The sequence below is a fragment of the Muscardinus avellanarius genome, assembly GCF_963383645.1.
Source record: "Muscardinus avellanarius genome assembly, chromosome: 15".
In the NCBI taxonomy this organism is placed as follows: domain Eukaryota; kingdom Metazoa; phylum Chordata; class Mammalia; order Rodentia; family Gliridae; genus Muscardinus; species Muscardinus avellanarius.
This window is the reverse complement of record NC_137801.1, coordinates 25068307-25140395: the sequence shown is the minus strand read 5'-3', so window position 1 is coordinate 25140395 and position 72089 is coordinate 25068307. Positions and strand designations below refer to the sequence as shown.

At 46.7% G+C, this 72089-nt stretch overlaps 1 protein-coding gene across 1 annotated transcript; it reads left to right on the top strand.

Annotated features, from left to right (window-relative positions):
- Positions 1–19227: 19227 nt before the first annotated feature.
- Positions 19228–71167, top strand: CAPN13 (calpain 13; the record flags this gene model as incomplete). Its single annotated transcript, XM_080711224.1, has 20 exons — positions 19228–19443; positions 29656–29728; positions 30799–30914; positions 35552–35688; positions 42410–42584; positions 43404–43478; positions 47398–47483; positions 50982–51056; positions 52147–52292; positions 53568–53710; positions 56512–56523; positions 58066–58268; positions 59616–59652; positions 63040–63097; positions 63185–63243; positions 64832–64900; positions 67537–67612; positions 69377–69505; positions 70530–70585; positions 71141–71167. The coding sequence occupies exons 1-20, from the start codon at positions 19246–19248 to the stop codon at positions 71165–71167; spliced, it is 1950 nt and encodes a 649-aa protein (XP_080567350.1). The 5' UTR covers positions 19228–19245.
- Positions 71168–72089: the final 922 nt, after the last annotated feature.

Here is a 72089-nt window from a genome sequence, read left to right as displayed (position 1 = left end):
CAGTTTGAGGAACAGACGAGTTCTATGAGTCTCTGGTGATTTCACATTTTTTTTGTATCATTAAATCTGATAACCAAGGTGAACTGCATTATCGGGGATCTGGAACCCAGGAAGCATGGCCTTTACACGCCTCATTGGTTTCTCCCCGACCCATTAAGCAGAGCTGACACAGATTGCCCCGAGTCTTGCCTCATGCCCAGGGGTTAATGTGCTCTAGAAGATGCTATCTCCAGTTGAAAGAGCAGGTGACGTGACCTGCCTCGACTGACCACTCTTGATGGGAAGACTTGGCCATCATGCTTCCCAGATGAGAGTGAAGCACGACAGGGATTACTTTCTTGACTCTCTTCCCTGCACTTCCTCTCTGTTCTTAGACGGGCTTCGTAAAAACACCAATTTCCTAAAGAAGAATAAAGATGAAGAAACAGAAATATCTGGAAACAATGAAAACCAATATTAATACCAAGGCAACTGAGAAATCAGTAGCAAGGGATGTCCAAAAACAAAGTGGACCTAGTAGAGATTAGGGCCGGGATGGAGTATATAGGATCTCCCTTCCTCTCGCTCTCTTTCCTGCCAGGGCCCAACACTGGAGTCACTGTTTAATCAAGGTGGAGCAGCAGCACCTGGCATGCCCATATAAGGAAGCGCCCTAGGGGATAAAGTAAGCCCATGCCAGCTCTGCCAGTTGGCTCACAGTCTCTCCAGACACTTTCCTCTGCTGTCCCCTCTGCCACTATTCATCAGGCAAAATAGCTGCTGCTGAGCCTGGGGGATTGGCCGAGTCCTGCTTGGGCTTCCTGCAGAAGTATTGTGGTCTACTCTGCTCCACCAGGCGCACCTGTGTAGGACACAGGTAAGGTGTGAATGGTGGTCTTTCAGGACTCTGGACCAAGATGTTCCTCCAGACATTGCTGAGCGTGTGAATTTCCTGGAGAGCTGCTCCATGATTGAGATGCTGAGTCCCTCCTCCCAGGGGTATGATTCAGTAGCTCTGGAAACCAGGTGTTTCTGGTGTGAGTGGTCCAAGGGGATGCTTTAAGAAGAATGAGGGCAAAATAGATTTTCTTTTTTTCCTTCCTTCCTTCCTTCCTTCCTTCCTTCCTTCCTTCCTTCCTTCTGTGTTGAGTGTCTACTTTTAAATACATATATTCTTTTACTGGTGTATTGTAACCACACATCCTATTGAGGCTTAGTGTGGTAGACACATACATGTACATAGCAACGAGCTATGGCAGCTTCTCTCCAGATCCTGCTCTGCTCCCTACTCCTCCCCATTGATAATATTGAAATAACTATTGATAGCTTCACAAATATATATAAACTGTTTGATTTCTTCATCCAGCCTCCTCCCTACTCACCCCACCTTCCTCCTCCACAAACTCCCTTCCACACTTCTACTGGTCTCTCTCCTCACTTATTTGAAGTCTCTTTTGTTCCCGGGTTTCTTTCTAGATGCCACATAGGAAGGAAAACATATGACCCTTCACTTTCTGAGACTGGCTGATCTAACAGCAAAATATTCTCTAGCTCCATTCATTTTCCTGCAAATGACGTGATTTTGTTCTTGTTTATGGCTGAGTAAAATTCCAGTGTGTGTATGGCACCACCTCATGACCCATTCATCTCTAAGAGAAGTTTATTGAAATTTTTCCCAGTTCATGCAGAGAGAAGAGCTCTCACTTCCTGAGCCACCTGTGCTTTCTGAAACCTTGAGGGCTGACAAAATGAACGTCCTGATAGCAGAAATCATGCCTTCTCTGTTCATCCATAGCTTCTGACACACAGTAAGCATTTAATAAAAAATTGCTAAAAGGAATATTCTGCCCAGGCCCTTTGTTTTCCAATCATCCAGCATATACCAGTTAAATGAACAAAGTTGGAAAACCTGTACTAATCACAAGATACTGATCACCACCATTTCAGAGATTCAGATAGCTCCCATACCCCTACCACTGCGGCAGTCACAGACGTCTCTATGTGCCCAAGTCCTGGCATTACTGAGATGTGATGCTATTCTCAGGGACATAGTCCAGCTGTTTAACTTGAATCCGAGTGCACATGTTTCTCTCTGCAGTTTCAGTGTGATCACTGACTGTCCTGTTTGTCCTGGGTCACAAACTAAACTTTGTTCACTCCCCAGGCCTTAACTAGATCTTGGATTAGCTATCCTCTTGAATTGTCCCACCTTGTCCACAGCTTGACCTAGATGCTTTTCTGGGGGGATGAGGTACCTGATAACTATAGGAAGGCTCAGTGATTAGTACGTTGATTGATGAGAATATAATAATCTACCAGTTGTATAATAGGCAAGAGTTACATGCATCATGAGCTCATTATTCCCAATTTGTAGATGGAAAAGGTGACCTGCTGTTAAGCTCATGCCAGACACAAATGATGCACTAGAGTTCTGTTGTACCTTGTTCTGTCCCCTGGCTACTTGGTCATGTTCAGTGACCTCCTTAAAGAATAGCTTATATGTAAAGGTGCTACTAAGAAATGCAAATGAGTCAGATGCTGTGGTGCAAACCTATAAATCTCAGTACTTGGGAGGCTGAGACAGGAAGGTTGCAGGTATAAGGCAAGCCTGGAAAACTTAATGAAATTGTGTCTCAAAATAAAAAGTAAAAAGGGCTGGGGATGTAGCTCAGTGGTAGAGCACTCCTGAGTTCGATACCCAGTACAAAAAAGGAAGGAAGGAAGGAAAGAAGGAAGGAAGGAAAGAAGGAAGGTAAATGACCCACTTCTTAGTATAGAGGACATACTCTGTCAAGTATTGTACCTGATACTAAATCTGTTTTAGCTGTATTACTTTGGGCATATAACTTAAGCTTTCTGGATCTCAGTTTTCTCATCACTAAACTGTAGTAACCACAGTATCTTTCTCTTAAGATTGGAAGGATTAAATGAGGTTGTATGTGAAAAGTATTTAGCAGTATCTGGCACATAAGTGCTCACGAAATTTTTATTCATTACTATTGACATTTCTTTAGCCTGAGTTCTATGTGAAATAAATCCCAAGCAAAGTGCTAAGTGCTAAGGTACTTACTTACTAGGAGAGGCAGTTCCAGGGTTGTGAGAGGAAGAGAAATGAGAAATAAGCAGAGAATCATGGGAAGCAATACAACATCACCCACCTTGCTCTGTTCACAGCAAGACATCTGTGGGAAGGAGAAGGTACATATGTTTCCTCTAATATGCCCAAACTAGGAAACACAAAGGATATCAGTGGGACTCCAGATAATGGAGGGGAAATACCAGCAAAATTTGAATGGAAAGATAGGAGAGGAGGAAGGCCGATCTTGATTAATGAGGGTCTACATCTGAACATGTGTAAAATCATGAATAAGACATGGTTAACCTGGACAACCATTGGTGGGAGGGGGGAAGGGAAAACGGGGGTGGGGGGGAGAGAGCACCAAATATAGTTTAAATGTATACTATTTATGTTCAATAAAAATTATTAAAAGAAAAAAAAGACATCTGTGGGATTAGCTTTACAGAAACATTGTGCCTTAGAACAGTCCATCAGAGAGAGGGTGAAGAAGGAACTTACAACTGGCTTCCTTTCTCCTCTCTTTTCTTGTCCCAAGGATTTTGCTCTCCTGCAATGACTACTTGTGTCATCTGACCCCTCGGCAGCCTCTGGGAAACCCAGTTTCTAGTCCCTGAGGCTTGGTCCTTACCTGAGACCAGAAGTGGCCATCAGAGTCACTTTCTTGAATGGGGTAAAAAGGGGAACAAGAGTCCCAGAGATAGATAAGGCCCAAAAAACCTGAGGCTGCACTAAAGATACAGTCAAGAGAAATCAAATCCTCTTTATTAATATTTTCTGGACACTGTGCAAGGCTTTAGTGTCTCCTAGGGTCACCTCTAGGCTGTTCCATCCCATTTCTTCTCCATGTTTAGAAGAATTCAGATGGATGCATCCTAATGCTTTCAAAATGTTGCATGTCAGAACATGCCACCGATAGATAGAAAGGACATGCACAGGGTAAGAGGAATCAAGAGGAGAGTGCTGATTTTCTCCCACCCTTGAGACTACACCTCTCGAACAGTGTTTCCTAAAACTCAGCACAGAGAGTACGAATTCTGGGAACTCTTTGACATAAAGTTTCAGTGACCAATATTTGGACTAATGTTGCCTTCTACTCTTCCCTCCTTGGAGGGTCACGATTCAGATTTGAATATAATAATAAAGGCTCTGGAAAGCCCAAATTGGCACAACTGATGATTCTAGCCATTCTCATACTGAACACAAGTAAGAAACACTGCCTTGGCCCATGGAGACCCTGAGCTCAGTCTTTCTGTTGTCTTGATTCCTGAATTCTTGGGGCATTCTTCCCTAGTATGTATTAGTGTTGGCTTTGCATAAATATTTTTTTTGAATAAAAAATTCTGCAATATAATGAAAAGCCATGCAGTACATGGAAAGTTCACTGATCTATAAGGCTGTTTCTTCCAGTAAACAACCAGGAAATCTCAGCCAGGCCTTGTTTCCCCACCTTAATATTACAGACGACTGAATGTGGAATCCCTCAGAAACCTTCCAGCCTTCTATGATGCTAAGGTTGTCTTGTCCAGTTCCTGCATTGCTTCAGAGATAATCTCTTTGTTTTTGTTGAAATTTGTTAGTTTATTAGTTGAATCAAATAAATACAATTTTAAAAGATCTAATAAACAACTCTTAAAGATCCAACTTCTCAAAGAGACCATTGTAGGAGTGTAAAGTGAAAGTTTGCCACTCTCCCCTCTGGTGAAATTGTACATGCGAGGAATGATAAATATCCTACTAATTGAATATTGTCAATACATTTATCAGTCAATATTATTGTCAATACATTTATATTGATTGATTGCATAAATATAGCCTATTAGATGTATACTGAACATATAGTCAGCCCTCTGTATCTGTGGGTTCTGGGTCTACACATTTAACCAATCGCAAATCAAAACTTAGAAAAAAATTTTCATACTGAACATGAACAGACATTTTTCTTGTTATCATTTCCTAAACAATATAGTAGAATAACTATTTATATGACATTATAGTTATATTGTCATATGACTAGTTATATGACATTAATAGTCATATAACTATATGACATATTGTATTAGGTATTTATAAGTAATCTATAGATTATTTAAAATATACAGGAGGTTGTGCTTAGGTTTTGAGTACTATTTTATATGAGACTTGAGCATCCTCAGATTTTGGCACCCACAGGGGATCTTGAAGCCAGTCCCTCAGGGGTACTGAGAAGACTGTACTGTGTGCTGAGGCAGTGGCCTGGGTGATGGGCTGCCTCTAAGGACCTGGGCTGAGAGAGAGCCAGGGCCCTGGGGTTAACATCCTTCTTCCACCAAATAAGCTCCACGGGACCTTTAAAGCTCAGAGTGGCCAGGACCTTTGCTTTCCCCCAAACGAATGGTCCCCTGGGCAGCACTATTCCTGCCCTCTAATCATGCCGGGCCAGCCCTGCTGTGCCCATCTCACAGGCCTGAGGATCAGGCCTGACCAGGACCTCCCCCCATCTCCCCACCCAGAGAACCGAGCCTGACCTGGTCACACCTGCGGACCAGAGTCGCCAAGGGATGTTGTCTCCATCCCAGCTGACCGCAGCTACCTTCGGAGACATGCCAATGACCCATCTGGAGCCAGTGGGCTCCCGGGGCCTGAGGCAGGAGAGGCAATGAGGTCCCAAGCCACAGCAACGCGAGCCCAGGTCTCCTGGCCCAACACTGTCTTCTCCCCAGTCTAATCTTCCCCAAGTGACTGTCTGCGGCTGGACTGTCTGCAGCTGGACTACAGCACCACGCTCCACTGCAGGCTCCAGCTTCCTCTAAGGAACTGAAGTCAAGGACCTTCCAGGAGGTATCCCTAGGGAGGGGCGGGGAGGGAAAGCGGCTGGCACATTCCATCAACTCAGGGCTGCCCCAGCCCAGCACCACTGTCTCCCTCTGACCTGTGATTGAACCCTGTCTGCTCTCTCAGCCAGGTCACTTTCCACAAATGGACACAGGCTCTCCTCTGACTCCCTGCAGGCCTCACCTGTTCTGGAAAGCCATGTAGGCAGCAGGCGGGACCCTGACATCCTCAGAACCTCTTAGGCAGGGGCCCCCTGTCCAGTCCCGGGTGGGGGCTGTTCTTCCTCACGCTGTTCATTTTGCTTCCTCACAAGCTCCTGAGACCATTTCTGCTCTTGTCTCCAAGCTTCTTTCTCACCTGCGGCTCCTCATTCAAATGCTCTGAGGGGTGGGGGTGAAGGACCGTGGGATCCCCTCAGAGGATCTCAACCGTCTCTGCTCTGCTCTGCCACACATTCAGAGTTACCCCCACATCTACACACACATACACACACACACACACACACACACACACACACACACACGCGCACACACACACACACACACACACACTTTCTAAGTTCATTCTCTTCCATGCTACCCTTTGACATATTGGACACAGAAAGCTTTTGTTTTCAAAAGGCTTTTCCCCTCCCACTGGTCCACGCCTGGTCCCTGACCTCAAACGTGTTTTTCTCAGAAATATCTCAGATCCCCAGGACCCCGAGTTCCATCCCCAGCACACCCCAAAACAAACACAAACCAACTCACATGAAGCCCAGGACTGCAAATTCTGAGAAAACTCTTAGAACAAGGAAGTTGGCTGGTCCTTCCTGGGAACCACCATAGGACGTCCCTGAGCTTAGAAAAGAAAATGGCCCCTTAGCCAAAGTGCTGGGCTGATGGTATGAGGTGGTCTCTCTCCCCACCCCTGCCACCCTCACACCTGGGGGCTGTTGGAGGAGCCAGCACTGGACTCTGCCCCTCACCTCTGTGGACACCCCTGGCCTGAGATGACCACCTCTGGACCAGTCATGGGCTACAGTCCACCTGCTGGTTGGGCTGGCCTTTCCTCTCTTCCATGCTGTGGCCAGCAGCAGCACCAGGGTGGGAGTCTCTCAAGAGCTCTATCATCTGGGGGCATAGCAGTGTCTGTCTGTTTTCATATCTGAGGGATGAGGAGGCATGGGGATGGTAACATGAGTGACACCTAGATGCCCTCTCATGTTAGGGTGTGTCCTTCCTGACATCTTGGCCCCTATGCCTCTGTTCTCTTCCTCAAGGTTCCTAACCCTACTGATTGACTGTCCCCGCTCCCTTTTTCCTCTTGGGAAGCCCTAGTCCGAAACAGTGGCTTTCAAGATACAGGATTTAGGGGCTGACAAATGGCAGGCTCCTAGGTTCCCCAAGTTTGTTTAATAAGTGGGAAACATATTTCTTCTTCAGGGCTGAAACACATCTATGCCCAGAAATCCAGGGACATATCAAATATTACATGGTGTCCCTGAGATGCATGTAACTGTAGAATCCAGAAAGAATACTCTACCTTGTTCATAGATTACAGTTCACAATCTACCCAGAATATTCTAGACCTCTTTCTTAATTGAATGACACATATCATATACCAACCATCTCTGGGGAGGGCAGAAAAGGTCCTTTTCATGCAAATACGAGCTTCTTTTTTTTGTTTGTTGATACACAACAAATCTAAACTAAATGGAAAGGAATAAAACATTTGCTAGGTTCCTGTTTTATCATCTGCCCAACAATACCATTTAAGGTGCCAAAGAACCCATATCCTCAGCTCCAGAAGCACAGAATGTTACAGTTGAGAAGCCGTTAGGAGAGTATGTGCAACCTTCTAAGTGTTCCAAGTGGAGAAACTGAGGCTAGAGGAGGAGGGAGCAACGTACCCAAGGCTCACAATGAGCCTTGAGGCCTTAGTGGAGCTACACTGATGGAGCCGCGGGAGTTAGAGTCCTTTAGCTAAGCCTGATTCTGCGTTCCCAAACCACGCTGGCAGCCGATGGATGGTTCTATTCTGAGCACTCACTTCTCTGGCACCTGCTCCAGATCCGAGACGCTTCGTAACTTTCTAAATCTGAAGCCACAGGAGAGGTTTCTCTCATGCCTCCCACTTCCCCGGCCCTTTGTGGATTCAAGATTATCTTGGAGGATGAAAATACTTGCTTACCCTGAACACCTCTGAGCCCCAGTTAAACAAAAGTTAGCAGGGCCTGGTAGGAGTCAACTACAAGTGCTCCCTGGATTTCTACTGATCGATCCCAGGCCTCAGTTTCTCCTTCTGCCAAGTGAGCCTTTCTCTCAGACCTACCTTTCTGGGGGACACGACCCATACCTGTAGCTTTTAGGCCACAGAGACATGGAAATGGATCAATGGACGGTTCCTGTTTAGGGACAAGTCCCGTCATCAAAATCTGATGTCGGTGTTCATTTTCACACAGACACCTTCTTCCACAAGCTCTCCATGAGAGGTGAGAGTGGGCACCCAGTCTCCACTCAAGGCAGATTTGCATATGCACAAAATTATATTTCCACATCTCCCTGTTGCTTCTCTTTCTGCTCTCCCTCTCTCTCCTTTCCTTTTGTTCTCTCCTTTTCTCTCCCTCTCCCTCTCCCTCCCTCCCTCTCCCTCTCTCCTTCTCCCTCTCCCTCCCTCCCTCTCCCTCTCTCTCTCCTTCTCCCTCTCCCTCCCTCCCTCCTTTGCTCTCTCCTCTCTTTCTGCCTGGAGCTCCCTCTCCCTTCTTTGTCTGACTCTCCTCTCTCTCCCCCTCTCCTTCCTTCTCCCTCCCTGCTCCCCTCTGTCTCCCAAGCCCTGAGGTGTGCTGAGGTGTCTTATAGCTGAAAGTGATTGGTGCTGGGGTTTTTTTTTTTCCCCACCAGAGAGCAGTTAAGTGCCTTATTTTCTCCACTTGGGTGGCTAAATTATTCTCCGTGTGTTAAACAGTGTAATTAAACACATACACACGAGAGTGTGCAGGGCCCTTCCCCCACCCTTCCTTGTTCCTTGTCAGCAGAGAGGATCAACTCCAGCCTTCAAGCTCTGTTAGTTTTAATTTGAGTTGTGGAATTAGTAATGGGTTTTGCTGGAACACTGTTGTGGGAAATAGATCGCTCCTCGTGCAAGGTTTGGGCACCATTTCAAATGAGTATTTGTTAAGGGGAAAACCGTCCCTTGTCGTGTTCTGCTACATTACATCAGATTTATTTCCATTGTTCTGAAAAACACCAGCCAGGAGAGGGCTGTGTACCTCACTCCTGGGCAGGCAGCAACTGAACACTGCTTCCTATTTCTCTGTTGGTTGAAAACAAGATGCAAAGTCACCCTTAGTGGTTGGAGATGTTAAGCAAGCCCCGCAGGCAGGACCACAACCAGGACGAGGCCCGGACCTGTCACTCTGAGGCTTGGGGGAACTGATTTCCTGGGTCCCGCCATTGGCCGAAAGTGAGTGGTTTGGTGATAGGGCAATCGGAGGCTAAAGAAAAGCAATGGAGTGGGAAGAGCCGGGCTGGGCAAAGTTGAAAGGGAACTGCCCGATTCAAAGATGCTTCTGCACCACTGTTTTACTGCCATCTCCTTCCACTCGACTAGTCCATCCACGTGTGCTCACGTCCGTCCTTGCTCCCTGCTAATCCATGTCGTTAGCAGCCCTTTCCTCCAGTGCTATCCAATAAGGCAGCCGCTAGTCGCATCAAGATATTTACATATGAAATGGTGAAATAAAACGGAAGAAAATTAAAACACAGTCCCGTACTCGCACCAGCCGTATTTCAAGTGCTTGATAGCCACAAGCGACTAGAGACTACCGTAGTAGGTAGCATGGATATAGAATATTTCTCTCACCACAGAAAGCTCTGTGGCAAAGCTCTATAGCACACCTCCCCTTCCGCAAACGTGGGGACTAGTTCCACCCTCTGGACCACATAGATCATGAGGGTTTCCTTAGCCTTCAGGTCCTTTCCACAGGGGATGTGGCTGGCCTGGGGACATCCTGCATCACTGTGGGCAGGGTGGGCAGGGAGAAGAAAAGGCTCCCGGGACAAGAAAGGCTGTGGGATCCTGTTCCAGCGGTAGGTTCTGAGAGAACTTCAGTGCACAGAGGCCGAGGCCGGCCAGTGCCTGCAGTGCCCACCAGCCAGGAGGAAGGCCTGGAGCTCTGGGCTGAAGTTCAGGGTGGAGGCAGTGAGCCACACACAGTGAGTCTGTGGTCACAAGATTTACCAGCTGCCACACCAAGCACTTTACAATCTTCTCATTTACTACTCATTTCGCGCTAGGAGGTGGTTTTACTACCTCCACCTCCAGTTATATGTAAAGAAAGGAGGCTCAGAGTTATCAGTGCCCAAGGACATTCAGGCAATAAGCTGCAGCTGGATCCAACCCAAGTTTCTACCTGGTTCCACCTGCTTATAACCCCCACTCTCTGCTGCCTCTTTTGTTCGTTTTTCTTACGAAGACAAGGCAGAGCCTGGTTTTCCAAACTGGAGCCTAACATTAGGAGCCAGAGAAGGAGTGGGGAGCCCAGCTTTGGGTGCAGAGGTTGTTGAACCTCTACTGTCTCAGACTAGTCTGGAGGTGTTAGGCTAGAGGACCAGGGAGCAGGGCAGCAGGGCTGAGAAGGGTGCATCTGTGGATCTCCATTTGCCCTTCTCCCAATAAACTCTGGATCTCTACCTTTGCTTCCCAGAAATGGATGTCCAGGACCCTCATATTTGGGGGGGTCTAAATGGCCTTGGCTTATGCCAAATAGATAGTCACCACATAGTTCCAGTGAGTTTAACTATGTGCAAAATCTGCCTGCCAGTAGAATGCTTGTCTCCTTGGCCAGGGTCTTTAGACTACCCAAACATTCTACTTTGGATACAATTAAGATTTTTGTCCATGAACGTCTTGGAATATAGCTCCTAGAACTGAACACAGATGCCCATGGGAGTCAAAAGCAGCTTTTGACCTGGGACCAGAGCCATCCCAGATAGAGCAAGGTTGGACTGACCTTGAAAGTATTCAGACCTGAGGTAGAATGGAAGAAATAAAATTTGAGGTAAAAAAGAGAAGAATTGGGAAAGAAAGGCAAATAATAGTTTTAAAATCTGGAAAGGTTATCATCTTTACCTCCTATAGGGTGTGTCTTGGGCAGAAGCCTGGATGAACCCACACCCTTAATCACAATGGCCTCTTTCTGCACCTGAGATTTCTGAGATGCCTAATAAACAAAAGATCTTTTAGGAGAGGCCAGGTCAGATATCACCTAGACACTACCCATCTGATTCTAGGATGTAAAAGTCCAGACCACTAGTCCAGTCATGTATCCCTAGTCACCCCCGAGCTCTGGGACCCCTATAAAGGAAGGATCTCAAAGACCCCCATGGCCTCTCATGCTCTCCCTGAATGTGTATCTTTACTTTATTTGAACTAAACCTCCACTTTTATATCTGACTGCTGTGTTGAAATTATTTTTGCCAGAGAAGCCAAGAACTCACAGAAGTTATTGTGTTTACCCATGACATATATTCTTTGGTGCCAAATCTTTTGGAGTTTTGCTCATTTTAAATAGGGAGTGAAGCTGGGCGTGGTGGCACACGCTTGTAATCCCTGCGCTTGGGAGGCGGAGACAGGAGGATCACACTGGTTCGGAGCCAGCCTCGCTGGCTTAAGAGACCCTGTTTCCAAATAAAAAATATAAAATAGGTCTGGGAGTGTAGCCCGGAGATAGAAAGGTCTCCAGGAACCCCAGTACCACAAAATAAATAAATAAATAAATAAATAAATAAATAAATAAAATAGGAAGTGAAGTAAGTCATGCAAAATATTTTTTAAAATAAATTTAAGCCAGGCATAGTAGTACTGTAATCCTAGTACCTGGGAGACTGAGATGGGAGGATCACAAGTTCAAGGATAGCTGCAGCAGGGTCTCATCAACTTAATGGGACCCTGTTTCAAAAATTAAATAAAATAGGGCTGGGGGTGTAGCTTGGAAGAAAAATGCCCCTGGGTCAAATCCCCATTACTACACACACACACACACACACACACACACACACACACACACAAACACACACACACAGAAAAAAATTAGCCAAGACAAACCCTACTTACTACATACTTGCACAGTTAACTTTCAAAACACAATTGCAGTTACATTGGTTAAGTTTCATCTTCTTGGCTTTGGAGTCATACAGGGTTTTGATTCTGCCCTCTGCTGGGTTAATAGTTTTTCCTGGTTTAGTCAGCTTTTTGGTAGCTGTGACCAAAATAGCAGACAAGACCAACTTAGAGGAAGAAAGGTTTATTTAGGGCTCAAGATTTCAGAAGTTTCAGAAGTCAGCCCATGGTCGGTGTGCTTCAAGGTAGAACTGCGGCTGCCAGGCATGGAGGGTGGATGCCACTCTCATCTCATGGTGGCTGGAAGCAGAGAGTGAGAGGATGGACAGGGCCAGGGACACATGGTCCCTGAGGCGCCACCCCAGTGACCACCTCCTCTATCCAGGCCCCTCCCTGGAACCTGGCTGCCCTGGAGACATGGTTTTCACATGTGAGCTTTTGGGAAGCAATACAGATCCAAACCATAACACTCCTCTATTTCCATTTTTAAATGTGATGGAGGAAGCTGGGCATATAGTGCGCATGCTTGTAATCCCAGTACTTGGGAGGACGAGACTGGAGGATCATGGTTCACGGACAGCCTCAGCTACTTAGTGAGGCCCTCCACAACTTAGAACCTGTTTCAAGATAAAGAATTAAAAATAGGGCAGGGGGATGTAGCTCAGAGATAGAATGCCCCTGGATTCCATCCTCAGACCCGCAAAAAAATAAAAATTAAAAATAAATGTGATGGAGGAATTGAAAAGAATCTTTTTTATTTCAACACTTTCTTCTGGGACCAAGAGATAAATGGGATAAGATGAGGGCAGAGCTCTTTGACTGTTAGAGTGCAATGATTCCAGATAATCCAGGATCTATCATTCATCCATAATCTCTGGAGAAAGCCACAAATTCAATTTACTACACTGTGTTCTCCTCACTAGGTTACATCACTGTCTTACCATATGTCATGATGGAGAATGTACCCAGTCTGGTCTGGTTGCACTATCTAACATGTAGGAAATAAATGGAGCTTTTTATCAGATACATTTTAAAAATCAAGAATATATATATATATATATATATGAATATATGACATATATTCTTCTTCTAGCATTATTTACTACTCAAAATGTTTCTTTGGAAGTCCATCTCACAATTTTTCCTATGAATATAATTATAGAGCTATAAAATTTTAGAGCTATAAATATAATTATAGAGCCATAAAAATTTTTAAATCGGTATTTTGGAAAAAATGATTGTGATCATTACAAATAAGCTTTCTGTATTTTTAAAAAGAATCTTTTATGGCTTCTTATGTCAAATTCCCATAACAATTAACATTTGGCTTAACTTATAAAAACTAAACTTAGTAGCAAATATTTGCAAATACATTTATATTCATGTGAAGAGAAGAATATCTGTGTTCTTCAAGAGTCACTGTAAAAGATTCAGAAGGGCCACAAACTGGGAGATGTTTGCAATGTATATAGCCAACGAAAGATGAATATCCAGGGTAAGTAAAGAATTCCTGGAAATCAATAAGAAAAAGACAACCCAATAGACAAATGGGAGTACTATATGAATATTCATTTCTCCAGAGAGGGAATGTGAATTGAGAAGAAGCATGTTGAAAGATACTCAATCTAACCAGTAATCAGAGAAACAAATTAAGACCACAAGGAGGTGCCATTTACTCCCACTAGACGGGTACAAATAAGCAGCTTGTCAATACCAAGAGTTACTGAGGATATACAGCGGTGAGAATGCGCTCTCAGGACTGGTGAGATTATAAATCGGTGCCGCCTTGGAACATAACTTGGCATACTTGAGCTTGTGCATACACTAAACCTAGAAATTCTACTCCTAGGAATACAACTTGGAGACAGTCTTGCATATTTTCATCAGGTGGTATGTCCCAGAACATTTAGGCATGATTTTTCATTAGAACAAAGAGGCAAAGAATATCAAAAATCCATTGAGAGGACCTGTCTAAATGAATTGTAGAATGATAACATGTTATATAGCAATAAAAACGAGGAAAATATAACTACTTTTTAAACTTGTGGATTACAAAGAAAGCTGCTGAAGACTGTCTAAGCTATATACAGTACTTTACTTTTAAACAACTTTACATATAAAACAGCACGTGTTTAAAGGGTAAACTTTGATAAGTTTGGCAAGTATATGCATATGTGAAATCATCAGCATACTCAATAAATATTTGTATCACCTTCCAAAAGTTGTTTGTAACCCCTTTTAATATCCATCCCTTTAAGACCTCTCTATCCCACTTCTAAATAACCACTGAACTCCTGTCACAGGACATTAGTTTGCATTTCTAGCATTTTTTTTTTTTGTGGTACTGGGGTTCCTGGAAGCCCTTCTTCCTCCGGGCTACACTCCCAGACCTATTTTTTTATGTTTTTATTTGGAAACAGGGTCTCTTAAGACAGTGGGGCTGGCTCTAAACCAGCATGATCCTCCTGTCTCCGCCTCCCAAGTACGGGGATTACAAGCGTGTGCCACCACGCCCGGCTGCATTTCTAGCATTTTATATAAATGAAATCATACAGTAGGTACTTTATTTTTATTTATTCTTTTTTGTGTGTGTCTGGGGATGGAACTCGGGGCATTCGACCTCTGACCTATACCCCCTGCCCTATTTTTTATTCTTTTTATTTTTATTTATTTATATTTTTGGTGCTGGGGGTGGAACCCAGGGGCTTTTCTACCTCTGGGCTATACTCCTAAACCTATTTTATACTTTATTTGGAAACAGGGTCTTACTAAGTTGCTGAGAGCCTCACCACGTAGCTGAGACTGGCTTCAAACCTGTGTGATCCTCCTGTCTCAGCCTCCCAAGCAGTGGGATTACAAGCATGCATCACCATGCCCGGGATGAGTGGATTTCTTTTTTCATTCAGTAGAATGACTTTTGAGATTTATTCATGTTCTCATATTTCTTCAGGAAGTAACTAAGATGATTCTACCATTAAGGAGCCCTCATCATTTCTCCATTAACACAAATAATGTTTGTACACTAAGCTCTGTTAGGTGCTGCTCCGCCATTTTTCCTGGTGTTCATTGGAATCCTTCACCTAAGCCCTGAGGTCCTAATTAGTATCCCCTCATTCCCTGTGATCTGTATACTTCCTGGAACAGGCAGCCACGGCCAGGAGAGTGGTATCAGCCTGTGATTAATCACTGCTGTGCCTGAACCATGTTCACCCCAAATTCATATGAGGTTCTAGTCCCCAGAGTGACCATGTCTAGGGAGAGGGTCCTTGGGAAGTGGTTAAGGTTAAAGAGGTCACAATAGTCAGGCCAAATCTGCTAAGATTGTGGCCCTATGCAAGAGTAAGAAAGGGAGAGTTTCTCTTCTGTTTCCTCTTTCCTTCCTTCTTCCCTTCCTTCTTTCCTCTCCCTCTCTCTTCCTCTCTTCCTTTCTCTCTCTACCATAAATTCTGCTAGTGAAGCACCCAGTCTGTGGTATTTGTTATGCAGCCCAAGCTGACTGAGACAACCCCATCCAGCAGAGGACTCAGGGGAGGCCTGGACTCAGCTTGTTTCACAGATACTGAAGCGAGCACTAGGGGTCTCACAGCCCCCAGCCTTCCTTCCTGCCTGCCTCAGCCTGCTTCGGAAGTTTGACTCATTAATTCACAAGATTAGCTCACTGGAGGAAGGCTGTACCATCTCTCTTTGCCATTTTCCTGGCTCTTCCTGTACCATTTTTCCTGCTGGCCCCAAGAGAGCCCCTACGGCAAGACAGATTTTAACCTGAGTATCAGGCAAGGCCTTTTGTCACTCTTCCTTTTTTTTTTTTTTCTTTCTTAAATCAAGGCAGCAGAATCCTCTCTTGTGTAGACAAGGAGGGGAGTGAAGAGAGCCCTCTCCAACGTGGCAAGCAGGAAAATTGGTTGTTGTTGTTTTCTAGGGCACACAAAAGTCAAATATTAAGTTCAGCATATCCTACTTGAGAACGTGAGCAGACGGGCTAAGCCATGAGCAATTCAGGGAGAAAGGAAGAGACTCTGGTAGATAGGAAGTCTGTGTGTGTGTGTGTGTGTGTGTGTGTGTGTGTGTGTGTGTGTGTGTAGGAGGATGCTGAGCAAGCCTCTCTACCTGCTTGCCTTCTCTGTTCCTCATCAAGATTCTCCCTGCAGAGCAGTCTCTCTCCTCCAGCGGCCGCCCCTGCCTGCTACCTGCCCTCAGACCCCTTGCCTTCCAGCTGCAGCTGGGGCAGCACAGAAGAGAGGAGAATGGAGAATGTAGCGTGATCACCCACCTGCCCTCGCCCTGCAGGCCCCTGTGAACCCAGCCTGCCCTCAACTATGGGCAAGTCCTTTTCCTAGAGGGTGTCTACGTCCCTCCATGCTCAAAATGACAATGATCATTGTACTAACGACCATCTTGTATCGACTGCCTTCTATTTACCAGCCACTGTGCTAAGCATTCTACAAGCATGATTGCGTTCGAGTCTCATGACAACCCTATTATGTGTGCACTATTATAGCATCTCCATTTGACAAATGAGGAAAGCAAATCTTAGAATTCCTGAAGTCTGACCCACCCACTTCCCGTTAGTGGGCAGCGCATACCCCCTAAGATGGTCTGGGAACTGAGCCCCATGTGAAAAGCCTTTGTACCATCCCAATAGGGAAATGAAGCAAAATTCTTTAGACTTTCATGTTTACATAGGATTAGGGCTGCTTACCGGCAATCCTGTAATTGTGTTATTAAAGGTAACCTTGATTTGGTTTTCATAAACTAAAAATAGCTCATTGCTGGAGTTTATCACACTCTGTAATTCAATATCCGACGGAGAGACAGTGGGCTTGGCTGTGCTGGGTTGGCTTCCCCGTCGCTGAGCTTGCAGAGATGTATTAAACCCACAATTTTCCCAACTCTTCATTACCAGGTGTCATTCCCTTTCTCTTGAATTGACAAGAAATTTCTAGCACTGTTTTCTTGCTCCCAAATGATGGCTTGCTGTTATTTTAGCTTTACCACTATTTATTTAATTTGTTTGGGGCTCTCCGCATAACCCCATCATGAGCGGTGGTGAAGCATCGTGAATTTTCGATCTGTTCCTTTCCAAGAATTAGGTAGAAGAAATACATCTATCATATTTTGTAAGAACCAAGTGAAACTTCCCATATTTAACCACTTTTAACCTTAGGGTAAGCCACATGAATATGACTATATTCAACTGGTTTTGATCAGTAAAAACACTAATCTTGTAGTGTCAACTGTAAATTATTCATATCTTGTTTTGGAAGACAGTTATATGTACTATTTTCTCCAAATGTGCTTGTACAATGACACTTAGTCAATGACATTCTGCCTTTGAGTTTGTCGTATAAGCAATTTGCCACATACTGTTATAAGGTAACTTCATGATAATTACTAAGTTATTGTAAGTTTGCATGTGTTTTTCTAGCATTCAAGATTTTTCTTTTCTTTTTCTTTTTTTTTTTTCTTGGTGGTACTGGGGTCCCTAGAAACCCTTCTACCTCCAGGCTACACTCCCAGACCTATTTTATTTTTAAAACAGGGTCTCTTAAGCCAGCGCGGCTGGCTTCGAACCTGTACGATACTCCTGTCTCCACCTCCCAAGCGCGGGGATTACAAGCGTGCGCCACCATGCCCGGCTAGCATTCAAGATTTTAATTATAAGTTCATGTTCATTTCTTATAAGTTATTTATTTGTGTTTTTCTCTCTTTATCACTTGATTCCTTTTGCACTATAATGTAGCAATGGCAGGGGCTGGGGAGGGACACTTGGACCTAAAGGTCTTTTGTGTCATCTAAGCAGACCCTCCCTGGTCAAAGAAGCTTCAGAAGGACTACTTGAAGGCCTGAGGAGGTTTGCTTCTTTTAAGTCAAATCCCACAGTAAATAAAGTGGATTTGGGATTCAGATCCAGGCCAAATTCACGGGCAGAGAATCTGTTGCATATTTTGGTAAATGGCATCTGTTGCCTCCCATGGCTGCCCAAATATGGCATGGCTGTCTTCCTTGACATCTCTTTAGGGAAACTAGACATTAGCATTTATTGAAGGCCAACCATATGCTAGCCACTTTCCTTGATTTGTTAGGTCCAACCTCATTTAATATCAAAACAAGCCCTCTGAGATTGGTACAATTCATACAGATAGATGCTTGACTACTAGTTCAGTATTGTAGAGCCAGTAGGTAGGTAGTGAAAACAGAAAGCAAACCACAAACCCATGTGATCATTCCATCTACAGCTTTTTCTTTTCCCTGACCCCTTTATTTAATTCATCATTGAATTCTATTGGCTCAACCTCTAAAATGATGCTGGAATCTGCCTCCCTTCCATCTTCTCCAACGATGCTCCCCACTGGCTCTCCCATGGACAGACGCAGCAGCCTCCTCCCTGCCTCCAGTCTCTAGCCATTCCCCAACTTGCTCCCAGAAGCTCCAGCCTTTCTATGGGTCTGACCATGTCCCATCTCTTCAATGGCCCTGCAGTGCTTGCAAGGTATAAAAAATTTCAACTCATCCCTCCCACCTGCCTTTCTGGCCATATCTTTCAACACTTACTAAGCCTAGCCTCCATCCCATGATGAACTCCTCCAATTCTTCCTATTCCCTCCACACCTCATGATCTCACCAATCCAACGCCTAGGTTTTAACCCACTTGCATCTGCAGACAATTTTTAAAAAAATCTACCCACCAGTTTTCTACTTGGAAAAATCTTCTTCCTACGTTTTCCAATTCACACGTCACTTCCTGTGGGAGAATCATCCCGGACTGTCTGTGGTGGCTCATAGCCCTTTCTCTTTATGTCCATAGGACCATGTACACATTTTTAATTGAACAATTTCTGTGGAGTGATAGCTGGTTGTTGAAATGTCTAATCCATCTTTCCCACTTGATAATGAGCCCCTAGGGGATGAATATCATGTTGCATTTATCTTTGGATTGCTAGTATTTGGAAGAGTGCCTGGCACAAGGTCGGTGCTCAATAAATGTTCATTAAATGTTCAAATGCCCCAGCAGCCTCTCCTGCACAAAAGAACACACCGAGAGCCCATTTGACACAATGGATTGAATGCTGAAGTGGAAATGAGGATACTGAATTTTATCTCAGGTTCACCCACCCACCCACCAGCTGTGTCACCAAGCATAGCATGGATGTGAGGACATCAGAGTATCCTTTTGGGACTCGTATCTGATCGTGCAAGGACTCGACTGCTCACCCCTAAACGTATCCCTTTTTCTTCCCAGAAAGGAAAGCCTTGGAAGTCTTCTCAGGAGAGTCATGGCGCATAATCCAGAACCCCCGGCAGAGACCTCAATCATCAAGTTCAAGGGTCAAGACTTTGACTCCTTGCGGGATCATTGCCTAAGCAGGGGCCAGCTATTCAAGGATGAGACATTCCCTGCTGATGTGTCTTCCATAGGCCAGAAGCTCCTCCAGGGTAAAAGCCTCACTGTGCTGGAGTGGAAGCGGCCACAGGTGAGCCAGCACTCCAGCTCTGGGGCCCTCGGGCTGCCTGCCATGGTACCTCCCAGTGAACAGTGGAAGGGCCTGAGACTTGATTTTCACAGTGGGACAGGAAGACCCTATGCCAGGAGCATACCCAGATCCTTGGATTTAATCCAGTTCTAACACCCAGTACACCACTCAATTACCATGCCTTGGCTCTCTCACTGGGGAAATGGGAAGCCATAGGTATGAGGGCTATGGTAGTTGGTCTTTAGGGTCTCTCCCTCCTCCATAATTGAGCTCATCTCTCAGTCTGTCATCCTTTCTTATCTTCGGTTGTCAGTGTCTTTATATTCTTTTCTCCTTCCCTATTAGAATTTACTCAAAGGGAATATATCATGACATTTATTCTATAGGATGAATTTAAATAATTTCCCGGCCTCTCTTTTTTATATTCACGCTCTCAATCTTGTAAAGGCTTGATCACCTGTAAAAGAACCTCAGACATCCACTGTGAAATTAGGGAGCTGTTTCAGGGCAGCATTCAAACCACCCTGACTTGGCGACCTCAGCAAATGGCCACTAGCTCCACCTTGCAGAGCCCTGGTGGTTTTTCTAGAATTGTCTCAATTTTATAAGAGCATGAAACTCCACAGGGAATTTCTCAGCAGACTCAAATTTTTCACAATTCATGAGAACTGCTACCGATGCAAAGGAGTCGCAGCGAGGATTCTGATGCCCCAACCTCCTGTTCATGAGAACACAGGACAAGGAAGACTCATATAAAGTTTAGTAAGCAAATGATGTTACTACCAACAGTGGATACTGAACACTGATTGGACGTCAAGATCTCTACTGAACACTTTCAAGAAAGCTGGATCATATTATACAGAAAAGGTGTCTTCTGATGGTGTTTAGTAAAAGGCTGTGAGACCCCCTGATCCCCAGAAGTATCTGTCTGGTCTGTGGATAGTTAGTTCAGTATAATAGGAAAGACAACTCAAGACTTCCTGAGATCAGGAGGTGACACCTCTTGTTTACAATAGGACACATTTGTATCTCTGGGGAAGGAACGATGAGAGGAGATCAGGTGGGGGCCAGTGACTCTCTTCTCTGGTCTTCATCTCTTCAGAAGAACAAAGGTAGAGAACTCTTTGTAAAGATATTCTGGAGGATCACTTTTTTTCCCTTTGTTATTTCGAGTTGTTGCAATTCTTTTAGCAAGTGGTGGTTATTTTAACTTTTTCTTCACAAGGTGCTGAGCAATAGATGTGACACCATATTTAAAGTATTGGGGAACTTATAACATTTTTATTTTTAAAAGGTTGTGAATTTCTTATCTATTCTAGCAACATGTCAACTTGTGGTGTCTTTGGGGAACAAGGAGAAACTGAGGCAAAGAATTAAAATAATGTTACAGAATCACACCAGGAACCCAAAAGAGAGGCAAGGAGGGGTCATCTGTATATTTCCTTCACTACTCTCCTTATCCCCAAATCCATGAATTCTAGGAGGGGGTCATTTTTTATTCCAACATTTTTTTAAATATCGTATTTCTCTGTGCTTCTTTTTACAATTGGCTGTACTTACATTTGTTTAGTACTTTCCGGAACTCTTCACCTGCTTTTTGCTTCTTTGTAGCCTTTGTTTTTTAAATTTATATAACAGAAAACTAAAATTCAGACATGTGATATGACTTAGCCAAAATGACACCGTTATGGAGGGATGGACCCAGGATTTAAACTAAGGCTCCTGACCCCATAAGCTACACGTTTCCTCACATGGACTTGAGTGCCTAACAGGGTATTGTGATGATCTGGATCAATGAATGAGGAGAGAGCTGATGAATGAATGGTGATCTACAGTGCATGGTGTGTGTTTCAGGCTCAAGTGTGCAGTGGAGAAAGCGTGGGTTGACATCTTTCCAAGTAGAATGGCAGGAGAGAAAGCCAATGTCCTCATCCCTCTAATTACTTTCCCAGAGTCACACATCTAGACAGTGGTAGAGCTGGGGTTTTTTACTGGTGTGTGTGTGTGTGTGTGTGTGTGTGTGTGTGTGTGTGTGTGTGGTAGTATTTGGGTTCCTGGAAGCCCTTCTACCTCTGGGCTATACTCCCAGACCTATTTTATACTTTTTATTTGGAAACAGGGTCTCTTAAGCCAGCACGGCTGGCTTCAAACCTGCACGATCCTCCTGTCTCCACCTCCCAAGTGTGGGGTTTGCAAGTGTGCACCACCACGCCTGGCTAGAGCTGGGATTTGAACCCTGGAGTCTGGCCCCAAGGCCTGAACTCCTGATGCCACATTATCTTGTCCCTATAAGGCCTCATCATAAGCAGACGTCCTATTCTGGGCTCTTGCTAGCCACTATTAAATATTTATGTGCCATTAAAATCTCCTATCTTGTGTGGGTAGCCAAGAATCAATCTCTCTGTAAAATAGCTCTCTGTTTTTATGTCCTGCTGTTATTTCCACTTTGTAGGTGAAAAATAATGGGGATAAAAATAGTACCTGTACCTCACATGATTATTTTAAGAAATAAATGGGTACAATTCTTAGAACAGTGTCTAGCACATTGTGAGTACTTACTAAATACTAGCTAGCTATGGTTGCTGTGACGAATTAGAAGGGATGCCATTGGATGGCAGCCTCAGGGCTGTCCTCCAGCATTCTTGAGTTTTCATGGTCCAGGCATCTCAGCTCAGCCCTCAGTCAGTCTCAGCACATTTCCAAGGAGAAATGTGGGACAGAGGAAACCATCACGGTGGCTGAGGAGATGCCGGTAGGGAGTGTGAAAAATGCCTTTCTTCTCGTGTTTTGCATTCTGTCACTACATTTTAAATTTTTATTTATTTATTTATTTTGTGTGTGTGTGGTAGTTGGGATGGAACCAAGGATCCTTCTACCTCTGGGTTACACCACCAGACTTATTATTATTATTTTTTTTTAATTTGGAAAGAAAGTCTCACTAAATTGGTGAAAGCCTCACTAAGTTGCTGAGGCTGGCTTTATGATCTTCCTGTCTCAGCCTCCCAAGTACTGGGATTACAAGCCTGCACCACTACACATGGCTGCTTCACTGCATTTTTAATTGGTGCATTATGATTATACATACTAGTGTTATTCATTATTATATATTTGTACACACACATAACAATTTGAGTCAGTTTTATTCGATACCTCCTCTTTTCTCCCCTCATCCCTCCCTGGCCCCCTTTCTCTACTTTACTTTATCAGCACTTTTAGAAGGTTGCCTCTCAGCCCTACAGATTGCTTAGTTTCTGTCTAGAAGTCTGGTTAGTGTTTCTTAAACTTCAACCCTCTGTGGCTGAGGAGGCACCCAGCTTCCTTAGCTCATCTCCACATTCTGTTCTTTTCTAGACAGTAGAGAGCCCCATAATCCAAGAAACTTCTAACCACCATGGACATCATTTACCTTGACTATTCATCCTGGCTCCATGGAATCAACAATAACCTGACAGTCGGGGCAAGAAAACCAGGCTCAGCTTTCTATGCCTGATGCAGAAAAGTTTTGTGTCTCATACTTATCTCTTTCTTTCTCCCCTCCTCCCTTTCTCATTTTCTTTATCTACCATTTTCTTTCTCTTCCTCTTGTCTTCCCTCCTTCTAAATATTAACCTAATCTACGTTGCAGCTCAAACTATGAAGCAGAAGTTCCTTCAAACCTGCTTCATTCTGTTCCTCCCTGTTTAAGGAATTTCCGCCACTCCTCCCTCAGTCAGGTTCTGCAAAAGCCTGGGACCTTGAGGTGAGGGGACTCTACAACCCCTTGATCTTAATGCTTCCTGTAACCTCTGGTCTCAGCAAGAGGCAATACTAAGAATTACTATGATACATGGGGTATCTGTGTAATATTTCTCTATACTTTCAGTGGCCTTCTTTTAGGAGAACTTTTATTTCATGGATAATAACAATAACAAATTCCATTTATCAACTGTGTACATGTGTTAGGTATTATGCTAAGCACTTTATGTGCAATGTTTCATTTAATTACCTTCACAATCTTTTAAGGCAGATAATATTATTATCCTTACTAGTAGATCAGCCTGTCCTAGAGAGCTTTCTGAGATGATAGAGATGTTCTTTCTACATGGTTAATGCTATAGCCATTAGTCACAAGTGGCTATTGAGTACTTGAAATGTAGCTGATGTGCCTGAGGGATTAAAGTTTTAATTTAATTTAATTTAAATTCGTTTAAATCTAGACACCTATAACTTATGGCTACCATATTGGACAGCACATTGTAGATGGTGGATTTTCACAAAAGTAATCAATGTGTGTCAGATTGAGGAATTGAAATTTCATCTTTGTCCTCATTTTATAGTGAAAAACATTTCACTTCTCAACTGAAAAATGAGCTGTGTGCTCAAATCATATTGTTTAATGAGTGCCCAAGCTCATCATACAGTCCCATTGTGGATCCAGTCGATGGCCATCCCAGGGCAAAACCCTGCCCATCCAGGCAATGGTGTCCATCTTTACGTAGCCAGAAAAGTTTCAGAAGGGATTGCTCACTAGAAATGGTTCACCTGGGACCAAAATTTGTTCTTCAGAAAAGGTCAAGGTGGAAAAGTGGGGATATGGGTGAAGGGTAGGTTGTGAGGATTTCTCGTCAGGACACAGGTTACAGAAGGTGACAGATGTGACTACCAGTGGCCAATTTCCATTGAGCCAAAGAACTTTGATGCCAATCTCTCAAAGCCCCTTCAAAGAAATAGAAAAGGGAGTACATTGCAACCTATCCAAGTCTAAAGTCTGGCTACCATCCAAAAGGGCCAAAGGTAAAATGCTAAACACATCTCTCATGCAGAGCAGCACGTGGTATGGAAAGTCATGAGTGCCTTGGAAGACAGTGCAGGGAGATACAGATGCTGTTACAATGGGAGAGACACAGGGGTCAGTGGCAAGTGTGGTGGCACTTCAGAGAGGCTGATCTCTAAGATCCCAGCAGCTCCTGCATTTGTGATTCCTTATCACCCCAAACTTTGCCTAAAGAAAGGGCCTCAATCCTAAGATTACTTGGATTGATTATTGCCAATGGCTTCTGTATTATTTGGGGTTCTCCAAGACACAGAGCCAATAAAACATATTCTACTGAAACATATATATGCACGATATAAATTTTACTTATTTACTATCAGTAAATTTATTGATAAGTATATTGATAATATGTCCTTATATATATATATCCTAACATATATACCCTACTTATATATTTACATATTCATTTTAATAATATGTCCTGTTGACATGTTTACTAGGAAAGACTTATTGTGAAGCATTGGCTCACATGATTATGGGGGCCCAGGATATGTCATCTGCAAGCCAGAGCTCCAGAAAATTATGAAAACTCAGTTGGGTGCCTGAGAACCAAAGGAACCACTGGGGTAATTCCAGTCTGAGGATAGAGAAAGACTGATGTGTCAACTCCATCTTTTGTTCAATTTGGGCCCTCAGTGAATTTGTGGGATGCCCCCCCATCACACACAGAGACATGCTAGAGGGAAAATCTGCTTTACCAAGTCCACCAATTCAAATGCTAATCTCATTCCCAAACATCCCCACAGACACACCTGAAAATCATATTTACCAAACATCTGATCTGTCTGTGATCCAGTTGTGTTGACATATCAAATTAGCCATCACAGCTTCCTTCTGTACGCCTGGGTGTTTGTCTGAGCCCTCAAAGGCCCAGACCATGTCACTGAATCAGAAAACATTAAAGCAGAGAGGACTCTGTTGGTGTGGTCAGTGAGGAAGAGCAAGGTTCTGTGTGTGTGTGTGGAACTGCCTAATTCCTACCTTGCTTTCTGTGTGACCTGGAATAGATCACTCAACTTCTCTGAACCGACTTCTTCACCCTTACTGGGTCTCTGAATCATCTAAGGAGCTGCATCTATCTTGAACTCTACCTCTGACTGACCTACTAAATAAAAGTTGTGGAAGGTGGGGTCTCAGCCACCTCCATGTCTGTGAAGCTACCTGGTGATTCTGAGTCACTTTGGGGTGGTAGTTCACATGATTTTATCTAGGATTTTATCACACTGACTTCACCATAATATGCCCTGCCCACCTGGTGACAGGGACCTGCCAAGGTCAGAGCATTTCCACCTCTTACAGTTCCTACCTATTTTCTGTATGGGCTTCAACTCAGGAAGTCAACCTGATGGATAGAAATTTTTCTGGGCCTCATTTTCATCCCCCCACCTACCCTGTTTTGGAGTGGTCTGTCAAGGCTGTAAAAGTCAAGACAGGAAAAAAAAAATAGGCATGTAATGAGAGGGATAGGTGAGTGCCTATTTTGTTGCAGACAATTCCACACTGGATATTGACTATCAAGTTTATGTTTGAAATAATCACTACTTAATTTTCATCACATTAAAACATTGTTCTATTCCTCATTAAGTAATGTTTTTGTTTTTTTCATTATAACCTGTGTGGTTTTGGTAAATCATAAGCAGTTGTGTGCTCATCAAGTGCTTTCCTAGCACTTATTGACATAAATTTTTGTTTTCCTTTGGTTATTTCATAGTATTATATGTGCCTGATATGAAACCATCCCTGCACTCGGCATTTCTGTGGCAAATAAATTAGTCAAAATCAGGCTGATGTGCGTGGGGTGTCTGTGAAGGTGTGCGCCTGTGTGTGCTGGTGAGTGTATGTGTGTTTTGTGGGCTTTTTGAATGGTAACGGGATCATTTTTTCTTCTTAATGCTGAAATGATTAATGACATAGAAATTGTCTATTCCCTTAAAGTTTGAGAGGAGTCAGCAGAAAAATTGCAAATACCCAGAAGCCTTTAGAGGCATATTTGGCATATATTCTTCAATAACTTAAAAATACTATCCCAAAGTTATTGGTCTTTTGGGTTATTTACTAACTTGAATCATTTTTAAAATGTTAATTTTTGTCAGAAAAGTGCTAGTATTTCCATATGGACTGGCATAAAATCTTGCATCATGTTTTTATATTTTAAAAGCCCTTTTTTTTTATTAAGGGTTGAACACAGGATGTTTTACCTCTGGCCTACACACCGGCCTTTTTTATTTTTTCTTTTGAAGTTGTCTTGCTAAGTTGGTACAGCTGGCCTTGGACTTGAGATCCTCTTGTCCCAGACTCCCAAGTACTGTAATTACAGGCATGCATCACCACCTAAAGTCCTTTTTTATTTCTAATCTTATTCGTCTGTCTCTATCATATTTGCCAAAGGTTAGGTCTATGTAAAATCCCCACCCCAAATAGAACAATTTATTTACTCTGCTAATCTTGCTGTTTTTTTTTTTTTCCTGATTCATTCACATGTTCTCTTTATCACTTCCTTCCTCCTATTTTTGGGAGGTCCATTTGTCTTTTTCTTTCTAATTTCTCTGAATTGATGGCTTAATTCTTGTTTTTATCCTGTCTATTAATAAGTGCATTTGAGGCTATGGGTTTGTCTGTGAGCATAGCCATCTTAATTTTGCAGACAGTACAGGAGAAGAGAGTCAATAGCTATTGAACATGTGCCCTGTCAGATGCTGTGCTAAGCATCTCCCGCCCTTCCTCATTTGCAAAATGAAAGGACTCCTACTGCTTTGCAAGGCGGTTTGGAGCCTGCAGAGGACAATCCAAGAATAAAGCACCTAGCCCTCAGCCAGGTTCCAAAAATGGCAGCCATCACCTTGTTTCATCATTTGATTCTTTCAACTGTCCTTACATTTTGTTCCCATTTTAACCATGAGGAGACTGAGCCTCAGCAAAGAAGAGGAACCGGCTCAAGGTCTCCAGGTCACCCGGGAGAGGAAGAAGGGCAGAAGTTCACAGCAGGTCTGTCTGAAGGGACCCTCAGAGCACATTCCCCTCCTATTCAGTAACAGGAGAGGAGCCAGCAGGAAACAGCAGAAGACCTGGGCATGTACCATGGAAAGAGAGTAAATGCTCGGCAGGTGTCACACGCGTGTAGTACCAGCGACTCGGGAGGCTGAGGCAGGAGGATTACAAGTTTTTGTCCAGCTTGGGCAACTAAGCAAGACCCTGTCTCAATGAGACCCTTTGCAACTCAGTGAGATGCTGTTTCAAAATAAAGAATAAAAATAGGGCTGGGGGTATTGCTCAGAGATAGAATGCCCCTGGGTTCCACACTCCCAGTACCACAAAGATAAATAAATAAATAAATAAATAAATAAATAAATAAATAAATAAAATAAAAAGGGATGGAGATGTAGCTCACTGGTAGAACACACCTGAGTTCAATCCACAGTAAAAAAAAAAAAAAAAAAAAAAAAAAAAAAAAAAAAAAGAGTAAAATCACCTTTCTTGTAGGTCCAAAAACCCTCTGGCCTCCACTCTGTAGTTTCTCTGAGAAATCAAAAGGAGGATCACGAATATTTCCACTCAAAACAACAGGCCACCTTCGAGACCCTAGTTCCTTTTTCCAAGAGAAGTTGCCTTTTTAGAAGAGAAGGGATGTTGGGTGTGGTGGCACACGCTCATAATCCCAGCATTCGGGAGGCTGAGACAGGAGGATCAGGGTTCGCAGACAGCCTCAGCTACTTAGTGAGGCCCTGTGCAACTCAGTGAGACCCTGTTTTAAAATAAAGAATAAGGCCGGGTGTGGTGGCTCACGCTTGTAATCCCCGCGCTTGGGAGGTGGAGACAGGAGGATTGCACTGGTTCGGAGCCAGCCTCGCTGGCTTAAGAGACCCTGTTTCCAAATTAAAAAAAAAAAAAAATATATATATATATATATATATATATATATATATATATATATATATAATAGATCTGGGAGTGTAGCCTGGAGGTAGAAGGGCTTCCAGGAACCCCAGTACCACCAAAAAATAATTAATAATAATAATATAATAATAAAAAAGAATAGAAGATAGTGCTGGAGGTGTAGCTCAGAGGTAGAATGCCCCTGGGTTCTATCCCCGGTACCAAAAAAAAAAAAAAAAAAAAGAAGAAGAAGAAGAAGAGACAATTATCAGTAACTGAGGTGCCACGTAGTCACATAGTCATGTTCAGCCTGGCTCCCAGCCCCACACAGCCAAAGCCTCTCAGGCCCTTCTTCCCTGGTTGCTTGGGTTGGGGGAGACTCCCAGTCCCTCTTGGCCTTGGCTCTAGCAGAAGAGGCCTTCGAGTGCCTCCCCCAGTGTCTGATGAGGTCAGTTAGTTACTGGGAAAGCAGAGAAGGTCAGGTAGGAAGATGCCCTCAGCTGGACGATGCGTTTGTAGCGGGACACACCTTTGATCGTCCTGTCTGGGTCCCTACCAGGAAACTCCTGCGGATTAGGAAGGGCTGGCAGTTTTCTCATGGTGCTAGATTCTTTACTTATATGGCTGTTGGGCAAATGAATGCCTTTCTATTGTTTACTTTCTATATTTTCTATACTTTCTATTGTGTGGCCCTGCTTCCTGGGGACTTATTTGTGAATGCAAAAAATGATACAGGAGTAATTACCAATTTATGAAAATTACCCAAGAGAAATCAGGGAGAGCTGCACAGAGAGGTCTGTGGGATAACCCGAGAGCTCTTAGTAGGGACAAACCTAGAGGCGCGCTGAGCTCTGCGGTAGGATCTGGACCTTCAGCCCAGTGTGCCCCCAAAGTGTCTGGGGATCCCCCTTAGGAGCTCACAGTCCTCAAGTCTGCTGGCTGGAGGTAGAGAAAAGGCGGGGCGCTTCCTCCCTGAGTCTGTGGGTGAGTCAGGGACCAGCAAAGACCTGAGTCAGGTGCATCTTGCTTGTGTGGCTCATGGCTGGATTCGGAGCTAGAATCTGGAATGCCCCGGCTGAATTCTGAGAGATGCTGTTTCAGAAGAAAAACTTTACTATGCAAAGTTATACGGCGTTATTATACTTTTAAGTCTCATCTAATGACTGAATCCTGTTCATTTTTTGTTGATTTGTTTATGACCTTTTAATAAAACACTGGCTTACTGGAACTCAAAGAGCTGCCTATCCAATATAAGGATTTCGGGTCCTTATTCATGTGGTCTCCTTATGCAGTTTGCTGGTGTGTTTATTGGCCATCTTGTCAGTTACACATACACCCCTTTGTCACCTGCTTGCCCGAGAGCTGTAAAACCTGAGAATTGAAAGGAACTTTCCTAATTCAGACTTTAGGCACCTATTTAAAAATTAACCTCTATCCTTCAAAGACACAATGAATGATGTCATAGGTACCACACCAGGACATAAAGGAGTGAAAGGTGGTCATCGTTTTTCTCCTTCTCTCCTAAGGATTTATCCAGTGGTCCCCCTCACTTCATCCTGAAAGGTGTGAGCAGATTTGACATCCAACAAGGGATAGCCGGTAAGAACTCAGTATCTTCCCTCCCAGCCCCTGGATTTCACCTGGGGAATTACCATGCCTTAGGCCGAGTTGATGGAAGCCGACCTGCCTCCAGCACATGATCCACCTAATGGTTTTTTTTTTTTAACCTTAGTGGAGAAGTTGTACCTGAAAGTGTCTTTGAGACTCCTGCAGAGGGTAGTACCTGGTATAAAATACCATTCAAAGAACTGATGGCAGTGAAGGTGAAAGGAGACCCAGGGAATATGTATCTTTAAAAGGGATCATGATGATATCCAAGGAGAAACTCAAGGCCACACAGCCCTAAAGGGGAAGAGGAAAGAACTCCTAGTTGTGCTAGAGTGGCCCCTGCATGGGTAGGGGTTGAGCAAATCTCAGCAAAGGAAAATACAGGTCTATTTTGCATAGCAGTACAAAGCACCATTGCCACCTATACAGGCAGCAAACATTGCTGTGACTTCAGCTCCAAGAACCTCTGGTGAAAAGAGGCTCCAGCTGTGTTGAAGCCCGGCCAGGGCTCCCCTATCTTCCTTCCCTCATCACCCAGATTACCACCACTACCACAGCCAATACCAGCCCCTTCTCTATCTTGCTTAGAACTGGCTCCAATTTTCCTCTCTTAGCCAGATTTTATTATAAAAATGAGTATGCTTAATTAAAAAATCTGAAATATTCCCCAATCAGAAGCTTTTTGAGTGCTCACATGATGCTACAAGTCGAATATCCCACACCTAGCCTCACACAACAGGTTGCAATCCAAATGCTGGTACACTAAAAATCCTGCTGAAAATGACCTGCAGGCTATGTTTTTAAGGCGTATTGAAGCGTAAGTGGGTTTCATGTTTAGGCTTGGGTCCCTCCCCAAGATAGATCATTACATATGATGTAAATCTTCCAAAAATTCAAAAAATCCAAAATCCACAACTCTTCCGGCCCCAAGCATTTCAAATAGATTCTCAACCTGTATTCAGAATAAGGGATGCCTATACTGGTGGCCAGGACCTGTGAAATCACAAGGTGGCGCTTCCTGATGTGTCGAGTTGGCTATTCACAGCTTTCTCCTCTTCCAGGGGACTGCTGGTTCCTGGCAGCGCTGGGCTCCTTGACCCAGAATTCCCAGTGTCTGCAGAAGATCCTGATTGAGCAAAGCTTCTCACAGCACTACGCAGGGATTTTCCGTTTCCGGGTATGTGCACCACTGTGATGCTCTTGTATGATGGGGTGCTCTTTAAGCCCAAAGGAGGTGAGTCTTGAATATTCTCCTGGCCTGGGAGCCTGAGATGAGAGGGACAGTCATGCGTCAGTCGCCCTGCCTGCCCAACCTCACAAAAATGGATTCCAGTTTAGGACCTGGCCACTCATAGGAAAGATGAGAATTCAACTGTTTTCACTGAAAGAAGAAACCATAGGAACAATTACCAAAAAAAGAGTCATCTAGCCAGAACCCCGTAACTATCATTGAGTTCTTGTCTCTATGTCTATTCCTGGGCTGTGTCCTGTTATTTTGATTCTACAGTGTTACAGGAAGTTGTAACATCTGGGAAGATAGGTTCTCTTTCCTTATTTATTTTTTTTCTCAAAAATATCATTTCACATTTATACTGCTAGGGGTATTTAAAAAAAACTCCTAATTAAAAAGAAAGACACCATGATGTAGAAAGGAGAAACATTAAACTTGTGTGTGTGTGTGTGTGTGTGTGTGTGTGTGTGTGTGTGTGGTATTTGGGGTGGAACCCAGTGGCTTTCTACCTCCGGGCTATACTCCCAGACCTATTTTATACTTTATTTGGAAACAGGGTCTCACTAAATTGCTAAGAGCCTCACTAAGTAGCTGAGGCTGGCTTCAAACCTGTGCAATCCTCCTGTCTCAGCCTCTCAAGCGCGGGGATTACAAGTGTGCACCACCAAGCCCAGCTTAAACTTATGTATTAATGTAGAAAAATTGAATTTTTATTGTTTTAATGATTCTTTTTCCCAGAAACATGGTATATGTTCCTATTTATTCAGAACTAATTTTATGCCCTTCAATAAAATGTTATAGTTATATTTTTATATGGATGCTATACCTTTCTTGGTACATTTATTTTCAAATAATTTACCATTTTATAGGGAATGTGAAGGAAGTCGTGGTTTTTGAGAGTGGGTGGGATTTGGTTTGTTACTGTTTTCTCTTTCCAACCAGGAATCACTGGTAAAGAGAAAAGGTGTATCTTCAGAACTTACCAAGTTCTTTTATTAGTTCTTATTTTTTTCTTTGCTAGAATCTGTATTGTTTTAGATTATCTGTGATTAAAGGTAATTTTGACTCTCCTTTTAATATTCGTAGGATTTAATTTTTTTGTTTGTCTTGTCATGTTAGTCAGAAACTCACAATTTTAAATCATAGGGCATGAGTCCAATCGCTGCCTCTTTTGATTTTTGTAATAAACTTTCTTGATAGATTGTCAGATTCAATTTTCTAAAGCTTTCATGAGAATTTTTGTGTCTATTCCATGTATAGAGTTAGTTTCTAGTTTGTATTATATTAACATATTTGCTTTATGCTAGTGTTTTTTATGAACTGCTTGTTACATACATTTTGGGGACAATTTTAATAATGTTTGCTAATCACTGATTATCTTCCCTTTGAAAATAAAATAGACAAGAAACAAAGGAAAGTAGACAATCTTACCTGGCCCTGACTCCTTTTTAAATGTGACTTTTTAAAAAATAATTCTCCCAGTGTATTCGGTAGCTATTAATCTGTTTGAATATCTTATCTCTCCTGAAGTCAACCCTTGACATTTCTACTTTACCAGAAAAATCAGCTATTTCTTCTGCATCTCCAAACATATTGCTCTAGAATTGCTAATTTGATTCTCTGATAATTCATTTAATCTCTTGTAATCTGTGACTAAATCTACTTTCTCAGCCTTGGCGCTATCTTTTTATATGCATTCCTTAATACAAGTTTGTTGTACTGATTTTTTTTTAACAAATCAGCTTTTAGTTTTCATTAGGTGTCTTATATTTTCTTTCAAAGTTTTGTTTCTGTATAATTACACAGAAACTTTATATTTCCATTTTACTTTCTTATGGCTCATTTCATTGTTCTTTTTTATTTTTTGAAATTTCAATATTACAATTGTTAGTACTTTTACGTCAAAATCTTTTAGACTACAAATCTTTCTTTGAGGTATTATCTTAATCTATAAATTATGTTATAAAATGTCTTACTTTTGGAATGGAAATGCAGCTCTGTGGTAGAACACATGACTTGCCTAGCATACACAAAGCCAAACAATCTCTAGCGCCACAAAGAAGAATTACTTTTATTAATTTTAACATAACATATTTTTAATTTTGGTTTATTCTTTCATATACCTATGGGTGTGTTTCTTCAAAGTTTATTTCATTTTCAAGTAAAGTTTTACAGAAGAGAGTAATCATTTGGTTGCTGCATTTTTGTTTTATTAAATCACAGCCAAAGAATAAAATTTATACAATGTCTACACGTAGGGTGGGCATGGTGGTACAAGCTTGTAAACCCAGTGTTTGGGAGGCTGAGGTAGGAGGATCACAGGTTCCCAGACAGCCTCAAGTACTTAGTAAGGCCCTCTGCAACATCGTGAGACCTTGTTTCAAAATAAATAATAAAAAAAATAGGCCTGGGAGTGTAGCTCAGAGATAAAATGCCCCTGGGTTCAACCCCCAGTTCCACACACACACTAAAAAAATAAACATTTTCCTACATACGGGGAAGTTGCTAAACTAGTTTTACTTACGGTCAAGTTCATGATAGTTTTTGTTAATGGCTTGTAGATACACAAGGTAAATACGTATTATCCAGTGGTCATGAGTTTTATGTATTCTGGTTTGCAGATCATATTATCTACAGTTGTCTGTTTTATTTTGGCTTGCTTGAGTTATCAAATACCAAAAGAGCAATAGGAGTCCACAGAGCCGTGGTTTTGAGGCTTTATGCTTTTGGGTCTTCTGACGTGGCACATTTTCCTATTGTTTTTTTCTTTTGTTTTTTTCTTTTATTTATTTATTTTTTGGTTTTGGTAGTGGGGATTGAACTCAAGGGATTTTTACCTCTGAGATGCACCCTCCCCAACCCTTTTTATTTTGAAACAGGGCCTCACTAAGTTCCTAAGGTTGGCCTCAAACCTGCAATCCTCCTGTCTCAGACTCCCAAGAACTATCATTACAGGTGTTATCACAGCTCCTGGCTCTGTTGTATTTTTTTAGTGGTCAAAGGTTTATGATCTTGGTATCTTCTTAATAAGATAACACTTTGGATAATATCTTATGTGTTGTATTTAACACTTTGGGCTTAGAATTTCTCTTTATCTGATGTTTGTATTACCACTCCAGCTTCCTGTTATTTACATTTCCCTCTTATGTCTTTGCTTAGCTACTTATTATCAATGTCATTTTCACTATCATAGGTGTGTTTCTTATAAAAATTTCTTATTTAAAATTTATTGCTAGCCAGGTATGGTGGCGCACGCTTATAATCCCAGCATTTGGGAGGCTGAGACTGGAGGATTGCATTTCATGGACAGCCTCAGTTATTTAGTGAGGCCCTTTGCAACCCAGTAAAGTACAAAATTCTGATGGCTCTTCCAGACCCCCTCTTCTAGGAGCTGGGATTCACTTTCCTTGGTGCGTGATAGCTACCCTGTTTCCTTAACCTCACCATCTGCACATCTTACTGCTCACCATGAGGGGAACACAGGTCACAGCTGTGCCCAAACCAGCTGCAGTGCACTGGCTTGATAAGGACCATGAAGCATCTTTGCTCTGTCTCGGATGACAGCTCTGTCCTAGCCTCCTGTCTTTCTGCTCTCAAAGTGTGTCTTCAGCTGTGACAGCCTAACATCTGGGATATCCAGCTGTGGAAAAGGCCCTGTGGGTGGGAGATCACATTTACTAGCTTTAGTGGCGCCCCCGTGGCTGAGACTTACCGTCATCGAGGCTGAGGTCTGAGGCTGGAAGTCCTAATGCTCACCCCGCACAGGGGAGGCCAGCAAAGAGACTCAAAAGGCTAGCTCCGTAATGAATTTTTTTCTCATTTGGCGGTGTCCCCGGGTGAACTATTTAGAGTTGAATGCTAAAGATGCAAACAGTCTGTTTTGGAGAGGAACATCTGGCTCATTTGTGCCCTTAGCAGTGGCAGCACCAGCCAGTTTCATTTCTTCGCTGTAATGGCAGGGCCAGCATGACACAAGGACAGGAGGGCCAGAGCGAGGCTGTCACTGCTCAGCGCTCCTGAGCCATCCCCATCAGTCTGCCTCCAGGCCTTTGCTCATGTGGTCTCACCTCCTGGGATGTCTTCCCTGTGTCCCTACCACCTGCCTAAACCTTGCCTCCTCCCTCAGGCCCTTAGCTCCACCCCCATCTCATCCCTGTGCCTACCACTCTTCATGGTTAATCATGGTTACACACACACACACACACACACACACACACACACACACACACACATCTGCCCTTTGTGAACAGGAAGCACACAGAAGGTCTCAGGTGTATCATTGAAACTCACAAAGAACTTGCCAAGATGAGGACATAGTAGCAAAGTTGAACTAGAACCCATGTCTCCCTCTTTTATGACTGTTATTTCCCTTGGCAACCTCTGTCTGTGCTTAATTTTCTCCATCTGTCAATGAAGATGACGTGCCTGTGTCCTGCCTGGCAACCTGGGAGTCTGCTCTGGGTCACGTGTGTCATTGTATGGGAGTCATGTTGCATCTATGGTTTCTTTTGGTGTAGGTAGAGAGCTGCAGAAGCCCCCTCCTGCCCCACCTCATCTGAGGCATATGCTTGTCTCTCTTCCAGTTCTGGCAGTGCGGACACTGGGTGGAAGTGGTGGTAGATGACCGCCTGCCTGTCGTGGGCAAGGACTACCTCTTTGTGCATCCTCGAAAGGGCAACCAGGAGTTCTGGCCCTGCCTGCTGGAGAAAGCCTATGCCAAGTAAGTATGGGCCCTCCTCCCTGCCCAGAGCTTTGGTGCTGGCCCTGCACCCCAGTGTCTTGCCTTCACACATGCTCCCTGCCACCTGGCCCTGAGACTCTCAGAAGCTTTCCCAAATGCAAGCCATGTCCCTCAGAGCATCTGAGTCCTTGCCACATGGCTGTGTATCCTCTTTAAAACAATTGCCATGTGCAAGGGTCAGTGTTGGGGTTATCAGGAAGGACCGGGAGGCATTCAGGGAAGTGTGAGCAGGGCAGGCACCAGGCAGAGATATGCACAGACAATATTACTGGTAGGCTGGTATGAGTCCAGATGAAATACAATCATCCTTGGTAACTAAATGAGAGTAGTTCTAGGACCTCCCCACCATAGGTACTAAAATCCACAGATGGTCAAGATTGTAATATAGATGGCATAGTATTTGCATGTAACCTATGCACATCCTCCAGTATACTCTAAATCATCTCTTTGCATTGCATGTAATACCCAATATGATGCAAATGCTAAGCAAATAGTTGTTATGCTGCATTGTTTAGGGAATAATCACAAGAAAAACGTCTGCACATAATCAGTACAGACACAATTTTTTCCCCAGTGTTTTTGATTAGCTGTTGGTAGAATGGCAGATGCAGAGTCTACACATAAGCATAAGATGGTGGGCTAGCAGTGTATATCCTGGCCAAAGTCTGACGAAAGGACAGAGGAGGAAATGATCCTGACTCCCCAACCCACATGGATTCAGGCTGAGGCTGTAAGAGAAGGTGGCATCTGAGGTATGCCAGTCCAAAGAGTGAGGGGACTCGCAGGCAGAGGCCGCCCCAGCAGGAAAAGTTTGAGTCAAGCGAAGATGGAGGTGGGGCACTTTGAGCTGAGATCTAGGCCAGTGGGAGCCTGACACGGTGCCAAGGTGTCATCTTGGACTTTCTCATTCTCACATGGTTGGTTGGCATAGTGTGCTTTGGGACTACTTTCTGGTGCTGACAGCTCGAGGACTTATAAGTATTCAATCCACATGTTTTACTTAGGCTTGGGGCTTGCTTGTATTCAACAGATGTATACTGAGCATTTCTCCGTATGCCACACACTGATCTGGGCACTTGGACAGACACTTTCGGGCTGGCTTAGGTGGACATAGGCAAGAGTGTGTGTATACATGTGTGTGAGGAGGCGGGTGCTGTCATACGGACTCCACAGGTGAAGGGAGGCTCAAACTTCCCAGAATCAGTAAACCAAAATCAAGAAGAGTAGTATAACACCCCTTTACTCCTATGAAACTGCAAAGATTAGAAATCTGGATAATGCCAAGTGTTTGCCAGGATGTGGGCACTAGGGATCCCCAAACAGCCCTGGAGAGTGTCCTAAGTCAACCTTCTGAATGGCAAGATAACAGAAGTTTAGTTACATGGGCATCTCACACCTGGTTATAAGGACACTCCTAGGAGGACACTGACTGGGAGGGTCTGAGGCTGTTCTTGAAGGTGTGTGGGGGTGCATAGAGTTACCTGGGTATGCGGGGACCATGCAGAAGATACATTCCTTGGAAAGCCATAGAGCAGCTGGAAGACACAGATCTAGTCTGCACATAGGATGGTCCTTAGAGGCTGAATGCTGGAGTAGGGCAAGAAACACTGAGCAACCAAAACACAAGGAAGTTCTTTATGGAGATGGAAATGATGTCTGCTGCAGAATGTATTTGACAAGGACACATAAAACCAAAATGGTGCCCATAAAACACCCTGAAATAGTTGTCAGGGAGAGAAAGAAAGAAAGAAAAGAAGGAGAAAATAAACAAGAGCAGGACATTGCAGTGGTGGTATTGAGAAGAAGAGGGAGAAAGATGCACATAGGAAAACAGGCAATAAGGTCTCACAAAGGTGCTCACTAGGTTGACCCCAGGGTCTGGAGAAAGGCACAGTGTTGGTTTTGTGGTGGCCCTGGCCAGGCTCTCCTCTCTGCATCCCTGCTCCTCTGTCCAGCACCTCATCCTGGCTCTGCACCTCATCTCTGCTGCCTCCTGCTAAGCTTACCTTCTTCAAGACCCTTGCTCCTCATGACTCCTCATTACAGAGTTTGGCCCAGCAGCCTCTCTGTGCTGCCCTCTGGCCTCAGCATCTACTGTCTTCTTTTCCATCCCCTCTCTTTTCCAACTCTAGCTTCAAAGAATAAGGGTTTGACTGGCCATGCTCAGCTGGATTCCCATTGGCGCCCTCAGCCATGACCAGGGTCAGTAGCTGTAGAGTCCCTCTGGACAGGAACTGTGGAAGGGACAGCGTTCCTCAGAAGGACTGTGTGGGAGACACAGCAAGTGACACATCAGAGTGAGAACCCATCACTCGCAGGTAACAAACCACACAGGACCACACCCTTGAGGAGAAAATGAGGGGGGAAAGGTTACAGATATCATTGTAACCTGTGCTTCATTTCATACATGGGGAAGCCGAGCCTCCAGCAGCAACTGGATGTCAAGTGCAGTTAGGTAACCTGGATCAGCCAAGGCTTCTGGTCACCTGACCACGGGACCGTAGTCAGCAGGACCACGGCCCCAGCCAAGTTCAGTCCCAGGCCCTACAAGGTAAAATACCTGTTTCAGTCAGTATTCTCACTGCTGTAATCCCAAACACTTGACCACCACACAATCTAGAAGAGGAAAGATCTATTTGCTCACAGTTCTGGAGATTTCAGGGATTCAGTTTGTGTCAGTCTAGTTACATTCACAGAGCTCAGGACATGGTGGTGTAAGGCAGAGAGGGAGAAAGCAAGTGCCTTGTTTTCACATTATGGAGACTAGAAGCAAGAGGGAGCAAGCTAGGGGATTCAAGAACACAAATACAGCCCTGAAGGCCACACTCCCAGGGATCTACCTCCTCTAGGCACACCCCACCCGCCTAGGTCACCACCCACTAAATCCACCATAAGAGATGTATCCACTGATGGGATTACAACCCTCATGACTTAATCGCATCAACTCTGAACATTAACGCATGAGCTATTTGGGGGGCATTCTGTATCTAAACCATGAAAATACCACAGTCCACCAGGTCCCATCCTTCTGGAACTTGCACTCTAAATGTGGAGGTGCCTCAACACCTCTTGGTGCACATTCTTTCTTTTAAGACTGCTTGTGAAAAACTAAGGCTGTTGCTCATTTCCAGTGTCAGGAAATGCTAACGTCCTTTAGCATTGGAGAATGAAGCCCAGCTAACAGCCAGGGTTGTTGAACTAGTGCACATGGTTGGGGAGGTTAATTCACTACTAAGCCACTTACAAAAACACTGCCATTATCTCTCCAGCACGGATCCCGCCCTCATCACTTTGGGGCCTCTTTTTCTCCTCACGTAAAAGGGGGTAGTGTGGAGGTTCACTGGGAGAATTAGAGAACTTGCAGAATGAAATGATGACTTTGACCCCATTTTGTTAACAGCTGACCTACAGCAATCCTTCAGCTCAAAAAGAAATGGGAAAGTGGACCTGGAATTCCCATTCCATAGCCTAAAGAAATCTAGCAGAGGATAAAACGTCTCAAACTATTAAATCTGTTCAAGAGCTTTGCCCCCACCCATCCAAAGAAGGAAGTTACGGAGTACAGGAGCAAACCAAATGGAATTACAGCATGTCAGAGCTGGAAGGATTTTTTTATGAGCATCAAACCCTGCTTTCTCACACAAACACAGTCCCCAATGTGAAAGAGGAGAAAACCGAGGCTCAGAGAGGTAAAATGGTGTGTCCCAGGTCACGGTGTTTGAGGCCTAGGTTGAACAGAAACCATTCTCCTTAGTCAGTGATATTGTTAGTCTTACAGGAAGAGATTTATCGTTTTGCTTCCTTTGGAACTGGTACAGGACCCCAACACACACGTGGTCGGCCCATCTGCCCAGATGTTGAGGCCCTCTTCCCTCCCAGGGTGCAGGCAGAGGCCAAGTGGACTCCAGGCTTTCACTTATCCTGCATTTGGGAGCCTGGAAAATAATTACTCAAGTCAGTCAAAGGTGTGAGAAAGAATCCCCATGTTTGGGGGATTTGTTTTACCCTAAAAGTCATAAAATAGAGAGGAGATGGGGGACCAGATCTGGCAGGCTTCATATCATCTTTTATAGCAACTCTGCAGGTAAGGACTGCAGCATTTCAGCATCCTGTCTGGCTCAGATTTAGCCATCTGGATTCTCCCTCCCTCGTATCACTGCAGGCAGATAGATGTTTCCCTGAAATGAGGCTGTAGCACAGGGATAAGGACGAGGAGCTCTCAGAATTCCTGGGTTCAGGTGACGAGGCACGGTGACAGTCATGCCAAGCACAGCGCCCCCCCCCCCTCTCTCTAAGCAAAGGGGACTAAGAATAGTTGCCTTTCTCCTAAAGCATTGACAGGATCTGTAAGCTCATGTTTATAAAGCAGAGAGATGCAGAGAGATAGCTCCTTGTCAAAACACTCTGCTGCTGTGGGGCCAGGCATTGTGGGTATTGTAGAAAGACAGGAGAGAACGTTCTGGAAGACACAGAGAGGAGATACTTGCCTTGGGGGTCAAAAAGCCCTTCCCAGTGTGGAGAGTGAATCTGGTGACTGCAGAAAGGTGTGGGTGTGAGACCTTTGGCAGACCCAGAGCCACAGCATCTGTGAGTGAGGAAGGGGACAGACTCCCCATACACAGCTGTCCAGGAAGAGTTCTGCTATTCTTGTAGCAGATAGACACACAGGGAGGTGGACCTTGCAGGGTCAGCGAGGCAGGGGCCATAAATGCCCTTTCCCTGATGAACGCAGGGAGCCTAACAAGGGTGCAGGGAGGGCCCCTGGGTGGACCTGCAGGAAGGCGCTGTTGCTCTGAATGGGCTCCAGAGCCCCAGCCCTTGTGAATTTCCAGTAGTCTGGGCAAGGACACATGGGACAGCAGGGCTTGAGCGTTTCAGACCTGACTGGGCCTGATCAGATCAAAAGGAGGCTCTGCGGTTGACTAACCATGTGCTCCAGAGATAAGACTCTGCTATCAGTCATAACCCAGGGTCAGGGAGGGGGAGATCAGAGCCAGTTTTGAGTGGTGGTTCCAGTAGAATTCACCTCTGTTCCCTGGGCCCTTAGCTTTCTTTAATAACAGGCTTTCCAAGTCACCCAGGAATTAGTCCTGCTTACAGTGGCTACTTGATGCATATTTACTGAAGTGAATTTACTGGAATTCTGGGTGGTCTCCTGGAAAGACGGTTACTAAGGTGGAAACAGGTGGGAAGGGAGTGTCTGGTGGCCAATAGAGGAATCTAGTCCACCCTGCTGTTTGCAGCTGAAAGGACAGTGACAGGGCAGGGCAGGGTCTTGTCTAAGGCCAAAGACCCCACTGGAGACAGCAGTGGGGACCAGGAGGCCCCTGACACCCCTCTGTGCCCCCTGGCCTCTGCTCCCTGCCCTTTGCAGTTTGCTCTGGCTCTATTTTAGCCCCCCAGGGGAAGCCACGGTTCACCCCATGGGCAGAAGCCCGACCTCTCAAAGCATATGTGGCCTGCGTGACCCCTGCTTCAATGGTGAGCACCACTGACTGGTGGGGCCACCCTCTCCCCTGGGAAACACAGCCTTTCCCCAGCCCCATGGCCCACCCACTCTGCCATGCTAAGTGGGGTTCTGGGGCTCTCCCCAGTTTAAGACCTACCCCACTCTCTTCACCAGGATGAACCTTGACTCTGAGCAGAGTCCCTCCCAGAAGCCGCCCTGTGCGCCCTGCCTGGGCGGGGCCTGTCCTCTCTGCTCCACAATGGCCCACTTGTTCTTGTAGCAGATAGGCACCCAGGGAGGTGAACCTTGCAGGGTCAGTGAGGCAGGGGCCATAAACGCCCTTTCCCTGATGAACGCAGGGAGCCTAACGAGCACGCAGCGTCTTGCGGAGGATTGTGCGCTCAAGACAGGGGAGCCAGGCATTGGATCCAGGAATTCTGTGATGGTTTACTGAGGTTTGGGGCAGGATCAGGAGGAAAGGGAGATAGGGTAATAGGGTGAGCATTTCTTGGAAGGCCAGTGGGGTAGTGGGAAGATGAAGAGGTACTCTGGAGAGCAGGACTGAGGTCTTATGTCAGGTGTGTGTGTGTGTGTGTGTGTGTGTGTGTGTGTGTGTGTGTGTGTTCTAGTACTGGGGATAAAACCTAAAACTCAGGGGCATTCTACCTCTGAGCTATACCCTCAGCCCTATTTTTTACTTTAATTTGAAACAGGGTCTCACTGAATTGCAAAGGGCCTCACTAAGTAGCTGAGGCTGTCTGCCAACCATGATCCTGCTGTCTCAGCCTCCTGAATGCTGAAATTACAAAAGTGCACGACCACACCCGGGTAGATTGGTCTCTTTCCATGTTGTTTTATCTCTCTCCTGCTTCGGGGTCAGTTCTGGGAACAGGAGCTCTGTTCTGAGTACAGAGTGGGAACAGAGGCTATGGTAGCCAAGCTAGCCTGAAGGTTGTTGGCTGAGTTCTTTGAGGGCAGAGATGGGACCTGGCTTGTCTTTGAACACATACCTGGCATGGTACTGGCGCATGGTCCGTGCTTAGCACATCTCCAGACTGAACAAGAAGCCGTAGACACTTACCCAGTATTATCCAAGGCTCGTGATGGTCTGTCTCTGCTCCTGGGTACCCTTGGCCCAGAGCAGATCACGCCATTCCCAGAAACCATACAGAGGATCAATGCTCAATCTCCCTTTCCAGAGTGTCTCCCCAAAGGCACCCCAAAGGCTGATCTTCCTCCCCTGCCCCTCAGGCTGCGTGGATCGTACTCCCACCTGCACTACGGCTACCTCCCCGACGCCCTGGTGGACCTCACCGGAGGGGTGGTCACCATGGCCAGCCTGCATGCTTTGCCTTCCGACCTGCTGGCGGTGGTGAAGACAGCGGCGGAGGCAGGCTCCCTGATGACCTGTGCCACCCCCAAGGGGGTGAGTAGCATGGGGGAAGCTTTCCTGAGGTCACCCCACGCGACAGCCCTGCCTCTAAGACAGGCAGTGTGAAATTCGCTTCCTAGAAGAGAAAATGGGCTCAGAGAGACCAAGGTGCTCTGCACACTGCCACAAAGGGCTGTCTCCAAGGCCTTACCAACTGCTGCTTCCTGGCCACGAGCCATGCTCCTCAGTCACCAGGGGTCTCCAGGCCACAGGAGCAGGCCTGCTCCTGCTGCTTCGGGTAGTGCCTTTATGTTTTACTTTACGTTTACAAGGAGTGCTGACTCTATTGGCCCCAAAGACAGCCTGAGAACCCGTCTCCTTTGGGAAAGTTTGCAGGGCCCTCCTAATTGAGTCTGCTCCAAAACACCTGGCTCCCTCTACATGAGATGTTACATGCACTCTCTACATGTATGGGCTTTGAGTCACAGCTTTTAAATTCTAAATGCCATTGGAAACCTAAGGTGCACTTTAAGCTCCATTTCTGGCGGTAGGGGATCCAGGGGACCCCTGACTCCCGTGAACCAACCAGCAGACACATTTTGTGCTGTATCCATCCCATGAAAGGAGTTTGGTCAAGCAAGCAGCCCAGATCCTCAGCACTTTCCGGGGTTCTAGTGGCCATGGGGTAGTCTCCTGGAGCCTCGACCCCCCCAGAAGCTTCTTCCTCTGCCTCACTAGAAGACAGTTCCAGCACATAGGTCCTTTCCGGTGAGCCAGGGCCCTGCTGATCCTGCTGCTGCCTGGATTGTGCTTCTCCAGCTCTCTGAAGAGCCTGTGAATGCCGAGTACTTGATCTTCCTCTCCCGTTTGCAGCCCACAGATGGGGCCGAGGTGATGGAGAACGGGCTGGTGAGTCAGCACGCCTACACAGTGACCGGAGCTGAGCAGGTGAGTTGGCCCGCGGGCCTGGCGTCTCTCCACTGGGTTCTGCCTTGGCACTCTTGCTCCTCTGAACAGGAGCCAGGATCACATGTCTGCAGCAAGCCTCACAAAGTTGGCATGAGTTACCCCATCATGCCACCTTCCCCGGGCAGCTTCAGCTCCTTTGACAGGTCCAGGAGCTCTGGCCACCAGGATCCTCTGCCCCCAGGATCCCCCCAAGGACCGTGCTGTTCTTGAAGTGATTTCAGCTCTGAACATCTAGCTAGATGAGGGATGAGCCCCAAAAGGAGGTAGAATGGACCACCCAACTGGTTGGGGGGACCTACAGGGCCCTGAAACAGGTTTTATTTGTGACCTTCAAGATAAACTAATTGAATAAAAACACTCTACAGGGATTGAAAGAAGTTAAAGGTCATTGGATCTTGCAGGTGATGTGGAGCTCTAGGTAGCTCCTGTTTCCCTCAGCAGGGGCTTCTATCTAGGAAATCAAGACAGCTGCTTTGAGACCCTCCTCTCCCAGCCAAGGAAAGAGAAAAAAGAAATTCTTTACCCTGTGGCAACACTGAGGCCCATGGGCAGCTGGGAAGAGCCATGTATAGTACCACGTGCCCAGGAGGAACTTTGTTCCAGTGGAAGTAGGGAGGCCTGCATCAGAGGACCATCTCGCCCCAGTGCAGGAATCGATGACAGGTGGACAAAAATGTGTGTAGTAACTGTGCAAGGTATAGTCTAGAAAACGCAATTGAAGTCTGGCTTCCTGTATTCTTCAGTGAAGGAGCCGAGGCCTGATGGGAGAAGCGTCTCTTGCAAGGTCACAGATAGCAGCCTGCGTAATGAGGGCCTGGGCACCTCCTTTCCCCAGTTCCCAGGCTCTGTCTGTGTTCATTATATAGTTGTCCTGTGACAGCACTTCCTGGCTTTGGGAGGGTTTCTTGCAAATATCCCCTGTCTCTGCAGTTCCCATGACTCTGGAGGTCAAATGATGTCATCTAAGCCCTGAGAAGACAGAGTTTTAAACTCCGGGTTATTTGCCTCACAAAGAATTACATTTGTTTCACAAATACTCACCTGGTACTTGTGGACCAGGGATGCAGAGTCTTGGGTTCTGACTGTGGCTTTCTCAAACTCCCTGCCTCTGTCTGTCTCTCTCATCTGTTGACCTGAGGCCAATTACTCCATGATTGCATGTTTTAGTGAGTGCCCCAATTCACAAACAGGGGACAATATCTCCCATCTCCTACCTGTCTCCCCAAGGTGAATGAGCACCAAACTACCTCCTCTGCCTTAGGTGCCTACTGGAAAACCATAGACATCTAAGGAATGTTTGCTGAGTCATTGGGTAAGTACACTGGCATGAGTGTCTTGGCTTGTGAAGGTCGATGGCCCATGTGATCATTCACAGGACACTGTCATAAAGGGCACAGTAATATGGGAGACATTGCTGGCCAACCCCACATCCTCATCATCATAAATTATGGTGAAGAACCTGGAAGAAGTTTCTCATAAGGAAAGACAAACTTGCCCTAAATACCCAGGCCCAAAGAAGAGATCCCAGTCACAGAGGCTCCATTATCTGCTCCTCTGAGCTTTACCCCAAGGTCCTGTCTAACCCTTCCAAGCCAATACCTTCATCAGTAATACCATCATCGCACCTCGACAAGTGTGAACACTCCCAGCTCCAGGGTCCCCTGTGTAGACAAGTCCAGAGATAGAAAGTGGCTTTTATCTCATGTGCCAGGCTTGTTCCAAAAACATTTGGAAAATGCAGCTCACTATTTTCTCTTCCCGAGAACTCACAATATACTGCCTCAAGGCTCTGAGAAAGCCTATTGTAACAAGAAAAGTACTACTGGTCTTAATCTACCATTAGCCATAAGACCTTCTTCTTTTTCTAGGAATACCTATTAATATAGGTCAAAGGAAATAGCATTTGAGAGAATAAGTCTGAGAAACCACCATTCTGGGTCAGATAACCTGAGCTACCTCTTGTTCCCCTGGTAGAGTTTGGAGAAAAGCTGGCCAAGGGAAGGAGTACAGCTGGCAACGAGCACGCCAGCCCATGCTTATCTGTAGCCGTGACCTTGGCCTCTAATGTGACCCCTGCGTCCCTGGCCAGGGTGCACGATCCCCAAGAGGATACCGTCCTGCAGAACACGGTCATACAAGGGCCCAGGAACTGGATGGGATGCAGATTTCTCCTCCTGTGGGAGGAGGTTATAACTGAGCCACAAGCGCTGAGATTAAAGCAGCCCATAAATGCAATGTGCTTCTTAATCTGCTCATCCTCCCTCCAGGCAGGACACAGACAAGAAGATAAATGAAATTGGCATTTTTTTATTATGCACCTAGCTCGGTCGGTGACTCCCCTGGGCAAGGGGGTGAGTGTTTATCTGCATGCCTCATTTAGCCCTTCTCTCAGCATCTTTGAATCACTGGCTGTTTCCTTCACATGCCTAACGGAGCCCCTGACTGTCCACTGGGTTCCGAGGTGGCTCATTAAGCCCTGAGGGCCACCAGGAGACCACTCCTCACGTCCCTGCTTGGTGGGCTCCATTAGATGCTGGCATCAAGTGACAAACTGTGCGTGAGCCAGGGCTGGGGCAGAGAGGGTGGGCAGCTGGGCTTTGTTCCAGACAGGGTGAACAAGAAAAGCCATAGAAAGACCCTCATGTGAGCCAAGTTCAGGGCCTTGTGGAAATGCTCTGTGGTGATCCCATGGCCCCAAACCAGATGACTCAAGGTTGTGTTTGATCCCAAGGTCACAGCCACGTCTGAGAAGGGGCCTTTATCCATGTCCACTTCCAAAATTAAGAGCCTGAGTTTTGGAGACAGGTGGTGGCTAGGGGTAGAATCCTGCCTCTGCCATTACTTTGTGATCTTGACAAAGCTGCTTAACCTCTCTGGTGCTCAGTTTCCTTCTCTGCAAGATGATTGTATCAACCTCTACTCCAGAATACTGAGGGTATAAGGCCAGTGGGCCAGGGCCTGGCCCTGAGCCCCATCTTCACACATGGGTGTCTCCTCCGATGGTGACAGCTGATCAGAGTTCTCTCAGCCCCCTTTGACCTAGAGTCAGAGAACAAACTCACTGCCTTTCCTCCCCCCCCCCCCCGTGTCCTCACAGCATCAGCACAGATCAGTACCCCAGCTACAACTTCATTACATTTTAATCCCCCTCCAGGGTGAGGACGCCTGCCCCCCGGAAATGTAGGCTCAAGGGTTGGCTGTTATTTTTGTACCTTTCCTCCCGTCCTGCCCTACGGCTTATGGGAAGGGAGGGATCAAAGGTGGCAATCCCAGTATCTAATGTGAGTGAGCGATCATGAGGAAGGGGGGGAAGAGGGAGGGAGGGAGGAGGGGAGGGAAAGAGGGAGGAAAGAAGAAGGGAACTGTACCCCATGCATGCCATCTGCAATGGGATCAGGAGGTGAGGGCTAGCCTCGGCTGTCTCAGCATCCTGGTTGTCGCAGTCCTGCACACTGGCCTCCTATACACAGGCTCTGTCCTTAGGATCCAGATGCCATCAGTAACCGGGCTTGGAGGAGGCTGGGACCCATGAAGATCTCGCCTCTGCATCCAGGTGCAGCATCCTCGCTATTTATCCTCTATGGAATCTGAGCTCACCCAGGTTCTTGAAGGCAGCCATACTGCATGACAGAGTTACCCCTGCTCTGGCAAGGAACTCTGAAGAATGAGAAGTTGTTTTCTCCTCTTTCTCCTCTCCTCTCCTCTCCTCCACAGGCGGCAAGAGAGACATTGATTTTTTTTTTCTCCTTTTCAATTTTTTTTTTTTTTCTGCTGCAGCCAAATGAGGTCAGAAGTTAAATTAGTCCTCGGAGATAAAAAGCAACTGCCTCCCTATTCCCTCTTTCTGCTGACTTTTGCTGGAGAGCCCTGACAGTTTCTTTTTCTGCTCTTCTTACAGATTCAGTACAGGAGGGGCTGGGAAGAAATCATCCGCCTGTGGAACCCCTGGGGCAGCACGGAGTGGAGAGGGCGCTGGAGAGACGGGTATGGCTCCTGAAGCCACGCTGGGGATTCTTCCCTGAGAGCCGGGCACTCAGAGCGCCCTGCTCACGAGGTGGTGTCTGTCCTGTCCTGCTTCTGTCCCCACTGTCCAGTTCACAGCTGGGTGTGCCTGTTGGTCTACCTCATATTCCCAGGATGCCATTTTCTAGACATCTATTAGATGCTGGCTGTATATACTCTGTATAAGGTATATTCAGTCTGCTAGGTGTGTGCTATGAGGTACACACAGGTGACAAGACTCCGTGTCTGTCCTCAGGAAGCTAAAGCCCAAACCTATGAACCCACATACATAGGGCATACCTCGGATTAGCAAAAAGGCAGGGAGCAGGGCAGGGCGGGAGCCATGCCCCACGTGGGAGGGAGAGGGGTGGTGAGCAGGAGCCTCATGGCTTCCGACGCTGACGATGCCACGGGATCAGGATGGAAGGATTCATGTCTGGAGAAGTTGGGGAGCCAAGGCAGAATAAGCTTTGTACTCAACGTGCTCGGGCTGTCAGACCTGGCCCTCGTGTCCTGGGAGGAAGGGGAGGAGTGGGTGAGGTTCAGATGCCTGGGGGAGCATGGCCCTGAAGGGGCTGCTGTGCGGTCACTGGCTTCCCTGGGGGGCTGGGCTGACATTTCCCAGCTGCCCTGGGGTCAGAGCCCTGGTGCCCCAACCTCGGTCTGACTGAGGATGAGCAGATGGTGACAGTGAGAGGCTACTTGCTCCTCTTGGTGGCAGTGAGGCTGGGCCAGCTCGTGCAGATGCATAAAAAGCTTCAGGACAGTGTGGCCATGATATCGTTGTCAGAGGGGATGGGGATGGGGATGGAGAGTGTGAGGGAGAGAACTGCAGTGGGTCAGAAGCCCATAAGGCCTCGCGAGCCCCAGGAAGCAGCTGAGCATGAGCCCTGGGAGGCGGAGGCCGGCCATCTGCAGCACCCGAGGCTGAGGCCAGGCTGCAGGGTCCCAGCCTGATCCCTCAGCCGGGCTTTGGCAGGGATGCTCTGGTTCTCTGAGCCCCAGTGGCTGGTGATCACTCAGCAAACACGAAGTAAAGACCTGATGGCTGGAGGGAGGGTAGAAAAGCCAGGGAGAGGAACAAGGAGGGAGAAAGAGCAAGATACATTTGTAGAATCCACCTGGCTGCGACCTCAGAGGAGTCCAGGGAACAGAGTAGCCACGTCCGTACACAGACAGGAAAGGAGCTTGCAAAAGACTGAGCCAGCCCAGCCTGGAAGCAGTCCTTCCTACCGTCCACTTCCTCCTTTCCTCTTGCCTCTGTTCTTTCTTTCTTCCTCCGCAGGGATGTCCTTTGCCCTTTCCAACGTAAATTCTAATAGCCCCTGGCCTTTTCCAGGTCTCTGTTGCTAGTGGGTGATTTGATTTAACCAGAATCCTGATCTGGGGATGGCCATTTGGGACAGGCAGGGCCAATGTCCATGACAGGTCCCTAGGGCAGGGGAAGAAGCATTGGTCACACGGGAGCAGATAATTCACCCATTTCTTCTATGCAAAATATGGAGTGGCAGCAAGAGACACCAGCGGTCAGGGAAAGGGAGTGTCCCATGGGTGGCCATGTGAAGCTGTCCTACCCAGGGTCCTTGGGCGTGAGCCATGTTCCCTCCCCCCACACTGGGTAGGAGGGGAAGCATCAGTCACATCCGTCGCCAGGACATATGGGACCAACAAGCTGGCCTGAGTCAGAGGAAGTGAGCAGGGAGTGCGGCTGTGGCTGGGGAGCCCAGTGCCAGACCAGAAGCTTGGCTCTGGTCCCTGCATGTTCAGCCATAAATGAAGGTTTCTGAGTGGGGCTGCTGTGTACAGCAGGGATCTGTAGCATCCTGTCCCTCGGCTCCCACCAGACCCAGGCTGAAGGAAGCAGTGGGGACGGCATCCTCACTGTCTCCACGCAGGTGGTCGATTTCTTCCCTGCTTTTTAGGAATGGAGATGGATGGAGAGAGCCGGATGGTCTAATCTCAGCCATAATTGAAATTTCAGTCGCACACACTTAAAGGCAAACTTGCATGAATCGATAGTGTATTGATTTACACTACATTTATTTTCCCTTACACACTGCAGAAAATGTAATTATCGCTTAATTATAAAATTGCCATTTTACAATAACACATCTGACTGCCTCGGCCCGCAGCCAGGAGCCTGAGTGGTGGTCCCTGCCTTGCCGTCCTGGCAGGGAGGTGACCCAGGCTCTGGACGTGAGCTCCGCCACAGGAAAGATCTCATTAAACTTTCGTGCCTCTGGGGCCCTTCGCCGAGAAGCATACCTCGGCTATAAATAGTGGAATGGAGGGGTAGCTGCTCCCGTCTGTCTGGAAGGGTCTCTTTCTTACCAAACGCTAGAACTAGCTTCTGGAACACACCATCCCAATGAAGCGGTCAGCAGTCATTTGTTAACTAAGCAAACAAGCAAGCAAAAAGTCACTGTGCGCCGACAGTGTGCCGAGGCATGTAGAGGCACCCGTGATTATCAAATGGCACCAAGGCTCGTTGATACTCAGCACCTGGGATCCAGAGAGGGAAAGCAACCAACAAGTGGGTAATGGCCACACAGCGCGCTGAGTGCAGAGACAAGAGTGGTGCAGGGGGCACTGGGTGCTCAAAGGAGGCACCTACTCCAGATGCAGGGGCCCCCGTGAGGTTTCCCAGAGTGCCCTAGAGGAGGAAAGATGAATACGAGCAGGTTACAGAACTGAGAGGAGGCAGAGTGTTCCAGACAGAGGGGACATCATGGTGGAAGCCAAGAAGTGGGGTGAGAGTGTCTTTTGGGAAATAAAGGCTTCATGACTGCTGGAGCATAGAATTCGAGGGCGTGGTGGGTGGGGTGGGAAAGCAGGCAGCCACTCAAGTAAAGCTGGAGATGAGGCAGGGGTGTAGGTTCTCTTTCAGGAGTTTGAGCTTTTCCATAAGAGTAATGGGGAATCGCTGACATGTGCCCAGTGGGGGGATGACACACTCAAGTGTATGTGTTAGAAAGATCACTCTGATGGTAGTGTGGAGGATGGGCAGGCAAAGGGGCAGGCGTGGGTCCAAGGAGGCCAGCTGAATGTCCAAGAGGGGAAAGAGGGTGACCTGAACTCGTATAACAGAAGTAGGGATGAAAAGAAGCAATGGCTGTGGGAGAGGTTTAGGAGGCTGAAACAGTAAATGAATGATATTTGTCGACTGTTTGAAAGAGAGACATGTTCTCACTCAGGATGAGCGTAGCTTGGGACAGGCAATCAGAGGTCACTGTGGGACACTATGAAGACATATGATGGACTATAGATCTGTCGAGAACTCAAGAAAAAGAAGCAGGCTGGGGACGATTGTTTGCAAGCCACCAGCATGTAGAGAGTGAGCCCTGGTCCTAGGTAGAATGACACGCTCCACTTGTCTCCAGGAATTAATAATGGTGCCCTGTGCAAAGGGCCTCTATGGGACATGGCTGAGATAAAACGCTCAGGGAGATCTCACCCTATGGTCTGTCTCTCTACTCACAGGTCCCAGGAATGGCAGGAAACCCGTGACCGGCGGAAAAGCCAGCTGTATGAGAATAGGGAAGATGGCGAGTTTTGGTATTTACCCTTCTTTAAGAATGATGTTGTAAACCTTTGTTGCTTGAGCCCTTAATCTCTACCCTTTTTTCTAAGCTTTCATGAGGTTTGAAATTAGTGTTGCAGACACCTATTTAGAGGCAGCCTATTTTCTCTACTAAGACATATTAAACTCTGAGTGAAAAACCGTCATGTTTCCCCTCTTGGAGTGAAAGTTGTCTGAGTTACAAGATACTGGGCTTTCCCAGACATTTTGATGGTAAAGAGAATGTTGACTCAAAGGTTTGAAAGGGACAGCTTCTTAGTGACCAAGAGGCATGGTTGTCATGTGCATATCTTCCAGGCGATCTTGTTGGGTCCCTGTAAAAGGAGCAGGAGCTCGTTTCCCAGCCTGACTCTGGCATTCTGGGTGGAATGTTACTGCCTTTACCCATAAGTCACACAGACCGGCTGACCAGATGTTTTAAAAACACATGCCCAGCCATGTGCACATAGCTTAGAGAATAAAGTGGACATTTCTTGGAGGGGTGGTTCAGTTTACTTAGTGAAATATTTAAATAAAATTTAGCATGTATAAAAGGAAGCCTGAATCTAAGTTATTAAGAACTAGATGGACAAATGTATATTAGAAGTAAAAATATTCCCATGATCTCCACTTTAATTGTAGGAGGTGGAATTTTAGGTGTGAAGTCTATGTATTTTTATAAAGACCTCAACAGTGGGTTTGGCAAAGGCCCTGAGTATGGGCTGAGGTGAGGAAGAAGCTTCCCTGCAGCTGAAGATAGGCTGGCCATCAGGCTCATTGGCCATGAGAGGACTCAAAGTGGATCAATGGGATAGGAAATGGCTAATGTTAAAGCCTCTGCCAGTTGACATGCAAAACCCAGAATCTGATTCTGTCATTGCCCTTGGGACCACTGGAGGGAGAGGGACTGATAAAGCAGAGGCTTACTCAAAACTGAATGAGCCTGAATGACTCAGGTCTTTGAACAGGTCAGTGGTAAGTCAATTGATACTTAAGCTGATGCTGAAAAGGTACACCAATATGATGGGAACCCCCACCTGGAGACACACCGGTTGCTATTTAGTGATTTGTATCTGTTTTCAACAGGATGTCATGTCAAGATTTCCAAGAGAACTTCTCCTGCCTGTACATATGTAACCAAATCCCAATCACCCTGGACCATGGAGTCACACCCAACGAAAAATGGAGTCAAATGATATTTAGAAACCAAGTGATTCTAGAAAACACTGCAGGTAGGTATGCCATTGGTGATCTGTGGGACCCGAAGCCATCAGCCCTAGGGCTGTCTTGGCTTCAGCTCTCTCTGGCCCTTGATTGGAGATAGACTGTCAGCCTGAAGTGAAAAAGAAAGAAATTTGTCATCCCAATGGGAAAGCTACTCTTCTCCAAGGAAAATTATTGCGGGTGGGGGTGGGCAGGAGAATTTCTGCTGTGCCTCCTCTGGCCCTTTCTGCACTACTATGGTCCATCTACTTACCCCTCACCACCTCCAGGTAGTGGAACAGGCTTCCTGCTCTTTAGTAAATCTCCCACATGGTGGAGCGAGCTGTAGAAAGAATGCTGGACAAGTCGCTGCCTTGCTTAAACCATTGTCTTGGTCACACACTAGCTTTGTGACTGGAAACATAGCTTATGTCTATCGTCAGCTTCCCCAACAGTAAACTGTGGAATTAATAAGCCCTATTTGCTCTTTGAACCCACAAAGCACCACCCAGGCAGAGGGGAAACTACTCCTGCCCTGTCTTGGTTGTGAGATTGCAGTGGTAGTCATTTCTGAGCCTATGTGTGGGCTCCCCTGGATTGACACTTGTTGATGGTGTCCTTAGGAGAGTCGCCTTCCCTCCCCGTACCTCCTGCTCCCCCTATTTGGCATTCATGAGTCAAAATGATCGCTCTGGGTCAGATCTGAGTGTACTAATATATCCTGTGAAAGAGGCTGGAAATAAGATATTCACGTGCACAAGTGTGTATGTCTACATATGCATTCCTTCTCCTGAGCGCATGCCTGTTGAGAGTGGTTTGCTTGATTGACCTCATACCCCTGGGTGTCCCTCTTCTCTGCTTCTGGGCTCTAAGGAACTGCTCAGTCTCTCCTAGGCAGCAATTTTCTGTTCACCTCCCTTAGCTAGGCATGCCTCACCGTAAAGCCAAAGCCCTCTTCCCTGGACATAATGCATATCAACAAACTAATCCAAATTATATATTGGGGACATTTTTAGTAATACCTTACAAGAGAGAGGGAAGGGAGCTGGCGATTGAGGGCCTGACATGTGTTGCAAAGGGCATTGTAATCCATTGTCTTATTAAATACTCATAGAAAGCCTATGACCATGATGGTCCTCCTTGTCTCCCCGTGCCCCTACCAGTTTCTCAGCTGTGACTCGGATCTTCTTCACTTCTTCATGCATTTGAACTGAATAGTTTCCATCTTAGTTTTCCCTCTCACTCTGGCCCCACCTGGGGCCCCAGGAGGATAGTTGACCAGCAGCAATGGCTTTCTCATACAGGAGGACCCAGGCGGGATGCTCAGTACCTCTTCTGTGTGCAAGAGCTCACAGAAAGCAGCAATGTTGTTGTGTCCTTCACCATCATGCCACAGAGTTTGAAGGAAGAAGATGAGAAATTTCCATTGCACTTCCAAGTGTTCAAGGTAAGGCAGCTCGGCCTGTGGGAGCACTTGTGTATACACCGGGCTGGGGAGAGCTGCTAACCAGGCCAGAAGATGGAATGCACCACAGCTTTGGAGATCTGTAGGGTCTGTAGTGTTTATCTTTCCAACTCTAAATCTGCAGGAAAACCTAACACTGGGAAATAGATTAGACTTGACCATGTTTACAATAGGGCACACCTCCTGCCTCTGTCACTTGACCGTTTTTTCTGGTATACTGCAGAATTTAATGCCTGCACCTTGAATAGAAGTCTGGCCTATGACAAGCTATTATAACTATGCAGATTCCTGGTATTACCCCAGACCTCCTAAATCAGAATCTGCAAGACAGAGCCTAAAAATCTGCATTTTAAATACAAACTGCCAAGGGATTGCTTATACACATTATGCATAAGCATTTGATGATTGGCCAGGAGCTGTGTTGAGGTGCCAGGTCTGCACAGTCAGGATTGAACAGATCTACTAAAAATTATTTCAGCCAAACCTTCTTGCTTGCTTGCTTACTTTTTTGCTTGATTGTTTGCTTTTCTTGCTTTTTTATTTTGTTTGTTTGTTTTTGGTACTGGAGATTGAACCCAGGGGTGTTCTACTTCAGAGCTATACCCCAAGCCCCATTTTATTTTGAAACAGAATCTCACTAAGTTGCTGAGGGCATTGCTAAGTTGCTGAGGCTGGCCTCAAACCTCTGATCCTGTCTCAGTCTCCCAAGTACTAGGACTATAGGCCTATACCACGACATCTAGCTCTTCTTTTGATATGAGACAGAAGCCCAGAGAAGGTGCCAGGGCTGCCCCAGAGCATATCTACTGAGGCTACTGTTCCATTGTTGTCTATGAACCGGGGGCCTAGGAGCTGGGCAATACAACAGCTTTGTGTCAGTTGATTTGCCCAGACTTTACAGCTCAGGAACCCTAGCAAGATGGTAATAATTTTAAAAATACCACCACATCCCTGTCTTTCCTTTTCACCCTAGATGCATTCTTTCTAAGCTATGTACTAAGCAAGAATACTCAATCCGAGATGTCCTGAGGCTCCCTGGAGATTCCAGAGGCCCAGTTTGAGCCAAACACCAAAGAAAAGTACAGACCTTGACAACAAAAGACTCTAAACACAGTGGGATTTTTTTCCCACAGTTCAGCTGAGAAACAGGCTCTGTGAGTGCTAGCAGCCAGGCTGTCTAGAGTCCCCAGGCCCGGGTGGGAGTGCTGACCCAACCGAAATGGTGTGCAGCCCCAGCGTACGCCTGTGACCCCACCACTGCTGTGATAACACTGCACTGTCTCGCATCAGACCAAGCACTGGCGAATTCTGAAGAGGCAGGCACAATCAGGACAGTGAGAAAGGACAAGAGTGGGCAAGCCACTTCATCCTCATCCCAAAGCTCCTCTCCTAGGCCAGGACTTTCCAACTCCACCCCCACCCCTGTCCCAGTTCAACAAATCATGTGGTCTGTCCATGTAGGTGGGGCCCTGGCTTACAGTGAAACAATTAGAACCTAAGGGTCCTAAGACAGAGCCTGCTGGTGGTGGGATCCATCACAAAGTAACAACACAGCTTGCTCTATTCCTAGCTCTGCTATCTACCCTGCTGAGCCTCAGTTTCCAAAGCCATGAAATAGGATGCTAGTGTCTGCCTCCCAGGATTATTGTGAATATCCGGCACATTACGTAAAAGTGCTTTGCAAGCTGTAAAGGGGCTTAAAAATGGAACTTCATGCCGGGCGTGGTGGCGCATGCTTGTAATCCCCGCGCTTGGGAGGCGGAGGCAGGAGGATCGCGCAGGTTCGAAGCCAGCCGCGCTGGCGTAAGAGACCCTGTTTCAAAAATATAAAATAGGTCTGGGAGTGTAGCCCGGAGGTAGAAGGGTTTCCAGGAACCCCAGTACCACAAAAAAAAAAAGGAACTTCATTCTTAGTTCTTCCCTGTATCAGATGGAAAGACAGGAACACAGATATTTCCACATTTATATGCACACATACATCTCTGCTGGTGCCGGGGAGACATCCTATTTACAGTGCTCTGTGGGAATCAAAGAAATTGCCTTCTCACTGACATTCCCAAGGTTGGGAAATTTACATTTGAGTGAAGTTCTTCTTATCTCCATCCTGCCCGTGTCTCCCGTTTCCTTCTGATATTATCATCGCCGCTATGCAGAGTAACTACATCTTGCTGAGGGACAAGGGGAGCGGGCACCTCCTCCTCTAGACACCTTCTCTCCACTTTGATATCCTTCATTACTACTCCCTATAATCAAGTGGGTCTCCTGTTACACACCTCTGCGTGGGGAAAGAGTAGTCACCCATTCAACCTGGTGGTGTGCCAGGGAACGGCCGACTACACATGAAGAAGGGGCACAGGGCCCTGAGCCAGGCAGGCGGCACCTTCCTACCGCCTCTTTGTGGTCTGGATTTGTGTTAGTGATTTTGCATCACTGTCACAAGATGTCTGAGGTAATAATCAACTTAAAAGAAGAAAAGGTTTATCTGGGTTCCTGGTTTCAGCCCAGGGTTGCTTGAGCCTGATTTTTTTTGGGGGGGGATGGCTGTGATGGCCACTACACCAAGGTGGGAAACACAGAGAAAGACAGGCCAAGACCAGGGTCCCAATATGTCTTTTCAAAGGGCCATATGACTTAACTTCCTCCTCCTAGATCCCATTTCTTAAAGGTTCCACCATTTCCAAGAGCACTGTGGCTTGGGATCTTTAGCACATGAGCTCAGGGGAGCGTTTCAGATCCACACAGCAGCAGGCTTCCTAAGTCACCTTTCTTTCTCTTCCCTACAGGTGGACTCCCAGGTATGGCTCACCACAGCCCTCACCAGGTTTCTCTGGGCACTGTCCCTTGGTAAAGTGTTCCGCCTCTTCTGACGGTGTCCTTCGCCTGTTTGGAAGTTGCAGATTAAGTCCAGTTATGTCTTGCATCAAATTCAATCTTAGAATCTCCAAACAGGTCAACAAAGCAGGAAAATATTTAGCTGTCCTGGTCCGAATGTTGAGCCTCTTGGGGGTTCTCTCGTTTAACTTTCAAGAGGGATTACAATGATCCCCAGCATCCAGCCCCTAACAAAGACTGATGTACCAGGCTCATGCGTGTTTAGCACGAGAGCAGCACTCAGGGAAACCCAGGGAGGACCTTCAGCCTCCTGCATGAACCAGCCCCCAAATCCACCACGAGGAGATGCACATTGTCCACACGTAGCTTCAGGCAGGTCCTCTACCTCTGACAAGCAGATTGCCTCCTCCAGGTCCAGTGCTGGTGAAAGGTGACTTATATTATGGGATTCAAGGAACCCTCCCCTGGCTGTGAGCTCTGCTGTGCTTCCACTGCTACTGAGCAAGTGTGTTCTGAAAGACAGCCTGGCCAGGCTGTGAGGGCCTAATGGAGAAAGGCAAGCTGCTAAGCAGGGCTACCCATGCTTTCTAGATTGTAGCCCGCACACTGCCCACACCTCTGTCTGTACCCAGAGCACAGCTGATCCTTGGAGGAGGGTCCTGTGGCTGCTTCTGCCAGAATGGTCCAAGCATGTTGGACTCCCATACCCACTGGAGCTGTTGGCAACATCAGCCGGCCCTCTGATGGGCCGTCACCCATCCCCCATCTCACTCTGGAGTCCAGTCTTGCTCCCTGTCCCCTAAAAAGGAACTTTCCCCTTTACCCTGTTTTTCCCCCAAGGCAGAGCTCATAAATAATAATTTCATGCTGCATAACCATTCTAAATGGAATCCCCATGCTTCACAGTAGTGGGGAAAATTTGTTTAGTACAGGGTTTTTATTATATAATATGTATGTGACATCTGGTAATGGGAACTGCATTATATTTATTGTTTTATCTCTAAGAAATATTGAAATAAAAGGAAAATGATCAGGGCCTATTATTTTCCAATGAGAAGGAATCTTGGGGCTCTGGCGGAGAGATGAAACAGAAGTAAATAGAATGCAATCCTGCAGTGCTGTGGCGGCAGGGTATCTCACCAAAGCCTTAAGAGAGAGGCGGCTGTCAGGCCCCAAAGAAATTCAGCCTTAGAACAATGCCACTGGTTACCAAGGAGGTCTTCTCTACATAGAGAAAAGCTCCAGGACCCCAGTGTGCTGTGAGACTTAAAGAGATGGTCTTGAGTATCACTCTTCTTTGCCTTCATTGTCATGACTATGGAGTAGGCAAAATAGCAGTATAACTCTGCTGGGTTTCTTGAGGGTCCGGGTAAAGTGCTGTCTCCCTTTCCAGGGCCTCCTCTGTGCTGGTGAACAGAGAGATGTCTGGAAGGTGGTGGGTCTCTCCTGATACCCAGGGTCCACGCCTGGAGCGGGCTTTCTCTCAATGATCATATTTCTTCTAGTTCCAGCAGTTCCAGGGGAGACTGCCGCCCACATTTTTTTCCTCATTCAGAAATGCTGCCCAGGGCATAGAGTATGAAACCAAGTGCAACTTCACAAAGTCCTTCCATCTGAGCCCCGGGACCTACGTTGTGGTCCCTTCGGCTCGTAGAGAGGGAGTTGAGTTCTTGCTCCGAATCTTCCTGAAAATGCCAGACAGTGACAGGTATGAGCACTTTGGAATTCCATGTATTTTCTTCTACCTAATTTTATAAAAATACACTGTGTCTTTATCTGCAGTGCTTCATGCCTTATATTTATTTTTATTTTTATTTATTTATTTTTTGGTGGTACTGGGGTTCCTGGAAACCCTTCTGCCTTGGACCTCCCAAGTGTGGGGATTGCAAGTGTACATCACCATGCCCAGCCCTTATTTTTTATTTTTTAGTGGTACTAGGGATGGAACCCAGGGACCTTCTACCTCTGGGCTATACTCCCAGACCTATTTTATACTTTATTTGAAACAGGGTCTCACTAAGTTGCTGAGAGCCTCACTAAGTAGCTGAGGCTGGCTTTGAACCCGTGCAATCCTCCTGTCCCAGCCTCCCAACTGCGGGGATTACAAGTATGAGCCTCCACGCCCGGCTCCATGCCTTATATTTAGCATGTTCTGTGTTGGTGGAGACACAATACAAGCTCTTGGGAAGTTTGCTAGTCAGGAGGTCTAGATATTCTATGAAATAATAAATAAGCCCCAACAGGACAGGGCCCTTGCTAGAGACAGAGTTGCCTGTGGAGACAGAGGGAAGGGACTTATGTCTGGCCAGCGGGGATTAAGAAAGCTTGCTGGAGGAAATGGCACTAGCACTGGCCCTTAAAGGGAACTAGGACTTAATGGCATAAGGAGAAGGGCGTGTAAGTAGAAGGGGAAAGGCCAGCAGAGCAGGGAAGGGGAGGCACGCAAGGCTTGTTGAAGAATAAGTGACAGTGGACACATGTACAGCAAAGTGATCTGCGCTGTGCGTGTCAAGTTGTCTCAAGTGTGGACAGAATGTGGGGTCGACAATGAGCCTGAAAGACACAGTCTGATCCTGGAAGGTCTTGAATGCCAAGTCGAAGGGTCAAGATTGGGATCAACAAGAAGTACTCTCGCCACTGGATACCTCAAACCTTCTGGCCCTAAGTCAGACACCGCTATAGTCATGGAGGTCTTTATAGTGGGTGGGAAGGAGGCCTTCTTAGCCTCTCAGGCCATGTAGTCATTACCACCAATCCAAGATGGAACATAAGTCAAAGTTCTTCCTCACCTAGGTACCTGCATCTGTTGTGAAATATTAGATGGGTAGATTAAATCGTTAGAAGGCTAGACCCTGTCCACTGAAAAGGCTGGACACATAGCCATGTTGCTCACCGGCCTGGTGGCCACCGACTGTCACTTCAAATGCTACAGTGCTGAGGGCTCTCTACACATCCTGCTCAGAAATGTCAGGTGCCATTCGGGTGACCCCTGTAGGCGGCCTCCTTTGAATAATGAGCTGGCTATGCTGGTTACACCGCTTCCCTGGTTTTCTAGGAACCGAAGCAACGATTTCAACCTCAGAGAATTGAAGGTAGGTGTGTAGGGAGGCTTGGCTGGCAGAGCTTCCTTGGCCACATCCTGCCCCCAAGAGCTTCTTTCTCCTTCTTTGTCTCACCACTGACCAGCAAAAACAAAGGCACTCATAAAGGGTTCATGATGGCTCAGATGGGTGGTGCTGGACAGGGGAAGGCCAGGCCTCCAAGGCGAGTTTGGACTCGGCCATCTTCCTCCCATAAACTTTAGTTTTCTAATCTCCCCCTCCTCTAAAAGTTTTTTCCAACTGCCAGACAAAGCCTGTGTCTCAGGTCTGGGTGGGAGTATGCCCTCACTGTACCAGTCAGGTGATCTCTTCCCCAGAAGTTTAACATTGCCTTTTTTCCCTTTGATCCAGGGAAGTCTTTCAGAAAACGTCTCACAACAAAGCATATTCTACAGATATGCTCAGCAGGTACAGTACCTAGCACCAAGGGACCTTTGCGTAGGGCCGGAGATGGAGGGGCTTCCGGGAGGGAAACCTCTCCCAGCTCTTATCAGGAGGCAGAAGGGGAAGGTGACTTACTTGATGGGTCATTTCACCAGCCTCTCTATCTCCCTGGACCATCTTTAGAACTGCTCTGGCTGCCTAGCTCTGGAGAGAAGTGGCACCCCAATCTAGGTGACATCAGGATGGGGTGTAGAGCTTAGAGAGAGTGTGTATAATTCTGGGGTGTGTACATGGGTCGTATTGCCTTTTACATCTTTAAACAAGTCATTGGCAGCACCCCTTGAAATCTTCCCTTCTCTAGCTCAGCCACCTCCCCAAGCCTGGCGTCGTTCCCCCCGGAGCTGGCCAGATTCAGAGAGCACCAGCAGCTCTCTTCCTGCCAAGCAACCTATGTGCACATGGGATTTTCCTAATGGTTTAATAAACTGTTATAAAGAACTCCTTGACTTGGCAGGATAAAAGAGCTGCCAAGGGCTCTGCATGACGGGCTTTTTACCATAAATAATCACGCTGGTGTGGGGAGCAGAAAATGATATTGATGATAGTGTGTACCACACTAGCTTGGGCCAGGCACAGGCTAAGGACAGGAAGGATGATGGAATCTGCCTCTGTGTTCAGAGGACCCATGGAGTGGTGGCATCTTAAAGACAGGCTGGACCCAGGGGAGCAAAGGAGAAATGATGAACGTGGCTGATACACGTTGCAAAGAGCAGCTGAATGTAGGCTACCCTGCAATCCCCATTGGCCCGGGAGCCAGGACTACGCCTGGGCTGATTCCAAAGGCCTTCGCTTGAGGCATGATAAGGCTGGCCAAGATGATCGTCCCTAGTCTGTGAGCTTCCAAAAGCAGGGATGGCATCATACACATTCTTTGTCCTCAGCGCTGATCACTGTCCTTGGCCCAGAGTCGGTGCTCAATCATTCCTGTCAAATTAAATTAAGACAGATTAGCTCCCATCGAGCAGATGCCCAAGCAAAGGCTAGATGCCTGTGATGGTCAGCAATGCCTGATTAGGATGCCTGAAGCCAGGCTTCCTCGGGGAAGGTGGCAAATTCTAACACACAGTCCATGCACCTGTACTTCTAAAATAAAAATATAGTTTATCACGTGATAAGACAGTACAGACTCCCTCATCAGGACTTTTTCAAACAGTGGTACAATGTGTCCTCATATGGAGTAATGGGTAGCTCATACTGAGGAGTCTTGAACAAGAACCAGAAACAAGGCACAGACACAGCATGGTGCTAAGGTGACCGCTTGGCCAGGCATCCTTAAGCAGGTCCTGCTTGTCATCATTCTGTAAAGCCTACAAACTATCCTCCGTGTCCTCCAAAGAAAATTTAAAGCAAAATATCCCTCCATGAACTCACTAGGTCCTCTCTCCTGGTCCCTTATGTTGGCTTAACTAGCTTTAACGAAGCTGGTGACCTGTTCCTAAGTAGTGGCGATAACTTCTATAACCAGGGTCTGCCTGTGGAAAAGAGAAAATGCACCCTGGCTCTGAGTTGGGCCAAATCCATCTGCTGTTCATCATTTATTCAGTTGGCAAGCATTTCTCAAGCACCTAGACCATTCCAAATACCATGCCAAGCTTTAGGAGTACCAAAGTGTCAATCGTTGGGTACTTTACATCGTGGTCTGGAGGCAATCGTGGTTCTCTGGGAATATAAGCAACACTCACTTCCATTCCTACCATCTCCTCAAACTCTTTTGGTTGGTTACGGAGTGTAGTGTCTGAATCAGAGTCCATCCGAGGTGGAAACCATAGAGAAGGAAGTGTTTATGGTCCACGCCCTGTGCTGCTGAATGTCTGGCAGGTGATTCCATGTAAGTCAGAGTTCCTAATTAGCATGCCACTTGCGGTTTAAAGCAAAGAGGTCAGGCTTCTTCTGAAGAGAAGCTCAGGTGATGTTGGAGACACAATACCAACTTTTCTGGCACACCTAATAATTGCAATACTGGAACAATGACCCAAGCACCAATTACAGAAACGGACAGGTTGACTTTTCAGAGCGCATCCTCCTTCTAGCCGAAGCCCTTCAAAGGATGGGCTCTGAGGCTGCTTTTGCTTTCAGTATTGGGTATTGAGACCAACCCTGGGAGATGGAAGGGACCTTGTGTCTGTTACCACACACGACGCTGGCTGTCAGAAGACCCTGGAAAGCACCTTCTGCCACCTGACCCAGTGTCATTCCACCCAACAAGCCACTTGCTGAGAAACCTTACTCCAGTGGCAGCCCCCAAAATCAAAGCTTCCCCAAAGCAGACTAGCTCCACTTCTCAGAAATCCTCAGCCAAGGTATTGCCCATCAAGCTGCTCCATGTCCCCTGTGAAAAGCCTAATGCAGTTGACTCCCCAGAGTTCAGGCCAGAAGTTTTGCTTTCCCTCAACCTCAATTGCTTCCTGCTTTTAATCCAAGGAAAACCACATTTCCCTTTGGGCTTTGGTGGCTGGGAAAACTAATGCTATGTGTTCAATTGTAGCAGCTTCTCTTAGCCTAGATTTGGGGTATATTTTAAACTTCTATTATCATACATGTATGCACACACAAAATTGTTTTATTTTCTCATAGTCTCTTTCTGGAAGCAGATGGGGAACACCCCTAAAGGCTGCATTTATTCACCCAACAGTATTGATTCTGAGGGGCCCCATGGAAAGGAATGAAGCCCAGTTTTCAGTCCAATAATGAATAGAGAGATACAAGGGAGCCCACAGCAGTGCTGAACATCAAGAGTGACCAGCACCCAGGTAGTCAGGGAGGCAGTGATCACCATGGCCTGAGCAACAAGCCCAGGCTTCAGGACAAAGATGAGACAGCCACGTGCGGGAGGGAGAGGCTTGGAAACCTGAGAGCTTTTTCCGATTCCGGCAGGGGCGCCTCTCAGGCTCTGGTACCCATCTGATGCCCACGTCTCTCCCTCTTTTGGATCAGGGGCTGGACATTGATGCCACCCAGCTTCAGAGCCTTCTCAACCAGGAGCTTCTGACAGGTATGGTCAGTGGGGAACCCGCCCGCCTCAGCCTCAGCCCATCACCACTCCACCGACACATCGGTCCTTCCCGTTCTCCCTCCCCAGGACCTCCGGGGGACACTTTCTCCTTGGACGAGTGCCGCAGCATTGTGGCTCTGATGGATGTATCCTTTGCTGCCATTCCAGCCTGAGGAGCCCATCTGCTCTGTGGGCTGCCCCAGGGCGCTAGAGGGGGCTTACCAAAGGGCCCGGGGCCGGTGACTTCTCCACAAATTCACTAACTCTCCAGATCAACCACAGCAGTCAGAGCAAATGTTACCATGGATCAGGCTCTGCTGTGTGCTTGGAATTATACTGGTGGAATTATACATATATGTGTATAAATATATACATACATACATATATTTACTTTTTCTCACCGCCCCTGTAATACAAGAACTATCCCCTTGAACAGTAGAAGACACAGAGCCCCATACAAGTTAAGTCATTTGCACATATAACACAGCATCAGCTTGTGCTCAGATTTGAAAGCGGAGTTTTAGCCTGCAAAGTCTATGTTCTAGCCTCACCCTACACTTCTAACCTCCTTATAGCACCGGGGGAACTTATTTCCCTTCCCCACTTCCCTTACCACTGGAGAAGCTTTCACTACTTAAATCCATTATTCAGTGAGCCCTCAATCCAATAAAGATGACCACCTAAACATATAGAAACCCATCTGGTCCACACGACAGCTGCAGGACAAGGCTCCCCACAGGCTATGTTTACGGATGGCAACCCTGGTTGAGGCAGCTCAGTGGCTCACCCAGTTCCATGACTGTGGATGCAGCTGCCGTCTCCTGACTCCCACCCCTTCCCGCTCTCCAGCCAGCCTCCTCCCAGCCAGCCCACCTCCCTCTGGGCAGAAGAGGCTGCTCTTCCCCAGGGGCCGTGCTCTGTCTCCTCGAGAGACAGATCACCAGCTCTCACACTGCTAACAAGGCTCGATTGGGAATCCGTAGCCACCACTGTAGAACAAGAAGGCTTCTTGATGAATTCATAAATCAGGGCCTGTCTCTGCTGTCTGCAGTTTGCCATCACTCAGAGACACAGAGGAATCCAATGCCCTCGCAGGCCTGAGCAGATAGCCCCAGGGAGGGCATAGTAGGAGACTGGCAGAGCACACAAGTATTTTCTACCAATCCTCTTCCTCCTCCTTCTCCTCTTCCTCCAGGACTCCCCTCCCAGTGCTCAGGTCAATTCTCTCCCCTTCATTGAGGGTCATCAATGAGCCCATTCCATGGAGTGGCCAGGGCTGGCACTGTTTCATGGCGAGCATTCCTCCACATCCATGTGCATAGGACAGGCATGCTCAGCAACCCCTGCTGCTTCCAGACTTGCAAGACCCCTTTATTTTCAGCCCCACTCTCCCTGCCAGGACCCCACTAACAACAACAACAACAACTGAGGAAGGCCAGATCTGGACTCGCTCTCCTCCTCTGGGTGCAAGTGAACCTGGATTCCTTCTTCAGGGCTTTTTTTTTTTTTTTTCCTTCCAATGGTCCATTTTCCTTTGTATAACATCCAAGCCAGGTCCCCTCAGTCACTGGGAGCCAGCTGGCGTGGTCCGTGTCTAGCTGACACAGGACCGGCTGAGCTGCTAACGGATGGATGGATGGAGCCCTCTGTCCCCTAGCCCAGCAGGCCCGCGCCCTGCTCCCCAGCCCAACCCACACTGCACCTGGACCTGTTAACTCTTGACTCGTCATCCAGTTGAGAGTGAACGGGCGGCTGGATCAAGAGGAGTTTGGGAGGCTCTGGCGGCGTCTTGTCCAGTGCCAGGTACGGGCTTGTTCTCAATCACCTCCATTTTTACTTCGTCCAGTTCAGCAGATATCTACTGGCTGTCTGGCCCTGCTGCCAGGGTTGAGGTGTGTGAGAGGAGAGGAAGCCTCACCTCTGACCCCAAAGAGAGCTCGCATTTGCCTGGGGAGATGAGAAGACGGAGGCGCCAGCAGGCGGGTGGTAGGAGGAGGAACGCTCTAGAAGGCTGGAGGAAAAGGAGGTCACCACGGACAACAGCTAGGACCCTAGGCCGCAGCTCCTTTCACATCCCCCCTGCTCAGGGCCACCTCCTCTAGTCCTGGAGCCCTGTCTCCTTCTCTTCCAGTGCCTCTGACAGAAACATGGGTGTGGTTGTTCTATGGCCTCCCCAAAGTCTAAACTCTTAGTGTCTCACACAAGTCTCTTCAACTCACACCCCTACTTTAGGGTCCAGAAAAAGCCCCTTTCATACATCCCACTCGCTCCTTCAGATTCAATTATAAGACTTATTCCCTATAAATGTCATGGCCAGGTGCCCCTTCCCTCCTGGCACGCAGAGCCTGGCCATTTCTGCCCCCTAGTCCAGCCTCAAGCACACCTTCCCTGCCTGGCCTCCCCTACTGGCACCAGGACATAGAGAGCGCCCCCTTCTGGCCCCTAACACAGGAGCCCACATCTGTCAGGGTAAGCCACACTGTGCTGTCTTCTTATTTTTGTACTTAAAAATAACCTTTCCTAGCCGGGTGTGGTGGCACACGCTTGTAATCCCAGTACTTAGGAGGCTGAGACAGGAGGATCGCACGGATTAGAAGCCAGCCTCCTCAGCTATTTAGTGAGGCTCTCAGCAACTTAGTGAGACCTTGTTTCCAAATAAAATATAAAATGGTCTGGGACTATAGCCCAGAGGTAGAAAGCCCCTAGGTTCCATCTCCTGTGCCACAAACAAACAAAATAAATAACCTTTCCTTATTATAAAAGTAAAACCTGTTCAGAGTACAAAATATAGATGATAAAAAATAAATTTGTAAAAAGAAACATGATCTTGCCAATCAAAGAAAAGGAATTAAATATTTTTTCAGAAATTTTCTATAATGTGTACATATAGACACACTAAATGAAAGTATAATCTGCTTTTAAAAAATAAAACATACTAATATATCAAATGTCTTGCCATACCACTAAATATATCTACAACATTCCTAAAGGCTGAGTAAAGTGATCCTGTATGGCTATGCCCAGAGGCATCCCCCAGTCCCCCATCTGGGGCCATTTGGTTTCTCCCAGGGCACTGCAATGGTTGGCACCCCCCATTTAGATCTCAGGGTCCTCCGAGGCAGGGGCCCTTGGTATTTATCTTTTCCCTGTGTCTTCTACCATGTGTATAACACAGCGGCACTCAAAAATACTGAATGCCTGACAGAGTAATCAGTTCCTGAAAGAACAAGAGAGTACCCAGCTGAGAACACTGAAGGTCTATCTCTACACCCGCCAAAAGCCAAATAAGACCAAGAGAAAGCTCTCGAGCTGCTATTGCACGACCAGTGCCTCCCACAGTTGGCCTCACGTACCTGCTGTGGGTTATTTTGCCTTGGTGAAGCTCTTATGGGGGTGCTGTGTAGACCCAAAGCAGGAGCCCTGCATCTAGTTCTGTACCACCTGCGCACTTACCCCAAAGCAAGGCCTTCCCCCACCTGAGCATCACTTCCCACTCCGGGAAGAATAACAATGTCCTGGATTAAAGTGAGGCAGCCTAGACAGAGGTGGGAAAGTCTCAGGAAAGCACAGGAACAGTGTGCAAAAGTGACCTATCACAGTTACTATTTTTTCTAACCATGCTTGGAAACCAGAATGAGGTTCTAACCTGCTTTCAGTATTTTCTCTACTTTTTTTTTTTTTATGTGTATGGTACTGGGATTAAATCCAGGGACATTCTACCTCTGAGCCCTTTTATCATTCTTTATTTTGAAACAGGGTCTTGCTAAGTTGCTGAGACTGGTCTACAAACTGCAACCCTCCTGTCTCTGCGCCCTAAGCACTGGGAGTACAGGTGTGCACTGCCACATCTCACTGCTTTCAATATTGTCTACACAGCGCTCACTACGGTACAAGACATACTCCTAAGCGATTTATAATATTTGCTCATTTATGCCCTGCAACGAGCCTTTCAGGTAGATAATATAACTAGCCTATGCTACAGACAAAGAAACCGAGACCTAGAAAGATGAAATAACTCGGCCAAGACTAGTTACACAGCTGGTAAACAGTTCAGTTGGAACTTGAACCTGGGGTAGCTTAGTTGTGAAGTTGGTGTTATACAAACCACCAACTACAAACTCTTTAGACAAACTCCACTACCATGTACAAACTCCTTAGACAGTCCTGCACTTTTCTTGAAGGCAGTAAACTGCCCTGTGTGTGAGAATCTGCCTTGGGGTGGGAAGAGGACAGGAGAGAAAGTAGGCAGAGGGGGAACCCACAGCCCCCTCCTGCAGCCAGGCAGGTGGACTAGATCAGGCGTGGCCTCTTCCTGATCCTGAGCTGGCCCACCAAGAATTAGTGATGTGAACTCCAGGGGTGAAAAAGGGATTTCTGGAAGCTCCTCCATTCACATCCTCGGGGTCCTCACATGACTTCTTCCTTCTTTCCCCTATCAGCGTGTTTTCCAGAATATCCAAAAGAGCTCTGGAGTCGTCCTGAGCTCAGACTTGTGGAAGGCTGTAGAGAGCACAGGTAATACGGGGCTATTTGACCAGTGATGGCTGGGCCCGGGGTGAGTGTGATGCCTGCCTTCCCAGCTTGCTGGAGGTTACTGTGCGGTATGGCTGGGCATCAGAGGGAGAGACAGCTGCTGCTCCTGTGCCCTCCCCTGGTCTGCACTGCCCGTGGGGGCCTTCAGGGCTCCGGCCTCAGACCTCATCCCCCACCTGAGCTCTGCTGTGCCAGTCCATTTCCTAGCTGCCTTTTCTTCCTGGCACCACTCTAATTGTGAGAAAATAGCTCTGCATGATTGATACCATACCAGGCATGGAGCTCACCTTCTAGATGCTTCCAGCTAAGTCTTTGGACCATCAGGGTTAAACACCCAAGGGCAGGCTGATGATCTCCCTTCACAAAGGGTTTGGGGCTAAATTAAATCAAATGGCATCTGTCAGCCTCAAGTAGGCAAAAGCTCTCAGTCCTGGGATACTGATAACTATGCCTTAGGGTGCTTAAGTGCTTCATAGTTCACGAAGAATCCCATTCATGTCATCACGCCTGATTGTCTCGCTACCCTGTGAACCGGTAAGGGCAGGAATCATTACCTCCATTGTACCGATGGGAAAAATGGATCACAAAAAGGTCGTGTCGAGAAATAGCCACCTTCCCTAATAAACTGTAAAATCATATCCCCCAGGTTAACACCGGAAGGAGACTCTTCACAGTTCTCCCTCCCTTGGCTCCTGGCCTGGAGTCCGGATAGAAATGCAGGACTCTGCTCCTTGCTTGAGCAGAAACCCTCCCCTAATTCATCATGACTGGGGGCTGCAGTGCTCCGTCCCCAGCTGTGTCAGAGTCCCCTGCAGGTCCTGTTAAGGCACAGAAGGCGGAGCCTCCCCTGCGTTGATCAGGAGGTCTGCAGTTGGGCTTGGAGAGTATGCATTTCTAACAAGCTCCCGGTGATGCTCATTGCCCTGGTCTGGGACCTTACCTTAAACACCACCAAAGAGCCATTTAGGCCATTAAAGGAGCCTCTAATAAAAAAAAAAAAAGGTGGAATAATAGAGAACAGTTTGAATTCAGCTCCAAAGCCCCCAGCAGCCAGGCAGGTAACTTGAAGGTGCGATGGAGCTAACTTGAGAAGGTGGCCAGCTGGATAGTGTGTCAAATGAAGGCCTGCCAGTGCACATTTTATTAACTTTGCTGGAGACCATGAACGTGCTCCGCCTGCCTGGAGTCCACAGGCAACCCGGCTGGTCCCTTCATGGAGGGCTCTGCTTGCTCATCAGACCTTGCAGACCCGACTGTTGGCCAGTCTTGCACGTAGTCCCGATGTGGCTAGGGCCTCCCTGGAGATTATAACTGCACATACGAGATGGCCAAAGAGGACAAGGTTCTCTGCTGCAGCCTTCTGAGTTCCAGTCCCTGTTCTGAGGACCAGACTTGTCCTTGGCTGATCAACCTAGAGCTGAATCTCCCTATTGCTAGAAGACCACATCTTTCCACATTCCCATTTATGCATGAGACCCCCAGACAGCTCCTGCACTCCATGAGGACTGTCCAACCTTTGCATGATGGATGTGTCTCCAGAAAAACAGTCAGTGTCTTGAGTCTCTAGAGTTGCTCTCCGATCAAGCTCCAGAATCTTGTCACCAGGACACAGGCAGAGGAGATGGGAACATCTGAGAGGCCCTGAGTGTGGTGGACTGGCTGTGGAGCCAGGCCGAGAGGGAGAGGTAGTGGAAGGCCAGGGCCAGCCCCTCTGCTCTCACTCACCAGCTTTCCCTGTGGCCCCAGACTTCCTTACAGGGACCTTCATCAGCAGCGAGCTGCTGGAGCTCATGACCCTCCGGTACAGCGACAGCTCTGGCCGGGTCAGCTTCCCCAGCCTGGTCTGCTTCCTGATGCGGCTGGAAGCCATGGCAAGTAAGTGTCCCCAGGGGACATCCTGGAGACCTTTGCGGAGCACAGGAGAGGGCCACGAAGACACTGCCATGGCAAGGCCTCAGGAGTGGGTGGGCTGGTGTCCTCCCAAGCATCCTTGCTGCAAGAGACAACGCCAATGAAGGTCACAAACACTGTTCTCAGCCATGTGCCCAACCTGTCTCCAGCACCCCTCATTCCCCAGCTCTCTTCTATTCAGGTCTCATATTTGCTTCTTCCTCAACCATCCCCTCTCTCAGGAACAAGGTTAACTTAAGTTATCTTGGCCCTTCTTCAGGTTTGTGTTCGTAACTGAAACCTACTCCTTAGTCTTACAGTGAAGGATTTTGTTCGTTGCTAAAGGAATTTCACACAGGAGTGACCATGTGGGGACAGGAGGTCTTTTTTTTTAGCTCTAGGAATCCACCTACAAAGGCCAGGGGACTTGACACTTTTTAGTGACATAACGTTTGTTTTCATTGAAATCTTATGCGAAACCTCAATCCACAAGGCAGCTCCAAGGGTAGAGGCTGAGGTAGGGCAAGGGCTAGAAATACCTGTGAATCTTGTCACCGCCCCTGCCACTCAGTGCTTCTGCAAACCCTCAAGGCTCTGAATGGGGTGATTACTAAGAATCAATCACTGGAAGGGTAATAGAGAAGCCTGGAGCACACCCTTGCCCCGGGGGGGGGGGTCTCAGGTGAACTCGGGAGGTCCCCAAACTGTGCCCCTGAAGAAGGGCAAGCTCACACATCCCCAGGGATGAGTGTGGAGGGATGCTAGGTGCAAGGATTCTGGGAGGGGGAGAGGTCAGAGCAGTCACAGAGAGCTCTTCTCAGGTGAGTCCTGAGCTCCCCTCAGCAAAGAGCTGCCCAGAAGGAGAAGAGGGCAGGGACAGGCTCACTCCCCGGGCAGTGAGGACTGCTTTACACCAAGCCGCCTCACTTGTATTCATCTCCACACAGGCCCTGCTTTCCCCTGATTCTTTACTCCCCTGTCAGCCAAAACCTTCCCTTCTTTATCCTAGAGACATTCCGTAACCTCTCCACGGATGGCAAAGGACTCTACCTGACAGAAATGGAGGTGAGGTCTCTTCCCCACCCAGAGCCAGGCACGGTCCCAGGATGCCTCTCCTGACTCCATTCCCAGGGGGCATTTTTCTCCGAAGGATACTGGACAGTCCATCAAAGGCCAGCCAAGCTGCCGCCCCCTGCCCTCCAATTACTGCCTTTATATATTGTGGGCTGCCAGGCTTCTTTAGGATCTTGGCAGACAGATTTTATTTTTTTCCAATAACTTAATAAAGCCGAGGATTATGTGGGAGTCATAAATCCAAGAGGGAACTGAAGAACAGCCCGCTGAGCTCACTGTACATTAAACTTGCTCCCATTGAATTTTAGAGCCTCCCGACTGGCCAGCTGGTCGACCTCAGATATACCCTGAACTGCCTGGCTTCAGGATTTAGCAGAAGCTATGTTGTGACATGAGGCTGAGACCTCCTTCTTGGTTGGAATTAGTTGTAAAGGGCTGATGAGGCTGAACTGAGCTCTTAAAAGGGAGGAGAGTGGCATTTGCCCTGCTCTGTATTAAGCCAACAAGCTCAACAAATGGATTGTAAAAAGGATGCTTATTTCTCAGTGGATGAACCTGGTCATGTACAGCTGAAGCAAGTAGGACAGAAGACCCCATGGACCAGGTAAGCTGGTAGTTTTAGAATCTTTTCCTCCTCTTATGAATAGCTCCCCTTTTCCTCCAGGAAATATAAATACCCCCACCCCCACCCCCACCCCCCGCCGCCAGGAACAGCCTCCCTGAAGATTACAGAAACCTCAGCTGAGTGAACCAAGGCTCCTTTGCTCAGCACCCCTGAGTGTTAGGGCCAATGCTGCAAATTTTATCCTGACAATGTAGTTCAGTGGACACTCATGAAAGAGTGTTGCTTGAAAGTTATGAAGGAAGGACTTAGCTTTCTTAATCCAAAGAGGAAAGGCAACAAGAATGATGGAAATAGAGTTGGTGAGGAGCAATAGAAAGAGTCAGGCTTTGGGAAGAGAAAAGTTCAGTCCAGCTCCTGCTCTACAGGAGCATCTTGGACAGATCACAGACAACTGTAGACATCAGTGTTTATACATCTAGAATGAGTGTGCTGAAGAATTAATACCCACGTGCCATGTCCTCTACATTTCTGTTTATGGGATAAACTCTAGAGTCACACAGTTCACACCCCACCTTATTATAGCAGAAGCTCTAGAAGAGTCTTCTAGAATCCTTCAGGCCTGAGGAGGTGTTAGATATTCCTTGGAGGCAATAGTCTACTTCCCCGGAACTTCCCACCCCTGTTTCTAGCTCTTCTTTCTCTCTGGACTGCTGTAGAAAGAAAAAATAGATGTCGTTGGATTGGACATCTTTTTAAGTTTTTTCCATATCAGACCCTGAAGTACATGAGGATACCTTTGGGGTTTCTCCCAAAGTCTCTTTTCTTTAGTTATCTCTCTTGATTCTCATATGGGACTGCCTGGTAACCATTTTCTATATTCCTTTTTTAATTAGTTTTTCTACCCTCCCTCTTTTGAAGATAACATAAGGA